At 39.2% G+C, this 54,577-nt stretch overlaps 1 protein-coding gene across 17 annotated transcripts; it reads right to left on the bottom strand.

The window, feature by feature from the left end:
• Positions 1-713: 713 nt before the first annotated feature.
• Positions 714-53,487, bottom strand: LOC104588283 (putative LRR receptor-like serine/threonine-protein kinase At1g56140). 17 transcript variants are annotated; one of them, XM_088891769.1, is made up of 25 exons: positions 53,226-53,487; positions 44,277-44,463; positions 44,108-44,179; positions 43,313-43,384; positions 19,582-19,653; positions 12,759-12,830; positions 12,058-12,129; positions 11,882-11,953; positions 11,324-11,395; positions 10,298-10,369; positions 10,120-10,191; positions 9,841-9,912; positions 9,643-9,708; positions 9,329-9,391; positions 9,028-9,072; positions 8,789-8,853; positions 4,325-4,528; positions 4,140-4,255; positions 3,465-3,663; positions 3,195-3,359; positions 2,762-2,880; positions 2,056-2,266; positions 1,703-1,931; positions 1,441-1,585; positions 714-1,350 (listed from the first exon to the last, which is right to left on the bottom strand). In XM_088891769.1, the coding sequence occupies exons 1-25, from the start codon at positions 53,338-53,340 to the stop codon at positions 1,057-1,059; spliced, it is 2,943 nt and encodes a 980-aa protein (XP_088747895.1). In that variant the 5' UTR covers positions 53,341-53,487; the 3' UTR covers positions 714-1,056. The 17 variants fall into 17 exon arrangements, with proteins under 17 accessions (XP_088747895.1, XP_088747894.1, XP_088747897.1 ...); XM_088891768.1 differs by having other exon boundaries at positions 4,140-4,528; XM_088891771.1 differs by having other exon boundaries at positions 4,140-4,528; positions 44,277-44,459; positions 53,226-53,358.
• Positions 53,488-54,577: the final 1,090 nt, after the last annotated feature.

Here is a 54,577-nt window from a genome sequence, read left to right as displayed (position 1 = left end):
GAGAAGCTAGAGGAAGGGAGGAGGAAGAAAAGACAAGAGGGTAGGATGTTTACTTCGAAGGAGGAAAAGAAGAGTCACTAATAAAAGGAGTTTCGAGCCTGATATGTTTTCTGGGCGCCGAACTGAAAATAGCGCCTCTTTATCTTTATCCGCCAAATACAGTGGGGATGAATGTAATAACAAAGGCATAAAAAAGCGCCTCCGTAACAAAAAAAAAAAAATGAAATTGCCTTCTTTATTAATACATTACAGAGGCGTTTTTTTGGGACCGCCTTCGGTCATGAGCCTCTAAATGTCAATATTCTAGTAGTGAGAGAGAGAGAGGTGGTCTTTTAAATCAAGGGCAATTTAGTTCAAGTAAAAGACTTTTTTCCTCCCGCTGTCTTTTTTTGCAATTTATTTTGAAACGTATCTGCTTTTGCCAATTCAACAAACTTTGATAATTTTTATGGAAAAGCCCCTAAAAATTAAAATAAGAAATATGAGCTAATATCCATTCCGGAAAAATCTCTATCTGAATATGTTATGTTGTTACACAAGATAATACGAAGCCACAAGAAAACTTATGTTTTTTAAAACAAAAAAAAATCAACAACGCCTTCTTCCTTCCAGTTCTGGAATTCACAAAAAAGAAAAAAAAATGTTGGAGGGCACTCCCTTATTTTCAGTGTTTGCAGAACACAAGCTATAACAGAGACTAACGGTTATAGTTCTTTCTTGCAGAACACAGACAAAAGGATCTATTCTTGATTGCATTCACAACATAAATTTATAAGGCAATCAATCCAGCTAGTGTTTTCCAACATAGTATACATTTTGCTTCCTGTACATAATTGGGTTGAGTACATTTTGCTTCCTATGAGTACATAATTGGGTTGATGTTTTCATTTTTCTTTATCATGATGGACAGCAGAAGTATATTCCTCTAGTAGGAAACTGCAAGCAAAAAATGACATTTATTGTGGAGCATTGGATGAGACTCGAGAAGCATCTTGTCAGGAAGGGCTTGGGTCATCCACCATGCTTGGATCTGATGGTCTTCAGTTGGCTATTAGACTAGTAGTCAATTTTTACACCTAGATTTCTCAAAGAATTCTCACCCATAAATCTACTGCTGATATCGTTGAGTTCCCAATTTGTTAAATAATCAGGTCTGGATGCAATGGTGCTCACTTCAACATCTCCTAAAAGCATAGCCACAACACGTGACATGGAAGGGCGCAGCGCTGGTGATACCTGAGTGCATAATAGAGCTAATCTTATAAGTCGACAGGCTTCCTTTTCATCAAATTCACTCAATTTTGGATCAATGAGTTCAAGCTCACAGTTATTTTCATGTAGATTCCACGCCTAAATGATCAAACAAAAATGAAAAACACGTAAGGGATTATGTCTATATAAATAGTGCAGGTGAAAACAATAAATTTCATTTTTTTTTACCAATTCAAGAAGATATATCTTCTCTGGGTCCGAGTAAAAATTTGGCCGCCCACTAACGATCTCTAGAACAACAATTCCATATCCAAACACATCAGCCTTCTCAGTTAGATGCCCGCGCAAAGCATACTCTGGTGCCAGATAGCCACTTCACAGGCGTCAACAAAAACTGATGTTACTTTGTTGTATAGACCAAGGATCATAAATATAAAGAAAAAGTAAATGAAGATAGAAAGTAATATAAGTAATGATTTTGGGTGATTACATTGTCCCCGCAACTCGGGTACTAATGTGGGTCTTCTTGTCATCATACAGCTTGGCCAAACCAAAATCCGAAATTTTGGGATTTAAGTCAGCATCAAGTAGAATATTACTAGCCTTGAGATCTCTATGTACAATCCTAGGTCTTGACTCTTCATGAAGATACGCTAGCCCTCTTGCTGCTCCCAAGCATATATTATAGCGGGTGTGCCAATCAAGATTCAAAGTATTTCCTGAAAATCAGTGACATCATTTGGATATATATATCATCTGTAAGGCATCTAATGTATTCCATATATATGAATAAAGTTATGTAGTTGTGAGGTGAAAGAACAAATTTCTTGAAAATATTCATACTAAAGAGTGCTTGATCAAGGCTTTTGTTTTCAAGATACTCGTAGACCAGGAGACAATTATTTCCTTCTATGCAGCATCCGTATAATTTGACAAGGTTACGTTGTTGAACTGCAGATAATGTAGCAACCTCTGTTACAAATTGACTTCTTCCTTGATGGGATGCCACAGAGAGTTGCTTCACAGCCACTAACCTCCCATCTAAAAGTACACCCTGTAGAAACCATAAAATTCAACTTAACTCCTTATCAGCATATATACATATAAACGAGAAGATTTCTTTGGTTTACAAAATATTTAAAAACCATGAAACCAAGAATTATAGGGAATTATTTGGAGAAAATATAAGCAACAAATAATACAAGGAATTCTCCCCTTGCATAGTTATGTATCATATACACACACACAAATGTTCATGCATATGAATGGATGCAAGAGAAAGATATTCAAGGATAAACTGGAAGATAAGGTCTGATATGGAGTCCTTTTCATGTCACCTATTGAAAATCCATTATATTATAATGCCAGACAATAATTCCATGTTTTGTGCCATAGAAATGAACCAAAAACTTCCAAGGAGGGTCATGATCCCTAACAAGCCTATTTGTTTTTCCTAGTGATTATGATATCTTTCTAACCCTGAGTTCTAAAGCAGAATTTACATCATTTTAGTAAGGCTTTGTAAATTGGCAGATGAAATGCAATTTACCTTGTAAACTGGTCCAAAGCCCCCCTCACCTAGCTTATTTTTAGGATCGAAGTCATGTGTAGCATTTTTCAGTTCAGTGTAACTGAATGTGTTTGGCTTGGAAACTAATGCAATAAACTCTGCAAATGAACACCAAAAGGTGAGTTGTAATCCACTTATTTAGTAATAATAAAAGAAATTTAAAAAAATAGGCATATCCTCCTAAATGTAGGATCAATGGCATGCTCTAGGTTTTAATATATGGAGCATCAAAATTGAGAAAATTTGGACTGGCTTTTCTTTCGGCAGTTACACTTAAATCCATTTCAGTTAGACAATATAATATCCAAAGAAATCTTTTTAATCTTAGTACTTAGGTATCTTTCAAGGAGTGTGCCCCAAAAAATTAAAAAGGGAAAAAAGAAAACAAGAACCACTATTACCATTATCCTACCTTCTTCAACCTCACTGGCACTTGATCTTTTCCTTTTTAAGTAAAAAACTATAACTGCCAGTAGGCTTGCAACTGTAACACCAACTACTAGTCCAACAATCAACTCTGTCTTTCCCTCACTTGTTGTGGTTGTTGGTGGAAGGCCACTAACAGTTGGTGTGAAGTCTGACCAAGAAATCCATAATCAGTAATTTAAAAAAATAAAAGATTACCTGATTCTTTACATTCATTCATTAAAATAGATTCATCCATCAATTCCTAATATATTACCTGAAGTTACAGCCAGGGCAGAGATAGATGGCCCATAGTAACCTTGTTCAGGTATGCAGCAAGTACCTTTTCCAGCCCAGAAAAGATGAATTTCAATAAAGTTCTCAGATACATTGGCCTTAAATTCTTTCTGAACAGCTTTATTAGAGGCCCCACCTGCCTCCTTTCTTATATCAAAGTCTTTTAATTGTAGATCCCTCTAAAACATTGAAAACATAGCTTCAACAACCAAGAAAATCTTTTGTAGCATCAGGTATATATATACAAACCAAAAACACATAATGATTAACAAATATGCATGAAAATTAAGGGTTTTTTGGTTTGCTTCTGGCATTTTTTAAGCATGATAAACTTGAGAGGTTCAATAATTGAAATATGAGTTCAAGACCCATGACAAGAAATTTTATTCAAAGATTCTCTTCTGACTGTTTCTGTTAGTAATCTTTTAGGTTGTGGAGAAAAAACCCTTGATAAGCTCTATTGAGTATACTCCAATGAGAGAAAGGAAAATTGACATTCATTAAAAGACTCAAATATGAGTTGTGTTATCTATATATACAATTTAAGGTTAATCTATGTTCTCATCAATGGATGGGTTCAACTAATTAGAAACGGGTTGAAATAGCAATGCAGCTTCCTGGATTCAATGATAGACCTAGTATAATATAAGTATACCTGTATATAAATGTCAAAAACACGCCTTCCAAGACTTCTCCAAGATTCTGAGCTTGCATCACTGATTTTTGTCTCTGCAAACCAAAGGCTTACTGTGTAGATTCCATTCTCCAAACCTAGACCACAGTATCTTAGTGATCCTGGAGATAGCCTTGATGTTTGGAAGAACTCAGTGGTTAAAATACCTGTGCCTGCAATTTGTGATAATGTGTTCTGGAAATAACTAGGTGCCTTTCTATCATTAAACAATCCAACATTGCTAACTCCCCATTTTTTGGTATCTGTTACATAATATGATGCTGGTGCAAGAGTTTCATTTTCACTCTCAAAAATTCGGCCAGTAGGGGATGCCATAGCTTGACCACCACACTTGACTGAAAAGTTTGCACCTGTGAAAATAAATCATCATGGTCGAATGGTTCAAATTAGTTTCAATATAGTGCATAAGCATAAATATGAATTGTCTAGATATGGGATAAACCCATCTACTACTCCATCTGCATTTTTTTATTTATTTTCAAAAAAAATGTCCCTAGAGAGGTAATATGGTGGGTTATGGAAAAGAAAGGACTCCCTAATAGGTACTTGGAGCTAATTAAGGATATATAAGAGGGTGCAAAAACCAATGTTAGAACACTGTGGGAGAGACATCAGATTTTTCAGTTATAGTGGATCTTCAACAAGGGTCAACACTGGGACCTAATTTATTTTCACTAATCATAGATGAATTATGTTTAGTCAATTCAAGATGAGGTCCTGTGATGGCTTATGCTTGCTGATGACATAGTATTAATTGGTGAAACTAACAAAAGATTAAATTCAAAATTAGGTTTATGGACAAGTACATCAGAAACAAGAGGTTTTAAAATAAGGATTAAAACAGAATATATGCAATGTAAATTTAACAATAATAGGAGTGTAAACCAAGATAAATTTAGGATTAGAGACCAACAGATAACTAATGTTACCTCTTCCATTATCTTGGTTCAATAATTCATAACAAAAGAGAGATTGAGGATGTTGCTCATGAAACTAGAGTAAGATAGGCAAAATGGAAGGGTCCATCCAAAATCTTATGTAATAGGGAAATACCACCTCAGATAAAGGGAAATTTCTAAAAAACAGTTTTAATGCCAACTATGTTGTATAAAGCAAAATTTTGGGCAACTAAAAAACTTCTCCAAAAAATGTGTGACAAAAATGCATATATTTAGATGGATGATTGGTAAAACTAGAAAAGGATCAGGTCAAAAATAAAGTCATATAGAGGAACAGAGTAGCTCCAATAGGTGATAAAATGAGAGAAAATAAACTGAGGTGGTTTGGTCACATGCATAGAAGATTCACATAGATATATTGGATTGAACAAAATGGAATGGCAAAACAAGATTCACATGGTTGATCCCATATAGTTGGAAGCAGGCTTAGATGATGATGATGATGATGATGATTGTGACTACTCTCATTTCTCTAGGTTATTGTCAGCACTCGATTTTTTCCTAGTCCTTTTTCCTCACCTTGCCAAAAAAAGCTAACAAATTGCAAAATACACTAAACTTCCCAAAAATTAAGATTTGGCCCATAAAGACACCAAAACCCCCCACCTTTTGCACCACACACACTCAGTTAAACCATTCTGATCGCCTTAGAATACCTGAAAACCTTAGGCTACCAAATCCTAGCCCCAAATTCTCTAGATCCATTGAAATTCTGATCCAATGATCCCAATCAACCCTCCTCCATGCACAATCTACCTAATCAAACCTATTCACCTAAATTAAATCCTTAAAATACCCAATCTCACCACATTGTGACCTAAACTTCGAGGTTCCACCACCAATCCATTAAAGATTCCATTTTGACCCTCCTAATTAATAGAAACCTATGAACCTTCAAACCTCCCATCAACACTAACCTAATCAGAATCTGTTGCTGCACACCTAACCCAACCACTACCATCCTGCCAAGTTTCACACAAGAACTCACCCCTGAAACAGCCTAGATTCTGTTTTCTGACCTCTAAGTGGCCAACCCTCTCAACTTAGAACACTTTCAGACTAGATTCCATTCATTAGAAGCATTCTTATCCCTGGATTTATTTGCCAAGAAACGCATTCTCACCACCAATTTTTCTCTCCAACATAGCCTATGTAATGATTCTTGCCTTCTCTCTGAGTAATTCTCCAGGAATCATGTCCAAATCAGGAAAAGTTACCCTACTTTGGATATTCGCCTATAGAACCTTAAATTTTGGTTGTAATTTCATCGGAAACTGCATGCATAACCTTATGTTCTTCATGAAGCTTCTTTACATCCTAAATGCAACAACCAATCTGTGCTTGAAAAAAGTTAGCCATCTCATATTCTGTCCAAGCTCTGGAATCCAACATAATATTCTTGAATGTGCTTCATCCTTTAATTGTAGGAGAAAATGTCCATTTCCAATTGAAACTTCCTTCTTGAATTTGCTTGCTAATATACCCTTCCAAGATTGATCCACATATCCTAGTCTGTCTAGAAGCCCCTTAGTGAAATGCCAATACTAGGATCAATTGGCTCCAAAATCCATCAGATCATATTTGCATTGTTAATTATTCATTGCTGTAAATTTTTATGATCAATCTCTTCTAGTTTCGTTTAATACACATCAACATAGCTCCATACACCCTCCCCTTTCACGAAATACAGAAAGTGGAACTTTCAAATCCCAAAATTTGAATCATCAAATCTGACAAGGAAAAAAAAAAGAACTGAAAAAAAAGTAATGTATTGTGTTTTTCATGTTCTTTTGTAGTAGGATCCCAAATTGTTGTTTTTGGATAGCTTTGTTGACAGTTTGGGACCAGGGGTATTTCGTCATTTTATAAGTGAGATTCTGGTCAGGGGCATTTGGGTGCATATCTGCTGGGTTTTGGTCTCTTGGGCCTTTTTGTAACAAAAGTTATCTTTTGGGGGTTCATTTGAAGTAAGCTTTATTCTTAAGGAGTTGCTTGTGAGAGGGAAACATTCTAGGGGTTTATGTGTAAATATTTTAATTGGCTTCTCCAGCAAGCCATTGGGTCTTATAAAAGAGAAGGGGGGCTATTTCTGGAGGGGTCTTTTTGGTCATTTCTCTCTTGTTTGAGCTGTAGCTCAGCCCAACTAGGGTTTTCAAGTATTGGGAGCTTGGGTTTTGAGGAGTTGACCCATTTTGGCACCTTCCAATCCCTCCATCACTGCGTGTCCACATGAGAGGCCAGCTTGCTACCATTATTATTGTAGCGGACTATTCTAGGAGGAGTTTTACTTCAGGTTCAGGTATGAAATCCCTAAAAATCCAACTAGTTTTTTTTGTTTTCAGCTTGGCATTCTTGTTCTTATTGCTGTATACTTGAAGTGTTGCTTGTAATTTGTTTGTCTATCCACATCAAAATCTGATGGATAGTAGTTAGCCACAAAGGAATGATTTTAAGCAAAAATACCACTTACAACATTCCAAATATTTACCCTTGTTGAAGCTTTGGATCTAAAGGATTGATGCCAAAAGTCAAATCAGATCAGTTGAATCTAGAAGAAAGTTAGATTGATGCAAAAAACTACCAATTTTATCCTCATATAACCACATAGGATGAAGATCAACATAAAATATCAATGACAGGCCTCTAAAATCTAGAAAGCAGGTTCAGATATGCTGGACAGAACATCTCTTAAGTCAAATATCCAAAAAGAAAAATCCAAGAAAATGGCTATTATTCTGTTCTGAATATTCCCTATCAACAAAGAACAATCTCTTACAGACTCTTGGCTGAAAGGACTGGCTCAATTCCTAGAGGACTGAGTTCAAAATGAATTTCCACTTGATCATATGGGCGAGAATCCCAAGATCTAACTAATGCTCTGATAGACTGACACCTTAAAAACCTTTATGATCTAGACAGTCCAAGGTCTGCAAACAGTTGACAGTAAAAAGAAGAGAGGGAAGAATAATAGAGTGCTGTTCAAAGTATCGATACGCCCCTCTGTATCTGCAGAGGCATAGCAGTACTAAAAAGCATGCACTTTTTTTTTTCAAAAATTGGTTTTTGGGGAGGTTTTTAATAATATTTTTATTAAAAAATAGGATTCCCGAAACACCTGTAAACAGGTGTATCGGGACCCCAAAGATATGATACAATACGCCCCGTATCGCGCTTATCATATCAAAATTTTGATCCTTGGAACAAAGTATGTGTCGAAGAGAGTCCATCAGTCAACCACACCCCCAAGGTCAAATTACATTATATACGGCAAAATATTTACAATTACAGAATAACTTTTGAAGGGGCAAAAGAGAAATAAATGTATGAAAGGACTGTAAAACAATAAAGAAAAAATTAAAAGAATACATTATAACCCCCATCTCTACATCTCAAGGCTAAACAGCTTTCAATGAATAACAGCTCTACAAAAGTGTAGATTGTTACTTACCTAATTTCTCTAATAAATGTTAATATTTCTAGTATTAGAACTTAAGACTTGAGAAAATCCTTCCTTTTCATAGATTATTTCCATCACCTAACATGGGTTAAGGACATTGCCATACTTGTGGAATGAAACATGAAATGGCTACAGCATAAACAAGAAATGCTGAGCATCATAAGAAAGAAAAATAGAAAAATCACATGACTTACAATGTGGAAAACCTCTATTGCATGGAAAATTTCTCTGAAGACAATCTAGACCTGGAGAAAGAAGGCTATATACACAATAATAATAGTGTGAGCATCAACAAGATACTTTGAACATTTCAATTATACTAGAAAATTTTAAAGAAAAATGGATAGAACAGGAGCAGGACAATGTAATTTATTTTCCTTGTAACATAGTACTGTTTGAAAGTGTTAGATGGTTTAAAAATATATTAACTCACCTAGAATTTGAATTATCAAATATAAAATTGTTCGCAACCAGGTTCCTGCAAATTTCACCACATGGGTAGCTTGCATTTAATAGCATGAATACATATAGAAAAAAGGGCAGCCCAGTGCACAAGGCTCCCACCAATGCGAGGTATGGGGAGGAACAGATGTTTCATAGTGCTGAAACATGTTTCTTTACTATAAAATTTACATTTTTATTGTTTCCATATGCAGAAGACAATCAAATATTTGGTAGAACTAAGAAATGAGTGGAAAAAGAGTTTTTTTTTTTTTTAACTTTGTCATACATACAGTTGTAAATCTTGTGACACCCATGAAGGAAAGCTTCCTGATAATTCATTATATGATAAGTCTCTGTATACAAAACATATTAGCAATAGTTAGCACCTAATTTACAAAAATAAGATACAAAATGACCAAAAATAGCCATTTATGAGATAGCCTTTATATAACAGGTTATAATACATGTATGAAACTTTGACTCACCATTCAATCATTTCTATTTGAGGAGATAACCCTAATAGTTTGGTTATGTGTACTCCTCAATAAGTATGGTAGTCAAAATTTAATATTTTGAATCTGATAAAAAAATCATTAGGACATACATATTGAGAAGTTTTTCACTTTTTTGAGGAGGAAGGGAACCAGAAAGACTGTTGTTTCCAAGAAACCTAACCATAAATAACAAAAATTGTGAATGATAAATATTATGATCTTAATGAAAATTGTCTGTTATTGATCAAAAAATAAATAAATATTATGATCTTCATCAAAGGATGGAGAAAAGTTCCCATGCTACTTACAAGTAATAGAGAGAACTCAAATTGAATAAAGAGCTTGGAATATGGCCACTTAAATTGTTGAAGCTTAAATCCCTATAAGAAAGATATGACCAATAAATGATAGTTAGAACAAGATATATCAATTTACTCTATTTTCTTGAAAAAAAATAAAATAGAAAGATTTTATTAATTTATAATTATTCAACTTCTTCAACCTTCAGTTATCATTCAAGAAAAATGAGTATAATGAATCATTATAAAACAGATATTGGTACAAACTACTAGAAAGTAACAACTTACAATCTTTGCAAATTTTGATACTCTCCTATATTGGATGGAATAGTACCCGAAATCATATTATTTCTCAAAATCCTACATAAACAAAACAAAAACAAAGGTGTTACCTAATCTGGTAGATGTGAACATGAAAAATATTTAAAATACATGTATCATTGCATGAATTAGAAAAGCATCTTACAATACAGTTAAGGCCTTCATATCCTTGATGAAATTTAGTGTTGAACTAGCATTAGATAATTCACTAATTCGCCTACAAGATATTATACACCAGTTAATTAGTATAATCATCATCATCATTTAAGCCTTGTCCCAACCATATGGGGTCGGCTACATGAGTTTTATTTCACCATACTATAGGTAATCAGTATAATGACCAGTCAAATCATTATAATCAACAGAGGCAGCCTAAGAAAATAGATAGGATAATGCAGGGGGCAGTAAGGGTAGCAATTCTATGGGTGGTTTGGGAGGAGAGAAATGGAAAATTCTTTAAAGAAAAAAGTTGCTCCTTAAAAGAATTGGTGAACATAAAGATAAAAGGTGCACATTGCGTGAAAACTACGGAGGCATTTAAAGACTTCTCGGTGGGTGATGATATTTTAAGAGCATGGGGTGAAGCTGCAAACTCTTCTAAAGCAAAGGAAAAAGGTTATAAAGGAATGCCAACCACCGGCAGTTTGCAGTTCACAGGCTTAAACTAAATTTTGATGGTAGCTCATTGGGCAATCTGGGTCCAGCAGAAGTTGGGGGAGTGTTTAGAGATGAAAATGGTGTGATAAGGGCATATTATTCAGGCCCTATCAGAGTAAGAGGCTCTGTGAAAGCTGAAATGTTGGCACTGCAACAAGGGCTGAGACTAGCTAAGCAGCTGGGTTTATAGCAGCTAGAAGTGGAGGGGGACTCAAAACTTGTCATCTCTTGGATAAGTGGGAGTTTGGAATTATAGGTAGGTAGACACTAAGGGAAAGTTCTAAAATTGCAAAAGAAGTGGGAGATAATTTTGGATGAGTTATAAGGGCGGAAAATAGATTGGAGTGCTTGGAAAAGCAAGGGATTTATAGGGACCAACTTTCCTGGGTGGTATTGTAATTGGAATAAAGCTGTAAAACTGGTGTGTGGTTGGGGATTTCCCCAGTCCTTTGTAATCTCCCTTTTAATATAATGAAGAATTCTGTTGCTCATCAGAGAGAGAGAGAGAACTTACAAATCTATTAATGAAGTCAACTTTGAATAACTTGATGGTATTGGACCTTCAAAAGAATTCCCTTGGAATCTCCTACATTAACATATTCAATTTTATTAAGAAAAGCTTATTGGATATAAAACTAAAGAAAAATGAAACGTAAAATCATGTTATAAGTAGGGGTGGATTTGAGCTTATTCGAGCTCAATTCAAGCTAGAACCTTGAACTCAAGCTCAGCTCGAGTCAAAAGCTCATAGGCTCGAGCTCGTCTCGACTCAACCTCAACTTGAGAAAAATGTTTTATAAAAATAAAAATATATATATAATATTTTATTATATATATTATTTTCTATAATTTATTATTATTATTATTATTATTATTATTATTATTATTATATGTAGCTATTCGAGCTCAGTTGAAACCAAGCCGAGCCGAGCTTTTCACAAGCCAAGCTTGAATAGCTCGTGAAGAGCTCGATCTGGGGCCACCCCTAGTTATAAGTGACACATAAATTCAATCAATGTCTTCTCATCTAGAGAGAGTACATGAATGCAGAATATACAAAATGTTATCTTACAATTCTTTAAGCCTTTTCCAATTCCCAATAAATTCAGGTAACTTGCCTATAAAGTTATTATCTGATGCCCACCTAACACAGAATTTTTATGGACAAGTGAGATAAATAAATTTTAAAACATGAAAGAACAAAACATAAAACACTAAATAAAGAAAGTCATAATCACAATGTCTTACATAGTTTTCATGTTTACTAGGTTACGAAATGTCCAAGGAATTTCCCCACTCACTCCAGAACTATCCATGTAACTGTCAAATTCAAATGAATATGATCAAACACTTTTTTGGTATTACACTTAGAAAAACACATTTTTTTAATTAAAAATGAAGATGATCAAATTTAAATTACTATTATTTCTTACATTGGTTTCTAATTTACTTCCTATTTCTTTTACTTGCATAATGTATTGCACTTTGAAATTACAACCATGGTTAAGTTAAATACTCTCAATATGCATTTTTTGCATATTGAAATATTAAGCCATCAAACTCTTAGTTTTAGCTTTTGTTTTTACCGTTTGACATTGCAAGCTGTATGGCATGTAATAATGTTTAAACATTTAAAACACAAACACTTAACAGCACACATATTGGTGACCTTAAAAGTCAATATGTATTGTACAATACACACTGATACGTTGCAATGAACCTTAATTATAACAAGGAAATATATGACTCCCAATTCTGTCTCTTAATGGGCTTAAAGATTTACTTGTTCCACACCATTATCAAACCATCCAATAACAAATCCAAAGCCATAAGGACCTTAATTTTGTCTTTAGCATTAAATTATATTCATAATGCCATCTTGTTGATTCTACACTTGCAAACTTTTTACTGTTACAAAATATAATGCTATACAAGCATTTACAACTTACATCTCTTCCAATTTGACTAAATTACCAATTTGTGGAGGGAGTGTCCCAGAAAAATTGTTTGAACCAAAAGCCCTGTACAAAAAAAAAAAAAGAAAGAAAGAAAAACAATGGTTTTTAGTATTAACAAGAAAAATTTGGGGCTTTATTATGATTTTATCTTTCCTAAAATAAAATTATGTAAGCAATCAATTGTATAAAAGTCGAGTCGTCATAATCCTATGAATTGTTTTAATTTGTGCAGTAACTAGAACTTTTCAATCATTATGATTTTCTAATTCTTGTCCACTTTTGTTGGATAACCAACAGAACATTCAAGGTAATGGATAGTAATGCTTCACTAGCTATGAATTTTTGCATGCTAAATGTGTGTTCTCTAATGTAACAAGGCAAACAGAAGTGGGCATGACAATAATGATTTGGGCTATCTAGGGCCTTCGGAGGGATAGATTGGAAATGGACATAGCATTTGGCTTTTTGCACAAAGTGGCCATACTTTGACTCAAATACATTCTAACACTTGTTAGCCCAAACATTTTTACCATTGCACAAGGAAGGGCCACTAGCCAATCAAGTCATAGTTGAGTTGGTCGTAAGGCATCCCTCGTAATGAAAAGACAGTTTCAGACTATGGATAAGCAGACTCTCCACGTTGTGCTAGAGGTACCCATGTGCACCCTGTCACTAACCTCACTAACCATGTGTGGGGGCCAAAGCTGCATTGGAATATCGGACCAATAAAGGCCACTAACAAGCCAAACAGAAAGATTGAACTATATTCTTAAGAAATAGGCAAGATGGATATGGATATGGCACTTAAACCTCATACTTTAAAATGACCTAATCAAGACATGTAAACAATAAATAAATAAATAAATAAGCAAATACAAAGAACTTGGGTAGCTAAAATTAAGAAATTAGTTTAGCTAACCATTTAGAAAAAAAAAGCTTACACTTTAAGTGAATAAAATCTTTCATATCTATGACTTTGGGGTCCTATTTGAGACATGTCTAACCTAGCAAGGGGTTAACATAGATGAGTTGGTAACCAGTGACAGTAACACATGTTTAATTACAATGATAGATTGATCCATCAAATGTTTCTCCTATCTTGTATTCTTTAACCTTTTAAATTTCATTTAATTCTTGTAACTTTTATTTTCTAGAATAAGATATTAAAAGGAAAAATATGCAACTCTAGATTATAGATGTAAATCAATCCTCAAATATTAAGAACAAATTTAGGGATTAGAAGAAGTAAAAAAAAGGTCTGAACATCTATACAAGAGAAGAAGATGGCAAAAAGTAGAGGTAAGAGAAGGAGTCAAAATTAATCTCCATTCTCCTCTAACCCTATTTTATTAAGATCTAAAAAATAGATGATGACAAGAATGCCCTTAAGTGGGCGGCCAGCTTGGCAGTTACATAAAGAGAATAAAACAAGAATAAATAGCAGGCCCATTAAGTGTGGCCCATCAACAATAAAATAAAAGATATTACAAGAGAGGATGTTAGGGCCCATTCGGCCCAGTCTCTTTACACTCCCCCTCAAGCTGAGCATAGATGTCAATCATGCCCAGCTTGCTTATAAAGTGTGTCATTTCCCTCTTGGAACTCCCTTGGTCAAGATATCAGCCAGTTGCTCTTTTGATGTGATGAATGGTAAACAAACTTCTCCTGAGGAAACTCTTTCCCTTATAAAATTCCTATCAACCTCAATGTGCTTAGTTCTGTCATGTTGAACAGGATTATGTGCAATGTTGATAGCAGCTTGGTTGTCACAATAGAGCATCATTGGTTTCTCGTAGCCCACCCCCAATTCTTCTAGAAGGGAACGTAGACACAGTAATTCTGACACACCATGTGCCATCGCCCTGTATTCTGCTTCAGCTGAGGATCTAGCAACTACAGATTGTTTCTTACTCCTCCACGACACAATATTCCCAGCAACCAAAGCATAATAACCAGAGGTGGATCTTCTATCATCAATACATCCTACCCAATCGACATCAGTAAAAGCTTCCAACTTTATGTGACCATGTTTAGCAAATAGAATACCTTTCCCTGGGATACCTTTCAAGTAGCACAGAACCCTTTCTACAGTATCTAAATGAGTATCTCTAGGAGAATGCATAAATTGACTAATAACACTTACTGCATAGGAAATATCTGACCAAGTCATGCAAAGTTATAACAACTTCCCAAGCAGTCTCTGAAACACTCCCTTATCAGACAAAAGCTCATCATTTGTAGCTGAAAGCTTATGATTAGGATTAATAGGAGTGGAGATGGGTTTAGCTCCAAGTTTACCAGTTTCAGCAAAAAGATCAAGGACATATTTATGCTGAGAGATGAAGATACCATCCTTAGATCGAGTAACTTTAATGCCCAAGAAATACCGAAGATCTCCCAAATCCTTGATTTCAAATTCAGAGTTGAGAAATCCTTTTAGTTTACTAACCTCTTCAGTGTCATTACCCGTGACCACAATATCATCAACATAAACAATCAAGAAGGTCACCAGAGAGTCATTTCTCTTCAAGAACAGTGTATGGTCAGATTGAGTTTGAGTGTAGCCAAAGGAGACAAGAGCAGCCCGAAATCTCTCAAACCAAGCCCGAGGAGATTGTTTGAGACCATAAATAGATTTGTGTAGTTTACACACCTTGCCTTTCATTTCCTTCCCATACACTCCTGGAGGTAGAGACATATAAACCTCTTCATGCAGATCTCCATTCAAGAAAGCATTTTTAACATCAAACTAGTGTAGGAGCCAGTCAAAAGTAGCAGCTAGAGATAGTAAAACCCTGACTGAGGTCATCTTAGCTATAGGAGCAAATGTCTCAAGATAGTCAATGCCATACATTTGAGTGTAGCCCTTAGCAACCAACCGAGCCTTAAACCTCTCAACAGAGCCATCAGAGTGATATTTAATGGTAAACACTCATTTACAACCCACTGGTTCCTTCCCTTCCAGCAAGTCAACAATATCCCAGGTATGGTTCTTATGCAATGCATCTAGTTCGGCCATTATAGCATCCCTCCATTCAGCTTGAGATAATGCTTCTGGTACAGACCTGGGTATCACATGGGAAGAAACAGAGGCAAGAAAAGAGTAGTAGGAAGGGGAGAGAAGGCTGTAAGACAAGTGTTTGGAAATACAATGGGTTGTACACTTCCGCTTGCCCTTGCGGAGAGCAATAGGAAGGTCAAGGTCTAGGACAGTTAGAGATGGGTCAGTAGAGGGCTGACCTGTTACCTCAGGAATGATAGGAGTGGCGAGATGCTCTTCTGAAGGAGTGGAAACAACCTGCACATGTCTGAATCTCTGCCTTTGGTACCACCTTTGGAGAGCAGGAGCAGGAATATCGGACTCACAAGGAATATCAGAGGTAGGTCTAGTGGGAGAAGTGGACACCCCATGATCGGACTCACAAGGAATGGGAAGAGGAACAGCTAGAGACATAGCAAAGGGCTTGTTAGATTTCTCCCCCTCAGGAGGAATGCTAAAGAAGGGGGTCAACTCGGCAAAGGTGACATCTCGAGATACAAAGTAGGTGCCACAAACTGGATCAAAATAACAATAACCCTTCTGTGGAAGCATATCCCGGAAAAACACATTTATGAGCCTTAGGTTCAAACTTGTGCCATTGATGACTATGAATATGCACATAGCAAGTGCACCCAAAAACACAGAGAGGAAGAGAAAAGATATCCTCATCCAGGAAGAGAAGACTAAAAGGGGTTTTAAAGCCAAGGACCTGGGAGGGCATACGGTTAATCAGAAAAGTAGCAGTAAGAACAACATTTCCCTAAAATTTTATAAGAACATGAGATGCAAATAAGAGGGATCTGGCAACCTCAACGACATGTCTGTTCTTCCTTTCCACCACCCCGTTTTGTTGTGGAGTGTAGGAACAAGAACTTTGATGAATAACCCCAAAAGTTTCTAGATAGGTGGAGAGGGTTCTCTCAAAATACTCCTTAGCATTGTCATAACGGAATATTTTGATACGAGTATTAAACTGGGCGAGGATGAGTTCATGAAATTTTTTCACAATAACTGGTACTTCATCCCTAGATTTCATGAGAAAAATCCAAGTGTAACGTGAATAATCATCAATAAAAAGGATAAAGTACCTGTACCCCCCCATGGTTGGCATATGATATGGCCCCCACACATCAGAGTGAACAATATGGAAAGGAAAAAGAGATCTTTTATTGCTAATTAAATAGGAATGTCTACAATGCTTTGCCAGTTCACATGACTCACAATGAAGACTCGATAAAGATACTCCTTTAAACATATCTGGGAACAGATGACTCAAAGCAGAAAAAGACAAGTGACCAAACCGAAGGTGACATAATAAAATTTTGTTAACAGACTCTGACACAACTGACTCTAAGGCAACTCCATGAGGTGGTACCAAAGCTTGATCCGGTGTGTCTAGCAAGTATATTCCGTTCGCCTCATGGCCACTCCCAATCATCCTCTGAGACTGCAAGTCCTGAAAAACACAATGAGTGGGAAAGAAGGTTATGCTACAATTCATGGATTTTGTTAAGCTACTAACAGATAAAAGGTTTGTGTTAAGTTTAGGGACATGAAGGACAGAGGATAAGAAAAGGGTGTCAAAGGTCTTTATATCACCTTTACCAGAGATGGGGGCAAGGGACCCATCGGCAAGGGATATTTTCTCTTTTCCAGAGAGAAGGTGATAAGCAAAAAAGATTAGACAGGTTGGTCATATGGTCTGATGCACCGAAATCAATAATCCAAGGGATTTTATGATTACCTGAACTGAAGCATGATTTGCAGAAGCACGAATACCTGAGTGAGCAAAAGCCGATGAAGATGATGTGTTGTTGGAAAGGTGAGCTGAAGAAACCGTAGCTTCCAAGTGATTTAGGAGCCTCCCATACTTTTCAAAATCCAGCTTCATTGCAACCAACTGCTCAATGGTTGATTTCTCTTCACTCTCCTTACTTCCCCCTTCAGGTACTGTAGCAACATTAGCAGTCTTAGGTTTTCTTACCTGACTGCCCTTCTTAGAGTTATTGTTATTGTTAAACCTATCAGGGAAAAGCTCAGGATGAAGCTTCCAACAAGTGTCCTTTGTATGTCTCGGTTTCTTGCAATATTCACACATCTGCTCTCTTTTCTCAGTAGGGCCCTTTGGCTTCATTCCTGCATGTGCAAAATGTTCTGTAGGTGGACTCTGCAACTGAACCTGCCGCCTACTCTCCTCACTACTTATCATAGCATATGCCTATGAAAGAGTAACCTCATCTCTGGCCAAGATATTTTGTCTAATAATGTCAAACTCAGGGTTGAGTCCAGTGAAAAATTCAAACACCCTATTTCACTCCACCAGCTTTCTATACATTTCAACATCCTTCTTACTCTCCCATACCACTATCTCCATAACATCAATTTCCTGCCATAGGGATTTCAGTATAGAGTAGTAGATTGCTACACTCTTTCTCCTCCTGTCTCAGGTTCTTCACATCACCTTTCAACTTATAAGCTCTGGCTACATTCAATTTCTATGAATAGGTCTCAGTAACACTGTCCCATATCTCCTTAGCCGAAGACATCCATAGATAGTGTTGGCTTATATGAGGTTGCATAGAGTTGACCAACCATCCTATGACAGTATAGTTCTCTTGCATCCATTTTTCAAATTCAGGGTCTGTCTCTTAGGGTTTCACCTTACTGCCTGTGAGATACCCGAGTTTTCCTTTACTACAGACATAGATTCTTATAGATTGTGCCCAAGCAAGAAAATTTGTTCCATCTAGCTTGATTGTGGTTACACCAGTCAAAACGGAATCTACTGAGCCAAGGCCAGAAACCGGCACTTGCTTGAACTCACTTCCGTATGTCTCCATCAATCAAACGAAAAACAAAGAACCAGAATTTTTGTCTATATAAACTTACTTGAAGTCAAACCAGAACTTGGGTGCTTGAAAAACTAGGGTTTTACTTCGTCCAACTGTTGGGAGGAAGAGAGAAGATGTAGCCGCACCTGCCAGACCAACCCAAACTCTTCCAAACCTGAACTGCCCTCCTTTAATAGTCACGAGACACCTTCCAAGCACAAAGCGCCACACCCAAGCTTCACCTTTCCTGGTAACCTCGAAAATCTCTAGTCAGCTAGGGTTTCGGGCAGCAGCAGAACAGCACCGCTTCTTGGCAAAATCCAGTCAGATCTAAACTCTCCAAACCCTCTACCAACTAGGCGAGTGATCCTCTATACTATAGAGAACCTATCTCTCCATACACTCTTGATTTTAGAGTGTATGGGAACGAAGAAAAAGAAAGAACTAAACCTGCTCTGATACCAAGATGTAAATCAGTCCTCAAATATCAAGAACAAATTTAGGGATTAGAAGAAGTAAAGAAAAGGTCTGAACAGCTATACAAGAGAAGAAGATGGCGAAAAGTAGAGGTAAGAGAAGGAGTCAAAATTAATCTCCATTCTCCTCTAACCTTATTTTATTAAGATCTAAAAAATAGATGATGACAAAAGTGCCCTTAAGTGGGCGGCCAGCTTGGCAGTTACATAAAGAGAATAAAACAAGAATAAATAACAGGCCCATTAAGTGTGGCCCATCAACAATAAAATAAAAGATATTACAAGAGATGATGTTATGACCCATTCGGCCCAGTCTCTTTACAATTACCACCTTATATAAGAAGCATTCAATGAGTGAACCAGAAAGTGTGCAGACGTGTATACTGTCTCGGTTGGATGAAGTAGCCCATTGTAACATTTTGATAGAGAGGGGGAGGGGGGAGGGGGGAGAGAGGTCCAAGCCTTACAGTAATCTCAGTTCTGTAAGCTTTCCAAGCTCCGCCGGGATGTTTCCAGACAATGCATTGATACCAAATGACCTAGCAAGATAGAAAAAAACAAGTATTACACAAACTGATGCAATAAACTAATAAAGCCTTGTTTGGGATTGCTCTGAGTCATTTTTTTCTTCAAAAGCAGAAGCCAGAAAATTGCTGCTTCTAGATTTTGGCTTCCACAACAGAAAAGTTCAACATGTACTGAAATTGTAACATTAAGACTCCATTTAAATACCTAAACTACTCTCATAGTCCTAATGTTTTAAATGACTAATGCACCTCTCAGACCTTTATGGGTGTGTAAAATCCATTCTTAAAAAATATTTACCAAACAACTTATTATGAAGAAGCCATTCATTTTATAAGTATTTCTCTAGAAAGGCTTTTGAATCTCAAGATCCTAAGGTAGATAATAAAATGTTGGTAGAAGAGAATGCATGTCATAGGGAGCATGGACAAAGAAGAAGTCGGGAGAGCATGACTAAAGGCCAAGATTATCTTAAAAGCAACATATATTAAGTGAATGACTATGAGATCAAGCAAAAATGAACAGAATAACCAACAAACACTATAGGATGATAAAATGCATCAAGATACAAAACAATTACTTACATAGTATTAGACAAAAATAATATTGTTGAAAACAGTTAGTTAGTTAGTTAGCCTCCTTTTTAATTCTTTTTTTTCCTGTTCTTTAGTGCCGCAGAGGGCATTCTTGTCTTTTTCCTTTCTTTTATTATTAGTTGAGATGCCCTGATATAAATACTAATGACTGGGCTGCCAGTCATAACTTTTTGACCCTAGAATTCTCTTCATCTCTTTTCTCTCCTTTCTTCTCCTTTTCTAGTTCTGTTTCTCTGATACTTTTAACCCATAAAACATGGTATCAGAGCGGGCTTTCTGGGGTTAGAAACACTGTGATAAAAGCCCTCTTAGTTTCTTCTTCCTAAGTCTCTCAGTTTCTCATCTGTTGTGGATCGAATCTGATTAGGGAGTGGATTGGATTGATCTGAAGGGCTTTTCTCCTAGGTTCTCTTCCCGTCTTTCTTGGTTGTGTGCCAAGAAATACTTAAAAGAAGGGAACTCTGATGCTGTGAAGGCAGGAATTCTCAATTGTGTGGATCGTGTGATCCTTTCTTGTACCCAGTAAGGGTTTTTTTTTGGAGGTCTGGATGACCTGCAACCACTGTGGTGTTTTTATTTAGAACTGTGGATCGAGTGATCCTGTTTCTTGTACCCAGACAGCTGGGTGGTGTAGGTATGAATGCCCTGTGACTGTGTGACAGTGGTTTGCTAATGTTTTGTGGGGAATTATAGTAGCTGTGTGCTCAAGTAGTTGATGAAAGGGTATATATAGGGGTTGCCTAACTTCTGAACTGTCTCCTTATATGTGTGTGGTGTTCCTAAAACCCTTTTTTGACTGAACTTAACGACTGAACTGAACTGTGGAACTGGCCCATGGAGACAACCAAGAGAGGGAAGCCGAGCGTCACAATGGACCCCAGAGAAGAAAAGGAAGATCGGAGACCACCGCAACAACAACAGCAGCAAGGACAGCAAGAAGCCATCGGCCTCGGCCCTGGATTACAGTCAATACACGCCACTCAACTCCACCCAGACCCAGATATTGATGCAGGTTGGCGAGGAGAATTATATGAAGTGACCAGAGAAGATAAAGAGGAACCCCAAGAGGGGAAATCCGAAGAAATGCTGCAAGTATCACCACAGCACCAGCCACGATACTGAGGACTGTTACGAATTGAAGAACGAAATATAGTCCCTCATCCGCCGCGGACACCTTAAGTAGTTTGTCAGAGGTGAGCCCGGTGCCTCGTCCTCCCAGCAGCAGCAGCAACAACACTAGCAAGCAGCTGACGTCATCGACATCATTGTCGGGGGCATGGCATCAGGTGGGGCCTTGGCCTCGGCCTACAAGACCTATGCCAGGCAGTTGAACATTTAGGAACCTGCCCCCCAAAAGCCGAAGCATCAAGAAGCCCTCACCTTCACAGACGAGGACTTGAAGGGGGTCACAATCCCCCATGATGACACCCTTGTGATCTCAGCTGTCATCGCCAACTTCGTGGTGAAGAGGATCCTAGTCGACAGTGGCTCCTCGGCTAACATCCTCTTCTACGAAGCGTTTGAGAAGATGAAGCTAGCGCCTGAGCGCCTCCAACCTACTGACGTCCCACTTGTTGGCTTCTCCGGAATCGTGGTCAGACCGGAGGGAAGAATCACCCTACCTGTCACAATAGGGGCTGAACCACGATAGGTGACGTGGATGAATGAGTTCCTAGTTGTGAGGATTGGCTCGCCCTACAACGCAATCATGGGGAGGCCAACCCTCCACGCACTCAAGGCAGCCATGTCCTCCTACCACCTCGCCCTCAAGTTCCCCACCGAACACGGCATCAGAGTCGTTCGAGGGGATCAACAAGTCGCCCGCCAGTGCTATGTGGTAGCACTAAAGGGAAAGAATAAGGAAGCACTACCGTTGGAGGGCCTTAACCTCAGGGAGGAGCCAGAAAGCCAAGGCCAACCGGCCGAGGACCTCATCTTGGCTCCCTTGGACGAGGCTGAGCCCGAAAAGACAGTCCACGTCGGGTCCAACCTTCCCCCAGAAAGCCTATCCGAACTAATAAGTTTCCTCAAAAACTAATGCTGACGTCTTTGCTTGGTCCGCCGCTGATATGCCCATTATTGAACCTTTGGTCATCACTTACAGGCTGAGTGTGGACCCGAGCTCTAGGCCAGTACAGCAAAAGAAGAGGAACTTTGCACCGGAGCGTTGGAAGGCCATAGGAAAGGAAATTGACAAGCTACTCGACACTAGCTTCATCTGAGAGGTACATTACCCAAACTAGCTGTCAAATGTGGTTCTAGTAAAGAAAACTAATGGGAAATGGCGAGTCTGTATTGATTTCACAGACCTTAACTAAGCTTGCCCTAAGGACAGTTTTCCTTTGCCAAGGATAGACCACCTCATCGACGCCACTACAGGGTACGAGCTACTTAGCTTCATGGATGCCTTCTCCGGATATGACCAGATCAAGATGCACCCTGAAGATGAGAAGACCTCATTCATCACCGAGCACAGTACCTACTGCTACAAGGTGATGGCCTTTGGCCTCAAGAACATGGGAGCTACCTACCAATGCCTCGTCAACAAAGTATTCAAAAACCAGATGGGGAGAAACGTTGAAGCCTACATGGATGATATGGTGGTAAAGAGCATGAAAGCTAAAACACACACCTCGGACCTGGCCGAGACCTTTGATACCTTGCGAGGATTCAACATGAAACTTAACCCTAGTAAGTGTATCTTTGGCATCACCTCGGGCAAGTTCTTAGGCTTCGTCGTCACTCAAAGAGGCATTGAGGCTAACCCTGACAAGGTACATGCCATATTGGATATGGCACCACCTTGGTCAGTGAAGGAGACCCAAAGACTTACCGGTCAGGTAGCTGCCCTCAATTGCTTCATATCAAAGTCGGCGACCGCTCCTTCCCTTCTTCCTAGCCATTAAGAAACTAAAATATTTTCAGTGGACGAAGGAGAGTCAGCATGTCAGCATGCTTTTGACGAACTGAAGGCATACCTCACCTCACCCACCTCCTCGCTCGACCTGCAACAGGAGAAATCTTATATTTGTACCTATCAGCCAGGGACGAAGCCGTTAACTCAGTCCTGGTAAAAGAGGACGAGACACAAAAGCTGATATACTATGTCAGTAAGGTTCTCTGCGACACCGAAACCAGGTATCCCGAGGTAGAGAAGTTGTCCTTTGCCCTCGTAGTCTCGGCCAGAAAGCCCAAGCCGTGCTTTCAAGCCCATACTATTGCAGTCCTGACGAACCAGCCCCTTAAAGCTGTCCTCACCAAACCCGATTCCTTAGGATGTTTAACTAAGTGGGTCGTCGAGCTCCTAGAGTTTAACCTCCAATACCAGCCGAGGCCCGCAATCAAAGCACTGGCCTTGGCGAATTTTGTAGCTGAATGCACCTTCAGCCGAGCCCTCCGCTGAGCCCCCGAAAATGAAATAGAAGGGAATCGACCGGATGAGGAAGCTCAGCTCGTGTGGAAACTCTTTGTTAATGGGTCGTCCAACGCTAGGTGAAGTGGAGCAGGCCTTATCCTTCTCACCCCAAATAATATTGTAATAGAGTACGCACTGAGGTTTGACTTCCCAACGTCCAACAACAAAGCCAAGTATGTAGCCCTCCTAGCTGGATTGCAGCTTGCCAAGGACCTTAACTCCTAGTATATCGAAGTCTTCAGCGACTCGTGACTTGTGGTGAATCCAGTCAACAACAAGTACGAGGCCAGATAACAAAGCATGGCCAAATACCTCGCCAAAGTTCAAGAGCTAGCTCGCCACTTCTGACTCTTCTCTACAAAAAGTCCCACGAGCCGAAATTACGAGAGCCAACGCTCTTTCTAAGTTGGCAAGCACCTCGGATGCAACCCTCGGCCACACCGTTCGCGTAGAAAAACTACCTCGGCCTTCCATAGAAGAAGCACAGGTCTTCCCGGTAGAAGTCGAGCTGTCATGGATGGACCCCATCATCAACTTCCTCTTGACCAAGCAACTGCCTGACGATAGGAATGAAGCCAAGAGATTTTGACGTCAGGCAGCCCATTACACTCTGCTCGAAGGAAATTTGTACAGGTCATTCATCCTACCCTACCTCCAATGCCTCTGTCAGGAGGAGGGCAAGTATGCACTCCGAGAAATTCACGAAAGTATTTGTGGAAATCACCTCGATTGTAGAACCTTAGCTCAAAGAGCACTAAGGCAAGGGTATTTTTGGCCAACACTCCAGAAGGACGTAGCTGGGCTAGTACGAAGATGTGACAAATGCTAGAGGCATGCCACCTTATGCCATCGGCCAGCCACAACATTTCGGCCCTCAGCAGCCCTTAGCCCTTTGCCAAATGGGGAATGGACCTCCTCGGCCCCTTCTCCCAAGCAATGGGGGGCAAGAAATACCTCGTCGTCGATGTCGACTACTTTACTAAGTGGGTTGAAGCCGAACCCCTGGCTACCATTACAAGTCGAGCAATCCAGAGCTTCTTTTGGAAGAATATCATTTGCCGCTTCGGCCCCCCCCACATGTTAGTCACTAACAATGGAAAATAGTTTGACGACACTAGGTTTCGGGAATGGTGTGCCTCCCTCTGCATCAAGCAGCAGTATACCTCGGTAAGCTATCCCCAAACAAACGGCCTAGCCGAGGTCACCAACAGGACCATTTTGGACAGACTGAAGACCAGGCTCAACCGAGCAAAAGGCCTATGGGCTGACGAATTGAATAGTGTCCTATGGGCACATCAGACCACACCTCAGACGACCATGGGAGAGACCCCCGTTCGGCCTAACTTATGGTACTGAATCAGTTATACCAGTAGAGATCGACCAACCAAGGCTCCGGATCGAATCGTACAATGAAGCCGAGAACAGTGAAGCACTTAGAACGAACTTAGACCTGTTGGAAGAAGCCCGAGAACAAGCACAAATCAGGGTGGCTGCCTACCAACAACAGGTGGTCCACTACTACAACTCGAGGGTAAAGGAAATACACTACCGAGAAGGAGACCTCATCCTCAGGAAAGTTATGGTCCCCGAGCTCGGTGTAGGTAATCTTGACCCTAACTGGTCCCCTACAGAGTCAAGCAAGTAGTCGGCCTCGGTACCTTTCGCCTTGAGCACTTAGATGGAAGACCCGTCCCTCGGACGTGGAACTCGGAGAACCTCCAGATGTACTATCAATAATTGTAAACCTTGATGGTCAAGCAATGAATGTATAATGCAAAGTTTCTCTTCAACTCAAGTCCCAACGCATGTTCTCATCAAGTCCCTAGGATTCCTCGGCACCACCAGCAGCCTCATTGGGGACCTTGGCAGGCTCTTCAAGAGTAGAGGAATTCGTGTACACTTGCAACTCGTCCACCTTGAAGTCCAGAATCACCTTCAAGATTGCCTTCTTGTTGTCCTCAATGCCTTCTAGGTAGGTCTCAGACACATAGTTAGCAAGGCACTTCTGGTATTCCCCCGTCTGCCTCTGCCACCTGTGCCTCGGCATCCTCTGCTCGCTTTTGGGCCTCCAATGCAACTCTGTCAAAGCGAGCCCATTCCTCCTCGGACCTCTTCAGGGCCTCTCGTGTGCAGCCAAGCTGAGCTTGCTCAGCCTTCAAATCGTCCTCCAACGTTTGTCAGAGATGCTTCTCTTCCTTCAAAGCCGAGATAGCCTTGTCCCGGCTGCTCTGTGCTGAGGCCACCCTCAGTTGAAGTTTCTCATTCACCTTTTCAAGCTTCTGCTCTCTGCTCTCTGTTGTGGTTGTGAAAGAGCTCCACTCGATCCCCTAAACTGACGAAGTGACGATAGACCTGCACCAAGCATTGTCAGTAAAACAAACAGAATTCAAGAAATGGCAAAGTACGAGAGAGGAAGCTTACTTTGGCGAAGAAGGTGAGACCCTTGTCAAGAACAAGCATGGGGTCAGTCTGCATCATGACATATCAGTCTCTCGGAGGGACCACTCCACTCATTAGGGCCTTGCCGACCCCCTCCTCATTTATGGAATCCCCCTCTTGGACCTGCCACTAGGGACGGAACAACCGGCTAAGACGCTCTTCCTCCTCGACCGAGTCTTGCGTTGATGTCAAGGCGGACGAAGGCCCGACTGCACAACCCTTTGTCGGTCTCCTCACCCCTATGCCCTCAACAGGGTGTTCCTTGTGCACCAGCTTCTTTGGTGGAGGCCCGTGTTCCACGTCGGCCAGCCTCTTCCTTCCGCACTTAGTCGGTCTCTTCCCTCGATCCCCTCGGCCGGCAGGGACTTGTTGCGGGTTGACCTCCCTGGTGGGGATGAGCACCTGTTCGCCCCTCACAGGTGCTTCCTCGGTAGGCCTCCTCGGCATCTTCCCCTCGGGCGTACTGCCGCCTCGGCCTTTCTTTTGTGCACAAACGCTCTCCAACAACATCCTTTTGGCATCCATGGGAACCTCTGCAAGCAAACAGAAAATAGTTAGAAAGCTGAAGACAAAGCGAACGTGTTAAAAGACTACGAGACCACTCCTACTGATGGGAGCAAGGCTGAGCCCCGTAAACACCAAAGGGAGATCCACCTCCACCAAGGGCTTGGCCCGCAAGTAGGTGGGCTATGGCAGCGGCCTCCTTGTTCCAAAGCGGGGGAGCACACCTCTCGACTGTCGTACAGGCTTCCCCCCACCTTGACCTGAACGACCAACCTTCGGGGCAAGAAACGTAGAAAAATTTTCCCTTCCATTTACGAACGGACGAGGGGTTGTCAATAGGTTTACCCCTCAAAGGCTAAAGATAGTACATGTCGACCTCGAAGGAGTGCTTCCTCTGTTAGACAGTTGTATGCCCTTTGCTTCAATCAGAAAGATGTATCTTATGAATTTATTGTAAATGAATAAAAGTACATATTTGATTCATGTTCCCATGGTATGTTTTCTGTGTAATACCCTTAAACTGGACACTTAATGAGACTCGTGTTAGTTTAGAATGTTCACAGCCGTTGGATAAGTCTAGGGAGATTTATCCTGCCAAGGTTGACACTGGTGTGCTACCAATTGTTGGGGTGGCCTATCTCAGCCACCAGGGTGAGACTTGAAGCACATGCAGTGTAGGATTAATTGAACCTTTGAACCGGACCAGATTTCTAGTATTGCCCTGGACCTTGGAGATTGATGAGCAAAACTGGAAAGTTACACCTGGCCCCTAGACTCGATTATGATACTGCACTAGGTGTCGGATTGGGCTATCTTTGATATGCCAATCAGTGAGATCCTTAGCGGGGGTCAAAACCTGGGTATGTTGGGACAGTCCGAGAATTCATCTGAGTGGGTGATCATAGTGACAGGATCAGTCCCTTTGTCGGACAAAAGTAATGATCGTGGATGCACTCTCTCTGATGGAAACAAAGATTGCCGACAGCCGATTTCAATTGTTGAGATTTTGTTTTGCAAAATATATTTATATGCAGATATATATATATATATATATATATATATATGTTATGGTTTCGAAATGATTTGCAAAAAGTTTTAATTCCCGGGATCCATGGAAGTAGAGAGTGCAACACTGTTCCTTGCAGCCAAGGGAGAGGTCCTCTCTTGTCGGGCAGTGTTTGATCATTATAGGCTGAGAGGTTAAGTGTAAGACCATTGAGGATAACACCTGATGGGCTAATCTTGCATTTGCCCACAGTCCCTGGGTGTTACAAGGTGGCTTGGCCCAGGGACCACTTAGGGCAAGTGTTGGGCCCATAGAGCCCATGAGATGGGTTTTAGGGGGTGCACTGTCCATAATAGTGTATTCAACCAGACCTTGTGACAAAGGCTGGACAGAACCCATGTGGTTGATGTGTAGATCAATGTTTGGGTTCCACGCCATACAAAGAAGCCCAACTGGGCAGCAGATTGGAAGGCTAAGTGAGTATTGGGCCTTAACCCTATCCTCTTAGAGAGTCCAAGATCTAAAAAAGATTTAGATCTGGAAACCTCCTGATAAGATTAGGAGATGGCTGATTTAATCTGCAGATAAGATAAGGGTTCTCCCTTATCACTTAAAGGGACTTCTGATCCAAATATGATTTGGATCAGCAACTCCTAATGGGATTAGGAGCTGATCCCTTTAAGGATATAAAAAGAGGAGGGGGCGGCAGCCTTTAGAGATTGATGTTCAGTTCTCTTCAGAGCTGAAATCACAGAAGAAAATTTTCTACAACCTCTGCAGAAATTCTTTCTTGCCGCCTCCTTCCTGCCACCGCCATAACCCCAGTTCGATCTCCAAATTCTTGGGAGAAATCAAGATTAGATCTTGATATCATTCTTTTGGGAAAAGATTGATTGGAGCTGTACTCACGAGCCAATGGGAGCAGTCTTTGGGTCCTTCCTTGGGCGTAAACACTTCCATTGAGAGAAAGTATTTCTCTGTATCAGGTATACCTCTTTCCTACCTTTTTGGTTCAGATCTAGTTTGGTTCTTGGTTCAAGATTGATCCTTGAAAAAATATGTTTTTCTAAAATAGGGAATTCGATTCCCAGCAGTGATGAGAGAAAGTTTTTTGAAATTCGCCCTTCCCATTCCGCAAGATTTGGGCGTCCATATGATGGATATCCCATCCCTTCATCCTTGGCATGAACATGGCACGGAACAACTTCATCGTCAACTCTACATCCCGAAGTCGGGACACTACCAACATGGCTATTATGGTTCTACGGGCGTTGGGGACAAACTGGTTAATGGTGATCCCGTACCACTTCAACAACTCAGAAATCAGGGGATGAAGGGGAAACCTAAGGCCAAACTCTAAGAAGTTTTGATAAACACAAATCTCCCCTTCCTCAGGAGTCGGTTGGTCACCAACGTCGGGTACCCTAAGTGTATAGGACCGAGGTATGTGGTATCACTTGGCTAGAGATTTAACCTAGTCCACATCCAGAGCGCTATCAAATGTCGAACTGCAAACGACCCAAGGTCACCCCTCGGGCAGCGTATTCGGCTACCGCCCCAAGGCTGGTTTCTTGGACCGGCTCCCCCTCGTTCTAGGGGGACCCCTCAGGCTCCCTCAGCATCACAAACATGGCACTTTCATAGGGAGGGTCATCGCCTCGACGGCTGCCCTCGGCGCCCCCGGAGGCTACCCTCTCCCTCAGCACCATCATCCCTTGTTGAGGAGAGACCTCGGCTGCCAACGGTCCCAAGTTGGAACTAAGTAGAGTAGGAGTCAGAGGGGATCTCCCTTCCGAAGTTCATAAACTCGGGGCTAGAATCGGAATAAGACATCGGAGCGAAGTGTTACCTAAGACAGATGAAGGCTAAAGGTAACTAAGAGAAGTGAACTAGCCAAAAGCTCTAGGAGCAGAAGTCACTCGACAGCAAGGGCGACTAGAGACAAATGACGAAGAAAAACGTAACTAAGGCCCTATTTATAGAAGAACGGATAGCCCGGATCCTGCTGGATCCAACGGCCGTAAGGCCTCCGCCTTCGTAACCCATCTGCGGAGTGAAACCCGGCACCTACCCTCAAGGAGACGAAACGACACTAGGAGAACCGACAGGTCCGTTCACCGCAGTCCACCGGTTTGGGCGCATCGGTCTGATTCACCCAGAGTCCCGTCCCCCCTACGGAAGACTCTCCTCGTGCTCGACCCGTATCGGGCACAGTCCCGGCGTATTAACCCGCAAAAACTGTACCGTGCATGACTCCAAGCCGATCACCACGAGGGATAAGACATGGGCTCGGCTTTTTCGAGCCCTTCTTGCTCGGCTTCCCTAGCTAGAGCCGAGTTCCCTACAACTTCACCCTTCTCCCACGGATAGTGATCGAACGAAAGCATGAGCGAAACGGATGTGATGCCACTATAGGGTACCCTTCGCCAAATGAGCTCGATGACGCCTACCAACATCCAGTGACACTCCCATCGGCCGAAGCCCCATCTAGACCTCGACCTCCACCTCTGCCTCAGGAGTGGAGGGCAAATGATGTAGGCGCATTTGGTTGGGCCAATACCCGGCCGACACATGTCCAGCCAATAGTCGTTGACTGGGACCAATTGTGGAGCATACAGGGCTACTCTAAGCGGATGACCACGTTTCATCCTCGTACAACTCGAATCTGGGCCATCCGAGTTCAACTACCTCCAAGCGGCCCCAAGTATAAATACGAGACAACTCCCACAAGGTAAAGGATATGGAACCAAAAAGAATCTTGGTATTCTCATTATTGGGGACCTAGTGCCTACTAGTGACCTCGTCCAAGTGCTCCCGCATCGGACTTACTTCTACCTGCCTTGTGTGTGGATACTAACTTGACTGTCGGTGTCTTCACCTCGGGTCCTCACCCGAAGCCTTTGACATCTTCTCCCTTGCAGGGCATTCACACTAGGCTCTCTCGGATGCCTTGTATGCACCAGTAGGGAGCCTCGCCTCGGCATTAGTTCCTGAAAGCCTACCCCGGTCACTAGCCCTCGGCCTCATTAGTCCCTAGAGCCCAGAGCCCTCAGTTCTGCCCCAGATCTTAGGAGTAAATTCACCGTATTGCCCTCAGCTAACCCGAGCGTCAACAGAGTTCATTACTTCGTGTGGATCTGTCCACCATAGCTCTTGTGCCAAAACTCCTCATTGCAAAAAGAAAAAATCGCCATCTCCTTGAAGTGGATCCTGTGTTACTTATCCACGTGAATGTTCCAAAACGTTTTTGATTGGATGCTATATTATGTGCTACCTATCTCATCAACCACATACCCTCTCGTTTGCTAGGGTACAAGGCCCCCTGTCAGCTCCTCTCTTTTCTATCCCTATTCGTGTATTTGGTTGTCGTTGTTTTGTTCAAAACTTGTCTCTTACCCGTGGTAAACTTGATTCTCATGCTATTCCTTGTGCTTTTTTGGGCTACTCTTCTTCTCAAAAGGGTTATCGTTGTTTTGATCCTGCTTCTAGGAAATACTATGTTTCTATGGATGTGTCTTTCTTTGAGAGTGATCCTTTCTTTCCTGTTTCTCCTCAAGGGGAGAATAGGGTGGAGGAGAAACATGTCCAAGTGCTACCTCCTCTACCTGACCCTCCTCCGTTTCGTGTCTTCCTTCGTCATCGCAAGGGCCAGTCAAGTTCAAAAGTTATGGAGCAACTTGAAGTTGTACCACCAACATCATCAGATTCACCGGGGACAGATCCTATCCAACTAGGTAGTATTATTCTTGTTGATACTTCTAACCCTATTGCTATTGATTGTTCATCTGCCAATGACCTTGACATCCCTATTGCATAAATGAAGGGAATTAGGTCTTGTACCACTAAACATCTTATCTCTCATTTTGTCTCATATGAGAATATCTCATCCTCCTTTCATGCTTTCCTCTCTTCCATTGACAGTGTCCCTATCTCTAAAAATATGGCAGAGGCTCTTTCAATACCTGAATGGACAAATACAATGAAAGAAGAGATAAATGCCTTATATATAAAAATGATACATGGAAGTTGGTGGATCTTCATGTGGGTAAGGAACCGATAGGGTGCAAGTGGGTTTTTATAGTAAAGCACAAGGCAGATGGCACAATAGAAAGGTACAAAGCCCGCTTGGTGGCAAAAGGGTTCACTCAAGTGTATAGAATAGACTATGTAGAGACATTTGCTTCAATTGCTATGATGAATTCTATCAAGGTTCTTTTCTCTCTTGCTGCTAACCTTGATTGGGATCTCCACTAATTAGATATTAAAAATGCCTTCCTGAATGGTGATCTTGAAGAAGAGGTGTGCAAGGTGCAACCTCCTGGTTTCTATACCCAAGACCAAGAGAAAAAAATGTGCAGGTTGAAGAAGTCCTTGTACGGACTAAAGCAGTCACCAAGAGTTGGTTTAGCAAGTTTCATCTAGCGGTGCAACATATTGGCTACAAACAGTGTCAAGCTTATCATACACTATTTGTGAAAAGAGAAGGGGAAATTGCAGCCATGATAGTGTATGTTGATGACATAGTGATCACAGGTGACTAGAAGATGGAAGATGGAAATTCAGAGACTAAAGGAATTCCTAGCCACTCAATTTGAGGTAAAGGATCTAGGTTCCTTGAGGCATTTTCTTGGAATTGGAGTGGGCCGTTCACAAAAGGGGATCTTCATTTCCCAAATACATCCTAGACTTGTTACAAGATACAAGAAAACTTGGAGTTAAGCATGCTTACTCTCCCATTGATTCAAACAATAGACTAAGTGATTGCCAAGGTGAAACTATCAAGGATGTAAAGAAATTCTAGAGACTTGTTGGTAAGCTATTATATTTGTCCATGACCCGGCCAGATATTGCTTACATTGTGGGGGTTCTTAGCCAATTCATGCATGCCTCCAAGACCACACACTTAGAGGCAGCCGATAGAATCCTCACATATCTAAAGAAGTTTCCAAGGGCTAGTTTACTATTCCAAAGAAATAGACACTTGAAGATTGAAGTGTATACAAATGTTAACTAGGTCGGATCAATTGATGATAGAAAGTCCACTAGTGGGTACTGCACCTTTGTGGGAGGGAACCTAATCACATGGAGAAGCAAGAAACAAAATGTTGTGCTCAGGTCCAATGCTGAAGCTGAGTATAGAGCAATGTTCCATGGAGTGGCTGAAGTAATGTGGATAAAGAACTTGATGGGTGAACTGGGGTTTCCTGTTGACGACCCCATGTCATTGTATTGTGATAATAAGGCTGCTATCAACATTGCAGCCAACCCAGTTCTCCATAATAGAACTAAACATATTGAGGTTGACAAGCATTTTATTAGGGAAAAAATTGTAAATGGGGAAGTGTGCACTCCATATGTCAGTTCCAGAGATCAACTTGCAGACATCTTTACCAAGGGATTACATCACCTGTGGCACAATGATTTATGTGGCAAGTTGGGCATGATTGACATCGATATCCCAACTTGAGGGGGACTATTGAAAACAGTTAGTTAGTTAGTTAGCCTCCTATTTAATTCTTTTTTTTCTGTTCTTTAGTGTCATAGGGGGGCATTCTTGTCTTTTTCCTTTCTTTTATTATTAGTTGAAATGCCCTAATATAAATACTAATGACCAGGCTGCCAGTCATAACTTTTTGACCCTAGAATTCTCTTCATCTCTTTTCTCTCCTTCTTTCTTCTCCTTTTCTGGTTCTGTTTCTCTAATATTTTTAACCCAGAAAACAAATATAATATTTTATAATTCAAATAATAGATCCTAAATGAAGCTTCTGTCAAGGATGAATACAAAAATTATTTCAGACTTGAATACTATTTGTGTAAGAGCATAGACATGCATAACACTAACCTAAGCATAAAAAGGTAGGTGAAACAGACGCTTGGGTGAGTAAAGGGGTGAAAAATGCAATTATTAACACCTTTTTCCCATCCCTAAACTTCAAAACAGGTACGGGTGCAACTTAGGTGTGTTCGTGAGTAAAGGGATTCTTGAAACTGACACTTTGGTGAGTAAAGGGGTGAAAAATGCAATTCTTAAGAGATTATTCAAAAGCATGATTCTTTATCTTGTACTTTGTTTTTTCTTCTCATTGGCTTCAAATTCTTTGTTGTAACCAACTGTTTCTTCTCTAACTTGAGAGCTAATTCAAAAGCATGATTCTTTATCTTCTACTTTGTATTTTCTTTTCATTGGTTTCAAATTCTTTGTTGTAAACATCTGCTTCTTCTCTATCTTGAGAGCTAATTCAAAAGCATGATCTAGGTCATAAATTTGAATTGTAGACAATTCATTCTTGATAGCATCCCTTAGTCCATTCATGAAATGAACTAATTTGTGCCCTTCACCTTTTATGATGTCACATCTAATATATAATTCATCAAACTTATGCATATATTGAAGTACAGATACCATACCTTGCTTGAGATTAATCAACCCACATATAGATCATCATGGAAGTATTGTGAAATGTAATTTTCTTGCAAACACCTCTTCATCTCTGCCCACGTAGTAATAGGATATTCACATCTACTTTCTAGTTGTTGCTCAAGAGTTCTCCACCATAATTTTGCATGACCTACAAGCTTCATGCATGCAAATCTAAACCTTTGTTTTTCAGACCAATCATACCAATCAAAATATTCTTCTAGTTCAGCAACCCAATCAAAGAATGCTTGTTGGTTTTCATCTCCCTTAAAAATAGGTATTTCCCTCTCTTCTAACATTCTTGAAAACCTTACTCCTATAGATGACATTATTAAATCTGTTTTCTTCCACCAACTTCTCAAATAAGTCAACCATAGATCCTTCATATGATTCAAAAACCTGAACATCATTGATTCTAGACCTATAAGATTGTTTAGAAGATACCCTAGGCTTATAGAATCGGTCACTTTGTGAGAACATAGTGACTTAACCATTAGCTCTGATATCAAAATCTGATGCAGTAGGACTGCAATAAACAGACACAAGTTGGAAGGAGAGAAGTATAGAGAGAGGGAAAGAGAGGAGAAAGGGTAGAGAAAGAGAAATGAGAGAGAAGTCCCAAGGAATCACTCAAGGGTCCTAAAATCACTCTAGAGTTTGTAGGAATCACTCCATACAACAAACTTACAAGAGAACTACAAAGAAATCTTCATTCATTTATCACTCCAAAAGGAAGAGAATACATCTATTTATAGAGTAACTAGTATGAATCGGAACACTGTTCACCATAATTACAAAAAATGCCACCCCTTGTCTTGTGCACCAAGAAGCACAATAACTTTCCACCTACTAATGCAAATAAACTGAAAATTGAAAGAGACTACTAAACTAGAGGAATAAGATGCTATATCCCAGGATCACATTGGCTGGTGAAATGACTAAAATGCCCCTACTAAATTTCAAAAAAAAAAAGGCATATTTGATTCTTCAGCCCCTGCATTAGTGTTCCATGGAAGTGTTAATACTTGTGATATATTGCAAAGGAAGAGACGAAATTGGGCTTTATCTCCAAATCAGTATATCACGTGCACATTAAAGTTGTGTTTGGTACCATTATCACTTCTACTTGCAACATTTTAGGTTGGTTAATACAATTTTTTAGAAATTGTGTCTTATCACATCACTTCAGATAGCCACTTCCACTAAAAAAATAGACATCAAATTGGGCGTTGGCATTTATAGTAGAAACACCAAATTGGTGTTTCCTCAGGAAACAACAATGTTACAAAATGTTGTATTGGTAACTGAAAGCATTTGTGACATAAAATGATATATTCTCATAAAATTTGTATTAACCTACCTAAAATGTTGCAAGTAGAAGTGGCAATGGTACTGTTAGTGGTGTTAGTGAAGGGGTATTTCGGTCTTTGTACCTGTTGAGAATGCTGACGTGTACTGTTATGTTAGTTCGAGTGCCTCTTACTTAACTAAGGGCACTTAAGTCTTTTCCACTAAATTAATAATATAATAACAGGTCTGGCCGAAACTAGGAGAGACTTTTCTCTAATTCGAACCAGACCTTTTCTCTCCTTCTTTCTTCCTTCTTCTTTCCTCTCCTACTTCTTGCTGTTTACTTTACTTTTCAGTCAACAAACATAACAGAACTCTAGGGCAGGTCGAACTTCAACATGGTATCAGAGCATCACTAAACAATTCAGACTTGCTAGAATTCTGTTTTCTGTGCATTCAAACTAGGGTTTCTCAGCTGTGAGTTGGAGACTGGGAAAAGGGCTGAAAAGGAGTGATCGCCCTCTTCCCTTGGAGGTTCCTATGCCTCCGGTTGTGTCGTTGGTGATTGGTTGCTGTGGTTTCTAAGCCCTAATTAGGGCTGGTACGTGTGGTGCAGTGGTGTTTCATTCCTTCGTGTGGTTGGCCTTCAGGCGATGAGGTAAAGGTTCCTTTTTTATGCATATTTTCTGTTATGGAATACATGAGAGGTGTGGTACAGTTCGTATGATGGGTTTTCAGATTGAAGTATGCTAGGGTTTATGCTGGTTTGTGTGTGATTCGAAGGGCAGTAGTGTCTACTTAATGGTGAAACTTCAGGTAGCTGTGGATTAGGATTTGTGGTGTTACAAGTGCGGTTTTCAGCATTTATTATTGCTGAAATCAGTGTGCAGATTTCGGTGTAGTGTCTGTGTGCAGTGTGTAGTGCTCAGAATTTAGTGATAAGGGAGTTCGGCAATGGCAAATAACAGTGATAGTAAACCAAGTGTCATGATATCTACTGACTACCTGAATGTCCAAATGACCTCCATTAAACTGAATGGAGAGAATTATGTCCCTTGGGCCAAGTCTGTAGAGGTTTTTCTGAAGGCAAAGAAGAAAGTAAAGCACATAAGAGAGGAGAAACCCCCCGCTAATTCTCAGGAGTATGAAGACTGGGAACAGGAAGATGCACAAATCATCACATGGTTGTGGAACAGTATGGAACCCAGAATCAGTGTGAACTTCATGTTTCTTGACACAACCAAAGAGGTGTGGGATCATGCTAAGAAACTGTATTCCGGTCAGGATAATACCACTATGGTATATCAACTGTATCAGGAATACTTCAATCTGCAACAAGGAAATCAGAGACTTGAGGAGTACTATGCCAGTGTGAGAAATATCCGGAATGAGTTAAATGTCTATCATCCTTTAACTTCTGATGTCAAAATTCAACAGCAACAGCGAGAGCAGCTTGATGTGACTCGGTTTCTGGTGGGGCTGAAGTTTGAGTATGAACCAGTACGAGCCCAAATACTAGGAGGATCTGCCCTTCCATCTTTAGAGAAGGTGTTTGCTCGTCTTCGGAGGGCTTCCATTGGATCTATGGACTCTAATGTCTCAGATAAATCAGCATTTGCAGTGTTGAGAGGTCGAGGTGGCAGAAGTGGGGCTTGAGGAGCCCAGCCTGGCCGGAGTGGTAGTGGTGGATTTACACATATCCGTGGTGGTGGTCGTACTGGAGGCAGAGATTCAGGGGGAGTTCGTGGTAGAGGACGTGGCTCGGGTCCACGGAAGTGTACTCACTGTGGTATGGATGGACATACTATTAACTACTGCTATGACTTACATGGTCCACCCTCGACGTGGGCCAACCATGCCATGACAAGTGACACCAGTTCCAGCTCTAGACGAGAACCGGTCAGTTGACCCGATGCCTTCTACTCCCTCAGATGGTCCAGGCAAGGAGATGGTGAGTGTTCCTCGTGATGAGTATGAAAGGTTTGTTCAATCCAAGTCGCAGTAGAACACAACTACCTTTGCACACTCAGGCATGGCTTGTTTGGCATCCACACCCAACCCCTGGATTATTGACTCTGGAGCCTCCGATCACATGACGGGAACTCCAGGTGTGTTTTCATCCCTCACTCATTGCTCCACATCACAATTTGTTACCCTTGCTAATGGCTCCACATCATCTATTTGTGGTGTTGGTAATGTTGACCTAGACCCTGTATCCCTATCCTCTGTTTTATATGTACCTAAGCTTCCGTTTAATCTTATGTCTATTAGTAAGCTGACCAAGTCCCTTAATTGCTCCATCACATTTTACCCCTCTATGTGTGTTTTTCAAGATCTCAAGATGGGGATGAAGATTGGTGGAGGGCATGAAGCCGGTGGACTGTATTATCTTGATGGTGGTGGAAGAATGTCAACGGCCCTTCAGTCATCCATTTCTCCACTCCAGTGGCATTGTAGACTTGGTCATCCTTCGCTGAAAGTGTTGAGGTCCTTAGTCCCTTCGTTGAGTCAACTTTCTGTTTTAGATTGTGAGTCATGTCAATTTGGGAAACACCATCGTGTTCCCTTTCGTTCTAGGGTCGATAATCATGTGTCGAGCCTTTTTTCTTTAATTCATTCAGATGTTTGGGGTCCTTATAAAGTTGATGACTGTTCAAGAATGATGTGGCTCTATTTAATGAAAGAAAGAAGTGATTTATTTGCCATCTTCCAGAAATTTTATGCTGAGATCCGCAATCAATTTGGAGTTCACATCAAAATTTTCCGTTCTGATAATGGTCGTGAATACTTGTCTTCATCTTTTCAAGAATACTTGGACCAACATAGCATTATACACCAAACTTCATGTACCACATGGGGTTGCTGAGAGAAAGAACCGACATCTTGTAGAAACGGCACGCTCCCTCATGCACCACATGAATGTTCCTAAAACCTTTTGGAGCGATGCCATGCTCACCTCTTGTTTCTTAATTAATCGGATGCCCACGTCCATTCTTGATGGTCGTTCTCCCTTTAGTGTTTTGTTCCCCAACATGTCTCCATTTCCACTTTCTCCTCGGGTATTTGGGTGTGTCTGCTTCGTTCATAATCTGGGTCCCGAGACTGACAAGTTAGATGCACGTTCCCTGAAGTGTATCTTCCTTGGCTATTCCCGAACTCAGAAAGGGTACAAGTGTTATCATCTCGTTTCTCGTCGTTCCTTGGTATGTGCTGACGTTACATTCTTCGAGTCTATTCCGTTCTTCGTGGGGTCCGATGATGCTGCTTCCTCCACATCACCTCCTCCTCTTCCTCACCTCCTCCGGTGCCACCGTCTATTGACCGTCCACCCATCCGTCACATGTATACACATCGCCCACGTGTACCGGCTACGACTCCTTCGGCTTCATCACCGTCGACAGATCCAGCTCCAGCTCCGACACCAGCCTCCGATCTCGATCTTCCTATTGCCTTCCAAAAAGGTAAACGTACCTGCACCCTTCACCCGATTTCCAATTTTGTTTCACTTACTCACCTCTCCGCCTCCCATCGCCAGTTCATCTCCTTGTTATCCTCTGTGGTTGTTCCTAAGGATGTCCAGGAAGCCCTTACCTCTCTAGAGTGGTGTCATGCTATGGAAGAAGAGCTCTCTGCCCTCTATCATCACTTGGGACCTCACCGCTCTTCCTCCTGGAAAGCAAGTTGTCGGTTGTAAGTGGGTGTATGCTATTAAGTACTTGCCAGATGGTCGTGTTGAGTGCCTGAAGACGCGGCTGGTTGCCAATGGGTACTCCCAAACCTATGGCATTGACTACACAGAGACATTCTCCCCGGTTGCTAAGATAGGGTCAGTTCGTGTTGTCATCTCCCTTGCAGCTATGTATGATTGGCCTCTACATCAGCTAGATATCAAAAATGCCTTTTTGCATGGTGATTTGCTCGAGGAGGTCTACATGGAGCAACCACCAGGGTTTGTTGCTCAGGGGGAGGATGGTAAAGTATGCAGACTTAAGAAGGCTATATATGGACTTAAACAATCCCCTCGAGCATGGTTTGGTAGGTTCAGTGAGGTGGTCAAGAAGTTTGGTATGAAACAGTGCCAAGTTGATCACTCTGTCTTCAGTCTTGACTCTCCGGCGGGCAAAATAATACTGGTGGTGTATGTAGATGGTATCGTTGTGACTGGGAGTGATAAAACGGGCATTGACAGATTGAAGGCATTCCTACAGGAACACTTTCAAACAAAGGACCTTGGCAAGTTGAAATATTTTTTGGGCATAGAGGTAGCAAGATCTAAGCATGGCATTAATTTGTGTCAGAGGAAATATGTACTTGATTTATTAGAAGAAACAGGTTTGTTGGGTACTAAACTGACAGAGACACCTATGGAACCAAATACGAGGTTGAGCAGTGATATAGGTGAAGTATTTGAATTACCCGGCAGATACCGACGACTTGTAGGCAAACTAAACTATCTAACCATTACTCAGCCAGATATTTCATTTGCGGTTAGTGTGGTGAGTCAGTTCATGTAGAAACCTTTGGTCCCACATTGGAATGCAGTGCCAAGGATTGTGAGGTATTTGAAAGGAGCTCCTGGCCGTGGTTTGCTGTACAGGAGTGGGGGAAAACTGGAAGTAGAAGGATACACCGATGCTGATTGGGCAGGTTCTATGTCTGATAGACGATCTACCACAGGCTATTGCACCTTTCTAGGGGGCAACCTGGTAACGTGGAAAAGTAAGAAGCAAACAGTTGTGGCAAGAAGCAGTGCAGAAGCAGAATATAGGGCCATGGCACATACTGCTTGTGAATTAGTGTGGCTAAGGAACCTTCTACAGGAGATAGGATATGACATCAGTACTCCAATGAAGCTCCATTGTGACAATCAGGCAGCGGTTCATATCTCTTCCAATCCGGTGTTTCATGAAAGAACCAAGCACATCGAAGTTGACTGTCATTTTGTGAGAGAGAAGGTGCTGAATGGAGTGATAGAGACTGCATATGTTAGTACGGGAAATCAGTGGGCAGACTTGTTTACAAAAGGTTTGAGTCAGGGGAGAGTGGACTACATATGTAACAAGCTGGGATTATATGATATATACTCACCACCTCGAGGGGGAGTGTTAGTGGTGTTAGTGAAGGGGTATTTCGGTCTTTGTACCTGTTGAGAATGCTGATGTGTACTGTTATGTTAGTTCGAGTGCCTCTTACTTAACTAAGGGCACTTAAGTCTTTTCCACTAAATTAATAATATAATAATAGGTCTGGCCGAAACTAGGAGAGACTTTTCTCTAATTCGAACCAGACCTTTTCTCTCCTTCTTCTTCTTTCTTCCTTCTTCTTTCCTCTCCTACTTCTTGCTGTTTACTTTACTTTTCAGTCAACAAACATAACAGAACTCTAGGGCAGGTCGAACTTCAACAGGTACCAAACACAACCTAAGTGGTGAGACTGCTTATCATCACTTACTGATCTCCTGCCCATTTGTCTACTGCATTTGGGAGTGGCTTCTTGCTCTTTCTAGATGCAAGTGGAATCCTCTATTTGCTTGGACAAATTGTTTGAAGCAACGAAAGTCAAATGCACAAAAAGACGAGTGGTAGTGGTTTGGACTCTGTAGGAAGAAAAAATGCAAGAATTTTCAAGGAGAAAGAAAGTAGGGGGCAATAATTGAGACCACATTGAGAGTAGCACATTGAATGAAGAAATTAGATGACTTATCAGATGTTACAGTGAATCATCTTGTCAAAATTTGGAGGGCAATTGCTAATTCGTCATCTAAAAAATCAACAAGTAAAAAAGGAGTAGATACCACCAAATAGAGGGTGGATGAAGTTGAACTTTGATGTTAGTAGTTTGAGTAATCATGGGCCTTCTGGAATTGGGGTGTAATAAGGGATGAGAATGGAACCATAAGGGTGATTTGTTCAGCTCAAATAGGTGAAGGAGATTCAATTAGGACACAAGTAATGGCAGCAGTTTTAAGGGTACAGAAAGCTAAAGAAATGGGAGTGGAAAGGCTGGTTATTGAAGGTGATTCCAAAGTGGTGATCAATTGGCTAGTGAAGCACAGCGTGGAGTTTCAGAAATGAAATCAAACGGTTTAAATGGCATTCAAGAAGTGCAGATTGAAATTCAATGGGAGAAAAGGTCAGAAAATAGTCCGCTGATGGTTTGACAAAGCAAGGGGCAAGTAGGCAACAACTATTTTGGGTTCAAATGTAATTTTAGGGAAGGGGCAAGATAGTAAGGACTATGCTCACATTAAATTTCAGCTTGTAATTCGCAACCAATTGTTGTACTTTCTCTTTAATTAATGAATGAATTCATCTCTTTATTGATCAAAAAAATGAAAAAACATGTAGAGGTTGCTAGTGAAGAAAAGATTAGTAACCCCAAAAGTAGCATATATCTTTGTAAAATTAGAATTATTGGACTGAAGGAGGCACTAAACAAGATAAAGAAGAGTAAGGCACTAGGAACTAATGGTATCACAATAGAAGCATGGAAAGGTATAGGAGAGGTATGCCTATTAAATAGCTAACTAAACTATTTAATAAGATAATAAAAACAAAGAAAATGTTAGATAAATAGAAAAAGAGCATTATGGTGCCTATATTTAAAACAAGGGCAATATACAAAGTTGTATATCATGGAATTAAGCGCATTAGCTACACTATGAAACTTTGGGAGAGAATAAGTTAGTAAAAGTATGAGCTATGACATGAAACAAATATTTTAGAAAACCAATTTGAGATCAACCATGGAAGCAATCCTTTTATTAAGACAATTAATAGAAAAGTTAAGAGATAAGAAGAGAGATCTCTACACAATTTTTTATGATTTAGAGAAAGTATATGACAAAGTCCCTAGGGAGGTCATAATTAAGGATATGTAAGAGGGTGCAGAAAGCCAAAAACTAATATTAGAGCACTTGTGAGAGAGACATCAGATTTTATAGTTACAATGGATCTTCACCAAGGTTCAACACTTAGTCCTTATTTATTTACACTAGTCATAGATGAATTGACTAAACATATTCACAAGGAGGTCCCATGGTTCCTAATGCTTGCTGATGGCATAGTATAAATCTATGAAACTAAGTTACTAACAAAGGATTAAATACAAAATTAAGTTTATGTATAACCAGATTAGAAACAAGAGGTTTAAAATAAATAGGACTAAAAAAGAGAATATATGCAATGTAAATTTAATAATAATAGGAGTGCAAATCAGGGTACACTTGACATTCGCGACCAAGAGATAACTCAATGGACCTCTTCCATTACCCTGGTCCAATAATCAATAACAAATGAGAGACTGAAGAGGGTGTCACCCATAGAATTAGAGCAGAATAGGAAAAATGAAGGGGTGCATCTGAAGTCTTGTGTGATAGGCAAATACAACTTCAGCTAAAAGGAAAGTTCTATAAAACAGTTGTAAGGCGGTCTATGTTGTATGGAGTAGATTGTTGGACAATTAAGAAACAACATGTCCAAAAAATGAGTGTGGAAAAAATGCAAATTCTTAGATGGATGAGTAGTGAAACTAAAAAGAACAAGGTTAAAAATGAAGTAATATGAAAGAACCTAGGAGTATCTCCAATAGGTGATAAAATGAAAGGAAGCAGATTGAGATGGTTTGATCATGTGTGTAGAAGACCATCTACAACACTAGTTAGGAAGGTGATCTGTTACAAGTTAAAAGGGGCTAGAAAAGCTAGGGGCAGACTGAAAAGCACTTGAGTGGAAATAGTAAGAAATGATTTAAGCAACTATAATTTGACAATGGGTATATGGAACCAAACAGAACAAAATGGCAAAACAGAATTCATGTAGTCGACCCCATATAGTTGGGACAAGGCTTAGATGACGATTTTTATGAAAAGATTGATGGACTAATTCAGGATCAGGCATTAACACAAGTAAATCCAAATCTGAGAGAGACTGAATTCAAGTTTTATTTGATTTCACATCTTTAGATTTTATGTGTGTCAATTTCTTAATAAAATTTGACTTACAGTTTTTGCATTGCAGATAAATTTCCAAGAAATGCAGGCATTGGGCCAGTTAAATAATTTTGATCCAGCTTCCTGCAAAACAGTAATATTTAATATGATAACAGCAAATGAATGAAATAGCATCAGTTCTTAATTACCCTTAGTCCTTGCAAATATGAATAAAACAGGGTATGCAACCCAATCAAGACTGAACATGCTAGTGTGTCATACAACTGACATCTGTACAGAATACTGACATGTTCACTCTTGGCTGAGGTGGGGGGAGCTGTCAATTATAAAATTGGTCTAATCAAGATCAGTTATACTGTAATAGTATCATATAATGTCAATGTCTACAAATGGCGGGTCTATCACTTGATTCCCTTAAACTTTTTACACTCCTAAGTCCTACCGGTGTTAACAGGATATTTATCAAATTCCCAATTCACTGTCTATATGTTTGAGTGACCAAGATAATTTGACTGAAGCTCCATTTTAATGGTTTAGATCTTTACTTAGAAGATTATGATTAACATGTGTTTTAATGAGGATCAGTTTAGGAAGAGTGCAAATACAAATACGTTCAGTGGAAAACCTTGTAAATGGTATTTCTAAACCTTGTATTTGCACCGTACATTGCACTCTTCCGAAACTAAGCGTCTAAGCCCAAGGATAAACTAATGGGGTATTTGGAATTTATCAAGTGGTAGGTCATGAACCATCCACTTGCGAAAGAAGTGGAGACCACAACCAATAATAATTAAACAAAAGATAAACATCTTTAAGATTTCAAGATAGAGATAAAGGAAATCATACAAGTAGGTGAGATAAGTCAAATTGGCCAGCTCTTCTGGGATCACCCCCTTTACATCCAACGCATACACCTTCCTATCAAAACAAACAAAACAAAACAAAGCTAGATAGCGATATATATATATATATATATACATATAGAGAGAGGGAGTAGGCAGCAAGGAACACGTACAGCTCTGTAATGTGACAGGTAGTTCCATTTTTGTAGTCACAGTTGCATTTGATCGCGGGGTTGAACCCCGGAGTGTTTTCGATATCAGTGGAGTCTATGGCTGCTCCGCTACACGGTTCTCCACTCATGTTCCACGATTTAGCGGCTGAGATTCCCCATTTTCGAAACATTGAGTTCAAGGCGCTTACTACACATGAAAATCAAAACGTACGTCAGCTGCACAGATAAAATAGAGTGGGGATCCTTTACAAAAACATCCCCTACAGTGTCATAGAATTAGTAAAAACCTACCCTATAATTTTCATTTTACTAATATACCCTTTTATTATTTTGTAATCTACTTAGTTAATCAACCTTCCATTATATTAGATAGATTAGATGATAATGGAAAATGACATTCCTGATCCTAATCCTAATGTTCATTTGAATAAATTTAATTAAATAAAATAAAAATAAACATATCACTTTTGCATGTTAGACATAAGTAATCATTTCTTTGGCTTTATTTGGTTAATTTTGTTTTTTATATAAACAAGTGTTATAGGTACTTTTTGAATAAACAACTATGAATTCATGCCCTTAAACAATTTATTTTTACAGTCATGTTACTATTTTCTTATGGCAAAAACAAACACCTTTTAAGTCTCGTTTGCTTTTCAGTGAGTTACATACCCAGGTTAATGTACTTACCCAAGTAAGTGGTTCCTAAGAAACACTTACCCGAGAAAATATATTTATCCATGTTCTTTTATTTTCCAAGTAAATAAGGCAATAATGGTTTTAACCATAAAAATCTATTTCCAAAAGAGGCAATTTTGCCCCATCCAAGTGCTATCAATTTTTCCACCAAGTGGAAAAATTACTTATCCACCTAGGAAATGGGTATCACTTAACCCATGAAAATAAAATTTCCTCAGTCCTCACATAACCCTAACCCTAAGACAAAGTCACAAGGGAAACCAAAATCTTATTGACCAACTTTCCCCCTCTCAAAATCCAAAAAACAAACACCCCTGGTGAAAGGTACATTAAGTAAATAAGTTGTAACCTATAAAGGGGTGTTTTAGTAAAACAAAAATTATAGGATAATTTAATTAGGGAAAATTTCCGATTAAGTACTCTATACCTTGGGCCTAGTGCCACTTTGGTCCCCAAACTTTAAAATGCAATAATTTGGTACTTGAACTTTCAAAATGTGTCAATCCAGTACCTATTGTTAACTAGTTAATAATCAACATTAAGTGGCATTTGAAAAAGACACAAATGCCTTCGTGTGTCATCTAATTTTCTTTATCAACTACCCAAACATTGATAAAAAAAATTAACAACCCCAAATCCTTGACTCTTTTATTCAAGAAAGTTGGGGGCACATCTCAGTGGGCATTATGAATCTCCAACTTTCTTGAATAAAAGACGCAAAGATTTCGAAGGACATTTATGTCTTCTTTAAATGCCACTTAGCAACTGATCAACAGCTAGTTACCGTAGGGGCTAGATTGGATTCAGATATTAAATTTTCCCATTTTAAAGATTAGGACCAAAGTGGCATTAGGCCCAACTTTCATGATACTGATAGGAATTCTCCCTATAATTAAATTCATAAAACAATGTTATAGTAAATGATCCTAGATTCGATGAAAAGCGTAATATTTGAGTGCTGCAACGAAACCATTCCGTCTCAACCCGTATCCGAACCTAAGCCAAATGGTTCGGGATAATTCCGGTTCTCCACTTAACCCGACCCAGTGACATCCGACATCAGAACTGCCACCGTCAAAGCAGTTTCCTCAGAAAAAATAAATAATAAAAAAAATCCGTCCTGTAGTCCAGTAAATCGACGAAGACGATTGCGGCTTCGGCGGCATCTAACTGATTCTTGTTTACTAGAGAGAAAGGCTTTTTAGAGGATTCCAGCTACAAGGTTTCTGGTGATAAAATCTACAGTCACAACTCACAACATTGTGATAGTCTGACAGAGATGTGTAATTGCCTTTGTTCATACATTATTCCATGCTTTCGCGCTCAAGCAAACTAGGGTTTTGGAAAGCCTGGTATATCTGAATGGAAAATCTATATCCAAATGTTCAACAATCCAATAATACGGATTGCTGTTATATTGAGTAAACAGATTTACCAGTATCACTATCACGGTAATCACCGCATTGTTTGATTTTCTGGTGCATTTCTCTTGCAAATCAGATGTATCTTCCTAAGAAAGCCCTAGTTTAGCTTAGTCAGAGCCTTTATTCGCATTCATTTCTCCAGTTCTCTTGCAGGCAGCACCTCGCTCTCTCTTCACGCAACGAACTACTATGAGAACCGAGTAACCTTTTCAGTTTTCACTTCCCTATATGACTTTGGGCCTATGGCCATGGATTCTTTTACTTCCACAATTCGTCAATTCCCGAAAAAATGCTGAAAAATCAAGTCTGCAAATGGATCGGATCGGATCGGATCGACTCTTATCTATGGGATTGTCGGGATTATAATCAATTTCTTTTTTTAAGCCCGATTAAAATCAATTTTGGATTGTTATAAATTGGGGTCATTTACTTATACACCCTCATAGTTTTAGTACTTCCTAAAACCCATCTTATAATTTGCATATATTTTAAAAATACTCCTGTTGTTTGCAACCACTTTTCATAATTAGACCTTATAATAGTTTGGGAATGGTCATGTGACCTCTTAAAATGAGTGGAAAATGTGAAAGGGCATGGCCTTATGTTTTATTATTCCAAAAATATCTTTAATTAATCTTAATAGGGGTGAACAAATTGGTAGGTTTTACTTGGAAATCAGCTTGGGTGGGGATTGGTTTCAAGGTCTAGGGGTTTACTCACTCGAACCGACCCGATGAACCAGCCTTGGTTGGCCTTAGCAGAATCGGTCTTGGAACCGAACTTGCCTTGAAATAAATCCCAAAAAACTTTTAAGGATGTGAAGATTTGAGTCCAAGCACTCATGGTTACAAAAAACCATGATCTTACTTGACCATCAGGTTATTTAAGTGATTTGATCATTTGTTTTCATTTTAATATTTGTATATGTATAATAAATCATGTAAAAGGTAATATTTACAAAATTTAAATTATAATGACAAATTTTCAACCATATATTAATATATTATGACAATGTACATATTAAATTACTCAGTTTAATCAATAAAGATAATATGAGTTTTAAACTATATATTATCATTATTGAAAATCAAGGTTTTGAAGAACATGTTTCATTATGTTTTTTCTTAAAGAAGGAGAATAAAGAAAAAAAACAAGTTCCAAGAGTAGACCTTGGAACAGGCAAGGCCAAAATTGACCTTCACGGGGTAGGTTCCAATTCCAAAAACCTAGAACCGACCCCTATAAGCTAGGTGTTCCAAATTCAGCCATAGAACCGAACCGAACCAAACCAACCCATGCTCACCCTTAAATCTTAGCCTCTTAGGTATTTACCAAAAATAAAAAAACCAAAAAGGCTAAGATTTAGGGGTGAGCATGGGTCAGTTTGGTTCGGTTCTATGCCTGAATTTGGAACACCTACCTTATAGGGGTCGGTTCTAGGTTTTTGGAATTGAAACTTACCCCGTGAAGGTCAATTTTGGCCTTGTCGGTTCCAGGGTCTACTCTTGGAACTTGTTTTTTTTCTTTATTCTCCTTCTTTAAGAAAAAAAAAATGAAACATGTTCTTCAAAACCTTGATTTTCAATAATGATAATATATAATTTAAAACTCATATTATCTTTATTGATTAAACTGAGTAATTTAATATGCACATTGTCATAATATATTAATATATGGTTGAAAATTTGTTATTATAATTTAAATTTTGTAAATATTACCTTGTACATGATTTATTATACATATATATATATATAATACATTATATATTTTTAGTATTTATATAATATATTTATATACTTATTTATAATATATTATAAATATAAAAAATTGAATAGTTAAACTGATCAACCGGTTAACTGATTGATTTCAATTTTGTTTTGATTTGATATTTTACAAAAACCTAAGGATCGGATTGATTTAAGCCTAAGTGAACCATGAGCGCCCCCATATCAACCTCTTAGAAATAAAATACAGAAGCAAAATCAGCATTTAGTTTTTATTTTATTTTGTTTTGATTAATTTGGTTGAACAAATGTATGTAAATAACTCTAAAATTAAAATCAAAATGATTTCTTTTTTTAGAGCAATGTTCAATATATTATATATCTAGACTATGTAATGCAAATGCTTGTCTAGTCTGCGTGTAGATCTATAAAAGTTAAATTAGAGTATGTATAGTATCATATATCATTATAAAGTCAACACATTTAAGAAAAAATGAAGTAAATATTTTAAAATCTATCTTTGTCTTTATATTTATTTTTACTCTTTACCCTTTTATCTTTACTTGCACGAGTATGAATACCTACCATATACCCTTAAATTAGTTGTGAATAAACTAAACTAAAAATAGTGTGGATATTACATATCATAAACAAAATGAAACAAAAATAACTTCTTAGAAACTTGAATATGTGACTCTGTAAATTTGCAACATTCAAACTTTACTAATAAATACAACTAGGGGTGTAATCGAGCTAAATTGAGCTTGATCAAATTTCAAAATTTCTACTTTGAACTCAACTCAAGTTGATACTCATGAGCTACTCGAGCTTAATTCAATTCAATCGGATTATAAATAAATTAGTATTAAAAATTAATATTATAAATAAGTTAATGTCAAGAAATTAATATCTATTTATATTATAAATACAGATGTATTAAAATTAATATTTTATTATAAGCACGGGCCACTCGAGGCAAGTATTATGAAGTTCAAACTTGATTGCTTCGAGCTGAGTTCGAGTAGATTGAGTAGCTTGCAAATAGGCTTGGCTCACTTACACCCAAACACAGCATGTTTTTAGGGAAAATTAATGGTATGGCTTCCATTTGTTAAATAAGCGTTTATACTAGATTTGTTTTCAAAACCGAGAAAAAGTGGTTGATAAACGTTTTTCTGATATTTGTTGACAGTTAAATGGCACTAGGTGCCACATAAGTGGAGAAGTAGATAAACACATTTGTGTTGGGGGTGACATTAAAAAGAAGCCCCCTCCAACAATTGGCTTGCATATAAGCCAAAACAATCATTTATAAGATAAATAGGTGTACAAAATAGCATGATGAGACAAATGCCCACATGGCAATGACAAAGCACCTTTGTCAAATAAAACTCCCTATAATTAAACCTCTGTGTTTTTTGACAAGTACTTAAATGGACACTGTTGTTCTCTCTTAAAATTGGCTGCATGTGGATGTACATCCAGCGTCTTTACTAATAGGGGGTGTTTATGTTCAACGGTTCAACCTCAACTTACCTTTGTTATTCAATTGATGAAGTGAACAATGAAACCTACTCTAGGGGCAGTCTTGGCAAAAAGTTGACCCAATCCAACCCGAAAAAATAGAGTTAGGGTCTCATAGTTAGATACCTGAATGTGAGAATGACCCGTGCAACCTAACCCAACCCGGAAAACTGGGTTGGGTTGGGCCATGCGTTAACCCATCAACCTGATTGTCAGGTCTAATTGGGACTATTTATGTATTGTTAGCTTTGGTCTTTACACCTTATCGTTTACTCTTTGAATTGTTGAATGTTTCAAGTTTTTTATTTTATTTTTAGAATCTTAAGGTTTATTCCTTTAATTTTGGCATTTTTTTTATTTTTTAAATCTTCAATTATTTTTAGGGATGACCCGAATTGACCCATATGGATCATCCCTAACCCGAATAGTTAGGGTTAGGGTCTAGCATTTACTGACCCAGCTCGAAAGTCAACCTGACCCGAATCAAACCAAAGTGTCTTGACCCAATCTGAACCCAAACTTGACCCACCCAACCCAATTGCCAGGTGTAGGCTAGGGGTGTTTTGTTCATTGTTGTGTTCATCTTTATTTGATTCATAAACACAACCAATGTTTTGTATTCTCTTATTGGTTCTGAAATTACCAATCCATGGTTCTAGAACCAGCAAAATGTTCGGGTTTTTTTTTTTTCTTTTTGAAAACAGCTTTTTATAGCCTTTTTTGACTAGGGGTGCAATTTTATCAAGTCTTAATTGAACATTTTGGGCTTGAATTTAACTAGGTTCAATTTGAATTCGATCCTAATCAAGTTCAAACCTTAGGATAAGTTTGATTTAGTTTTTCAATCTCAAATTCGACCAATAAAATATTTGGTTGAAAAACTTGCAAGCTTGGCTGTAGACTAAAAAGCAAAACGTGTTACTTCATTTTGAATCAAGAAACCCTAACTAGTCCACTACCTCTCAACCTCTCCCACTCCCTCTCATTAGCTTGAACTTGCAAGGTCGATTAGTTTTTTTAATCAAGTCGAAATCAAACTTAAACTTAAACTCAAATTCAAATATAGAGTATTTTAGGGTAAGTTCAATTAGTTTTTCAAGCTCAAATTTGACCAATAAAATTTTTGGCTCAAAAGCTTGTGAGCTTTGTTCAATTTTATAGTTATATATACCAACGTGCAAAGTATTGATACATATCATGCCGATGGTTTACCGATACATCCCTCCACGGGTTGTATCATGTCACCACCAGTTCAGAGGGTAGCTAGGTCTTAAACAGACCCCTCTGAACTGGTTTTAAAAAACATAAATAAAACTAAAAAAATTACCGACACAGGCCAATACGCCTGTGTCGAAATTTGGAACCTTGATATATACAATGTCATTTTGATCTAAACCAAAGAGCAAAACATGTTACTTCATTGTAAATAGAAACTCTCACTAGCTCATTGCCTCTCATCCTCTCCAACTCCATCTCTTTGAGTTTGAACTTGCAAGATCAATTAGTTTTTCGAACTTTCAAGGCGAATTCGAATTTATCAAATATTTAATTGAACCAAACTCGATCGAATGGAAATCAGGTTTCAAATTGAATTCAAATTCAAATATAAAATTATTTTAGTCGAATCAAACCAAGACATCCTGAAATTTTGCTTGGTATGATTCTAAAATGATACCACCCTTTTTTAGAACCATGAACTCAAGTGAATCACCTTTTTTTTTGTATAGATAAAGTGAATCACCTTATCAGGAGCACAAATTAATCTTCATTGAAATAAAATTTTGGGTGAACTCAAAAATAGCGCTCAAATCTGCTTCTCACAGTTCTACCCACAGTACATTACAGCTTCACATTAAGACATTTACAAGATGTTCCCAATACACAATGGTGATGTTACATGGTGATGTTCCCAATACACAATAGTGATGTTACATAGGTAAAGATGTGGAAATATTTTGTAGGTAATAGATCCAGAGTGTCCAAAATATCCCCTAAATTATTTCATGCATTAATTACTTGTATGACTGAGAACATCTCCCTTTTATTTCAAAAGTTACTTTATATGACCTAATTCTTTTTAGATATTTTCATGTATTACTTGTATGACTGAAATCAATTGAACTCTTTGCACATCGGATGGTTGAGATTAATCCATCAACCTTTAGAGACCATTGTGGTGGTCTAAATACTTGGGATGATTGGGTGCATTATTTGTCCAGATTAGATAAGATGGTTGAAATTAATTAACAGATCATAGCAAATATGTTATTTGGTACTTCATTTAAGTGGCTGTATTTTATAGAAATTAAAAAAAAAAAAAGTTATTTGGTGGCAATCTTGGTCATACACACATATAGAAAATGAATGGACAAATTGTGTGGGCAATCATTATAAACACCTTTCCAGGGTGTGGAAAGTTTGGGAGGGAATCTAATACCAAAAATTCTAAAGAGTCAATTGATTTAAAAAAACTTCAAAACATTATGTCAATATTTTCCATTAAGACAATTAATGAAAGGGGTGTATTTACATATTTGCTTGAAACGTGCAGGGAGGTTTTTAATTTGTAGAGGCTAAAATGGGGTTTTTACTGTTTAGTCCACCCCTAGAAATTTTAGTTCCACCGTATAGGTGGGATGAATCTTGACCGTGGATCGATGCCAAATCCACGGTCAGGATGCGATTTATAGGGGGGTTATTAGTAGACTAGGAAAGAGCTGTAATTTCAGATTTCTGAGGGGAGTGCAATCTACTTATCCCTGAATTAATATATTGTTAAAAAAATGGGCATGACAAAAATGCAAATGCTAAGATGGATTAATTAAAAAAGTAAAAAGGATAGGAAAACATAGGAGTAGCTCAAATAAGTTATAAAATGAAAAATAATAAACTATGATGGTTTGATCGTGTACATAGAAGACCACCAACAACTCCAATTAGAAAAAGTGATTTTTTACAGATAGAAGGAATAAAAAAATTGGGATTAGACCAAAAAGGATACGGATAATAGTAAGAAATGATTTAAACACTATGGCTTTTTAGACAGGACAGATTGTAGGATTGCTGACCCTATATATAGTTGGAATAAGGCATGCATCATCATTCATTTTCCTCTCCACCATATAATATAATATAATTTTCAAATAAATTTATTGATAAATGCAACATAATTTTCAAGTAAATATAAGATTATACATTTAGAATTGAATAGACTCTCTTAAGGTCCATTTGGTTTATAGTTGGAACTGAAACCAAAAACCTATTGGATTCGGAATTATCTATTCCTCCCGCCTGCTTGGTTGAGATGAGAATCCGAATGAACAGGGGAATCATCCACACAAGATGTGTACAACAGGCTAAATGAACATGCTAATGGGATGGCATCTGCTACAAACAAGATGTGTACAATAGGCTAAATGAACCAATCAAGAATGAACATACTAATCTTCCATACAGGTACATGTACCCGTTGTATGGTGCAGTTGGGTGTTTTCCCTCTTAATTGGGTTGCACACATCCTGTTTGTAGAAGATCCGAAGTTTCTGATGTATGGAGAGAGAGAGAGAGGGAGAAGGTACCTTCAATCGGGTCTGTAGTACCTTGAGCATGAACGTGAGACTTGAGACAGAGGATGTAAATACAAATGAGTCCGATGGTGAACGCTAGAGAGGATGGAAAATCAGAGTTGACCATCTTCTCTGTCCTCTCCCGTCACCGGAAGTCTGAAAGCAGAGAAATCTATCTAGAGGAGAAAGGAGATGAAGTTGCTTAATGTCTTAAAGAGGCTGATATTGGGTGGGTATATTTGTTTCTGATATTCTAGCTAGGTGAAGTCTTTTTTCCCTTTTTTTTTGTGGCAATATGATTTTCTACGTGGAAGTCTGAGCTGAGGTATTGACTTTTCAAGGGGACCCATTGAAGCAATTTGGCCATTTGCGTGTTCTTATCACCAAAATCGAAAACACCTATCATCTCATTGTCAAAACAAATTTACTACTAGTCGGGACGGTTTGAACCTGGATAATTTAATCAGGATCCTCTTCAGATGGTTTAACCTTGAAAATTTATTAAGCCAAAAATCAGCTAAAAATTCAAGGGAAATTTGCTGATAACACTAAGCATGATTAGAAAGTTTTATTAATGAACTACCCATAAGTTTTTCCTATCAATTAAAAAGCCCCATAGAGTATGGCTTTTTTCTTTTCTTATTCTTTTTGAAGAGGGTGACATCTCCTCCAAGTCCAACCCATTTTCTTCTCTTTCTGTCCATCCTCCTCCCTTCATCCCCTTCATCCCCTTCTCTGGTCTCTTTTGTTAATGCCAATGGGTATTAGAAATCAAGGAAGGATACATTTGAGCACATAACACTTACACTTACTACTAGAAGAAAAAGCCAGCTGAACTGTAATGAGAAGGCAATATTGGATTCAAAGGCTAATCCAGGTGAAAAAGCATTTGGTTTCAGCTTAATGTTAAGATAAAGGCCATTGCCTAATGTTAGTCCCAGCTATCTAGGGATAGACTGGATACTGTCTTGATCTTAGACTCCAACCTCTGTTCTCAAGCTTGCCAACTCAAAATTTTACCATTACACCAAATAATGGTAGGAAGATGCTTAGCTTAAATTCAATTAGATCAACTCAAAGTGATGCAAGTTGTGATTTGAGGTGTTGTAAGAAAAATGATTATTTACATTCAAACAGGAACGTTACAAATGAAAAGGCCATCAATGCCTCAATGATTGATACCGTCAAATACTATGCGAAATTTTAAACCTTGGTCAATAGTTTTAAGCACTGTTTTTAAAACCGGACTGGACCGGACAGTTGGACCGGAAGAACCAGGAACCAGTCACCTGACCGGTTCTATTTATTTTCAAAACTTCTTTTTCCCCCAAAACCGTTGATTTTGGTCAATAAATCGTTGAATC

Source organism: Nelumbo nucifera, chromosome 7 (assembly GCF_055504915.1).
Source record: "Nelumbo nucifera cultivar China Antique chromosome 7, China Antique-T2T, whole genome shotgun sequence".
Lineage (NCBI taxonomy): Eukaryota > Viridiplantae > Streptophyta > Magnoliopsida > Proteales > Nelumbonaceae > Nelumbo > Nelumbo nucifera.
This window is presented reverse-complemented; position numbering and strand designations above follow the sequence as displayed.

Bases quoted from the DNA above. Each gene is read 5' to 3' on its own strand.
- LOC104588283 (XM_088891768.1), bottom strand. From the start codon at position 53,340: ATGGTCAACTCTGATTTTCCATCCTCTCTAGCGTTCACCATCGGACTC. The intron at 10,192-10,297 runs GTAAGATGCTTT...TTGTTTATGTAG, and splicing joins ATGAAGGCCTTAACTGTATT to GATTTTGAGAAATAATATGA. The intron at 1,351-1,440 runs GTAAAAAAAAAT...TTGATCATTTAG, and splicing joins AGATATATCTTCTTGAATTG to GCGTGGAATCTACATGAAAA.